This window comes from Triticum urartu, chromosome 5A, assembly GCF_056163025.1.
Source record: "Triticum urartu cultivar PI428250 chromosome 5A, HENAU_Tu73, whole genome shotgun sequence".
Classification (NCBI taxonomy): Eukaryota; Viridiplantae; Streptophyta; class Magnoliopsida; order Poales; family Poaceae; genus Triticum; species Triticum urartu.
The window spans coordinates 633,325,820-633,396,750 of NC_141877.1; the positions used below are offsets into that span (position 1 = coordinate 633,325,820).

At 43.6% G+C, this 70,931-nt stretch overlaps 6 protein-coding genes and 1 pseudogene across 7 annotated transcripts; 4 read left to right on the forward strand and 3 right to left on the reverse strand.

Moving 5' to 3' along the window:
• The first annotated feature begins 3,151 nt into the window (after window positions 1-3,151).
• On the forward strand, window positions 3,152-5,256 carry LOC125506301 (cytochrome P450 709B2). Its single transcript, XM_048671151.2, has 4 exons — window positions 3,152-3,541; window positions 3,636-3,859; window positions 3,935-4,182; window positions 4,299-5,256. The coding sequence occupies exons 1-4, from the start codon at window positions 3,277-3,279 to the stop codon at window positions 5,101-5,103; spliced, it is 1,542 nt and encodes a 513-aa protein (XP_048527108.2). The 5' UTR covers window positions 3,152-3,276; the 3' UTR covers window positions 5,104-5,256.
• A 1,210-nt stretch (window positions 5,257-6,466) lies between these two features.
• On the forward strand, window positions 6,467-13,903 carry DEX1 (defective in exine formation protein (DEX1)). The gene is made up of 13 exons (XM_048676574.2): window positions 6,467-6,800; window positions 8,228-8,338; window positions 8,938-9,020; window positions 9,209-9,326; window positions 9,392-9,603; window positions 10,117-10,568; window positions 10,664-10,734; window positions 11,236-11,492; window positions 11,800-11,981; window positions 12,361-12,644; window positions 12,745-12,862; window positions 12,966-13,148; window positions 13,240-13,903. The coding sequence occupies exons 1-13, from the start codon at window positions 6,664-6,666 to the stop codon at window positions 13,555-13,557; spliced, it is 2,526 nt and encodes an 841-aa protein (XP_048532531.1). The 5' UTR covers window positions 6,467-6,663; the 3' UTR covers window positions 13,558-13,903.
• Window positions 13,904-15,719: 1,816 nt separating this feature from the next.
• LOC125511250 (uncharacterized) lies at window positions 15,720-19,562 on the forward strand. The gene is made up of 2 exons (XM_048676578.2): window positions 15,720-16,907; window positions 18,978-19,562. Exons 1-2 carry the CDS (start codon window positions 16,037-16,039, stop codon window positions 19,013-19,015), a joined length of 909 nt encoding a protein of 302 aa, XP_048532535.2. The 5' UTR covers window positions 15,720-16,036; the 3' UTR covers window positions 19,016-19,562.
• Window positions 19,563-19,659: 97 nt separating this feature from the next.
• On the reverse strand, window positions 19,660-22,191 carry LOC125511249 (calmodulin-binding receptor-like cytoplasmic kinase 2). Of its 2 annotated transcripts, none has more exons than XM_048676577.2 (5): window positions 21,388-22,191; window positions 21,077-21,228; window positions 20,833-20,998; window positions 20,495-20,584; window positions 19,660-20,338 (listed from the first exon to the last, which is right to left on the reverse strand). In XM_048676577.2, exons 1-5 carry the CDS (start codon window positions 21,758-21,760, stop codon window positions 19,770-19,772), a joined length of 1,350 nt encoding a protein of 449 aa, XP_048532534.1. In that variant the 5' UTR covers window positions 21,761-22,191; the 3' UTR covers window positions 19,660-19,769. The 2 variants fall into 2 exon arrangements, with proteins under 2 accessions (XP_048532534.1, XP_048532532.1); XM_048676575.2 differs by having other exon boundaries at window positions 21,077-21,231; window positions 21,388-22,189.
• Window positions 22,192-22,423: 232 nt separating this feature from the next.
• Window positions 22,424-27,091, reverse strand: LOC125511251 (uncharacterized). The gene is made up of 3 exons (XM_087522121.1): window positions 25,967-27,091; window positions 25,636-25,707; window positions 22,424-23,467 (listed from the first exon to the last, which is right to left on the reverse strand). Exons 1-3 carry the CDS (start codon window positions 26,666-26,668, stop codon window positions 22,658-22,660), a joined length of 1,584 nt encoding a protein of 527 aa, XP_087378247.1. The 5' UTR covers window positions 26,669-27,091; the 3' UTR covers window positions 22,424-22,657.
• Window positions 27,092-27,718: 627 nt separating this feature from the next.
• LOC125507537 (uncharacterized) lies at window positions 27,719-36,365 on the reverse strand (annotated as a pseudogene).
• Window positions 36,366-67,581: 31,216 nt separating this feature from the next.
• Window positions 67,582-68,205, forward strand: LOC147973572 (uncharacterized). The gene has a single exon (XM_087524726.1). It carries the CDS (start codon window positions 67,582-67,584, stop codon window positions 68,203-68,205), a length of 624 nt encoding a protein of 207 aa, XP_087380852.1.
• Window positions 68,206-70,931: the final 2,726 nt, after the last annotated feature.

Genomic DNA, 70,931 nt, shown 5'->3' on the forward strand with positions numbered 1-70,931 from the left:
TCGAGCACCTGCCTGCCTATGCTGGCGAGAGCAAGCAGCTCGCTGGCACAGCAGGTGGGCTGGGCTGCTAGGTGGGCCGGCCAGGTGGGTTCAGGTAAGTGCTCTGCACTGTTTTCTGTTTCTCTTTTATTTATTTTCTGTACTGTGTTTTGAAATAGAATAAATACTATTTCATTTCAAAAAACTCTGGAAATATTCAGAGGCACATTTGAGAATATTCTCAACTGCCTAAAAATGCTTCCAAGATTATTTGAGCACTTTAAAATATTTATAAGATTTAAAATGCCCAAATTCAAATACTTATGACTTAGTTCAAAAATCTAGAATGGACCCATAAATTGTAGAACCATTTCTGGCAGAGGTTTAAACCAGAACCAAAAATGGTGGGATTTTATGAAGGGCATTTTGGGTTCACTGAAATTCCAATTGTTGGAATTTAGCATTTTCAGGGGGGGTGTTGGGGTTGATTAGCCCCCATTTCAAGTTTAAAATAAATTTAAACATGATGCACAAGTTCAACCAACCCTAATGCATAACAGGAAAGCAGGGATGTGACACTAGTGAAACCTGACGGCCGCGGCCGGAGTACGCCGCCGACAACCACGCGGCATGGGCGGCGTACTTCGAACGCCGGCAGGAGGAGCCGCTCGTCTCCATGAACAACGCGCCTATGCCGCGCGGCCGCAACAACAGCGAGGGCCGCCGCCTGTGGTGGGGCGTCCCTGGCCGCACGCTCAGCGGCGTCCTCGCGCACGTCGAGGGCGACAACGACCCGCCGCTCGAGTGAAGCAGCGCGCCGGGGCGAGGGGTCGAGCAGTGGCCGTGTCAAGGAGGAGAAGCATCGGCCGTAGTTTAGGTTTTTTTTGTCCCTTTTATTCGTGTAAAAAACGGCTAAATTTCGCCGTGTTTGTTCAAATTTGGCCGTGTTTGTTAAAATTTGGACGAACTGTGGGAGCGTATGGGGGCAGTGTCCTAGTCGCCATAGTTAGCCGTCTCCATATCATGGGATCCATTTGTCAATGGGACAAATTACGCCAACGTGGTAGGATATGACGACACTGCTAGAGTGCCTTTTTTGCCCAAGATTTTAAATCAAGGCCGATATAACCGATATAAAGGCCGATATATCACTTTTGGGGCCCTACCGATATAGACATAACATATCATTTTGTAAATATCATTTTCAAACATATCACCGGATATGGACTGAAATATCAACCGATATGGCTGATATCTAGCCCGATATGTCCACCGATATAGCACGTTACGTGGATAACAATAGTTCTTTATTAAATAACAGTGAAATAAGATTATGCACTTACAACTTCAACATATATTATCAAAGTCATGCACAATGTTTCATACAAATGCATACATATTGTATTTTCTTAATCATAGAGTAAGAATTTTGTGAATCTTTCATTAATAGTTTCTTAATCAACAAATTAATAAACTAGGAATCTAAACATGTTATGTTCAAGCATTGACATCATACATTTAGTTTTACTAAAAATACATGTTTTGAACAAGAATAATGAAAAAAACTAGACATGTTTTCTCCGATATATTCACATATCGTCCGTTATATCACCCGATATCCGACATCCGATATGTCGAAGCCAAACCGATACGAACCCGATATCCGATATTTTGAAGCTTGTTTTTGCCAGAATCAACATATTGGCTCATATTATGGTGATTTGGCCATTATGGCGACTCTGGTAGAGTTGCTCTTAGGCTGGCTAGCTTGTGCGAGCTAGTTCTCTCAACCAAAAGCACTGACCGCAAAGATAATTGCATCGTAAAGTATGTTGGACAATACTTATAGGGTTTGCGCCAACATGCTTCAGGTGGAAAGGACAAAAAGCATCTGTTTCGACCGGCGGCGCCCCAAGCATGGAAAGGTTGCGTGTAAGGTGGTGGAGAAGGATGCTGATGATGCAGAGGTTGTCCCTCTGGTGACACGAAAGTCATCTAAAGGAGGAGGAGATACTCATGTTCGACTCCGAGCACCAGCGAGTGCTTGCTTCCTAATAGTTTGTTTATTTGATCATTTATGCAATACGTATTCAATTTGTACTTGTTAAGTAGTGTTGACTAGAAATTGACTTCACAGTGTCCAATCATGTGTTGCTGCTTCGGACATCTTTCATATTTTAAATTTATTATAAGAAACTTAATACAGCCTTTTGAAACAAGAAGTTTATAATTTGAGTATCTAAGTTATAGGTTAAACTAATGTTCCTTTTTATTGAGAGCTTTTGCCGTTGGTCATAAGCTTACACAATTCGTCATTCTGCCTGCATTTGATAAAGAGAACAAGTTATCATTCAGATCCCCTCTTTTGTTTGTTCTTAGTTGCTTAAAGGGAGAGTGATCCTTAATATTGGCATATGATCATCTTACCATCATTAATTTCAATTTCGCACCAAGCGGTATATGTTCTTCGTTGAATGTATTGTACTTTTGACTAACTGTGTGGACACACCAAGTCCTCAAGAGAGATAATGGTGTGTTACTAAACCAAAGAGGTGCAGGGTGGTCGTCAGAGGCAAAGACACCGATGCTTCTCGCAAGATGGTAAAAGAATTAGCTTTACACGCATGCTCATAACAGAAGTGCCTCTACATCGACGCCTTGAGGTACATTTTTGTACTCCCGTAGCAACGGACAGGTATGTTTGCTGGTAAACTAACAAGGAAGATTTGATATGTACGCAGTGCAAGACAGGTAGTCCACATCAGTGGACATTGTATTTCTCTCATACATATAGACAATTACAAGAAATTGAATACATACACTGGTACACAAATACACAAAGGGTATATCTAGAAGTATGTACAAGCGATTTGTTTTGTATATATGATGTTATCGTGTTTATTATTTTTTGTTTACTTTCGACATGTTGGACTAATTGACTAATTGTTAATCCATGCATCATCATCTAATCCTGCTCATCACTGGGAAGAAAGGCTAGTTAATCACGTAGTCAGCGGAGGCACGAGGGCACGATGTCACTGAAATCTGCGCCTGGATCCCCACTATCTGTATAGAAATGAAATGTCTCGGCTGCAATGGCGGATCTGGTCGCTTGCGTGCACGAGATCGACGGAAAATTTGGCTTCATTCACACGGATTTCCCGGTCACTGTCAGCTCACCACTGTCCAAGAGCAGAAGCGCAGGCATACATGCAGGTCGTCGCTGACATTTTCAGATTTCCTTCTCCGCCACCGCACCGAGCCGTACGTGCGTGCAAGCTGCAGGTCTAGCCACCGATGGATTTCGTGTGGGCGGTTGTGGCGGCGGCGGCGGCGGTGTTGGCGTGGTGGGCGCTGAGTGCGCTGGTGTGGAGGCCGCGCGCCATCGCCCGGCAGCTCCGCGCCCAGGGCGTGGGCGGGCCGGGCTACAGGTTCCTGGCCGGGAACCTCGGCGAGATCAAGCGTCTCCGCGCCGCCATCGCCGGCGCCGCGCTGGACGTCGGTTCCCACGACCTGGTGCCCATGGTGCAGCCGCATATGCGCAAATGGATCCCACTCCACGGTACCAAACTCATCGGCCTGCGTCTGTGATTCCTTCCATGATTCCATGCCATTCATCTATCCGCGGCCGTTTGTACGTGCTCTCTGCGCTGCAGGACGCACGTTCTTGTACTGGTTCGGAGCACGGCCGACCCTGTGCGTGGCCGACGTGAGCATGGTGAGCCAGGTGCTCCTGGAGCGCACCGGGCTGTACCCCAAGAACACCGGGAACCCGCACATCGCCCGCCTGCTCGGCAGGGGGCTCGTGTTCGCCGACGGCGACGAGTGGAAGCGCCACCGCAAGGTCGTCCACCCCGCCTTCAACATGGACAAGCTCAAGGTACGACACGATCGACGTGTGTTATCATTCTAGCTCCAGCGCCAACTTAACAGCTGCCATTGGTACGAGCGACAGGTGATGACGGCGACCATGTCGGACTGTGCCGGGTCAATCATGTCGGAGTGGAAAGCGAAGGTGGGCGAGGGAGGCGGCGCGGCGGAGATCGAGCTGAGCGGCCAGTTCGAGGAGCTAACCGCGGATGTCATTTCCCACACGGCCTTCGGAGCTAGCTACAGAGAGGGGAAGCGAGTCTTCCTGGCGCAGAGGGAGCTCCTGTTCCTTGCCTTCTCCACCGTTTTCAATGTCCAAATCCGGGCATTTAGGTGCTTAACTACTACTTGCTTCTTTTCCCATTTTGTCGCTTGGTTCAAACCAATACAAGATTATAACCTGTATATTTGACAACATGCATGTGTTTATGGGATTCGATGATCATCAGATACCTGCCAACCCAAAAGAACCTCAAGATATGGAAGCTCGACAAGGAGGTGAGGGGCATGCTCACCAACATCATCAAGAGTCGGCTCGCAGACAAGGACACCATGGGCTATGGGAACGACCTGCTCGGGCTGATGTTGGAGGCGTGCACTCCGGAGGAGCACGGTCATGAGCCGCTTCTAAGCATGGACGAGATCATAGACGAGTGTAAGGCCTTCTTCTTCGCTGGACACGACACTAGCTCACACATGCTTTCATGGACCATGTTGTTGTTGAGCACACATCTAGAATGGGAGCAGAAGCTCAGGGAGGAGGTGGTGAGAGAGTGCGGCAATGAGGTTCCCACCGGTGACGTGCTCAACAAACTGAAGCTAGTCAACATGTTCCTTCTAGAAACTCTTAGGTTATACTCTCCTTTGTCGACCATTCAGAGAAAGGCAGGTTTGGATCTTGAGGTCGGTGGCATCACAGTGCCCAAAGGCACGGTCCTGACCATCCCCATCGCGTCGATACACCGTGACAAGGAGGTATGGGGAGAGGATGCCCATGAGTTCAATCCTCTCAGGTTTGAAAACGGAGTGACACGGGCAGCAAATCATCCTAATGCATTCTTGTCTTTCTCCGGTGGGCCAAGGTCGTGCATTGGGCAAAACTTTGCGATGATCGAGGCCAAGATTGTAATCGTCATGATTCTTCAGAGGTTCTCCTTCTTCCTATCCCCTAAGTATGTCCATGCCCCCATGGACGTGATCACACTACGACCAAAGTTTGGTCTTCCCATGGTTCTCAAGAGCCTAGAGATGTAGAGGCCGTGTATTGTGTTGAGTATAACACAAGTTTCTGTATTTGTTTGTCTAGGGTATAGTTTATGTTGTATATTAGATATATTTGTGTAACCGTTGTCAGATCTTGTTTGGGCTCAAAATCCCCCAACAAATTCAACTATATCGATGTTGCTAGCTGACTAGTTGCAAATAATTTCATGCAAGCAAGGCAAATTTACCGTCCCTCCAACCCACACGGCAACTTGGGCTTGCTGGCGATGCAACACTTTATGTTCAATGATTTTCTATAGTCAACTTAATACGTGCTTTGTCCGAACTTTGAGAAACCCTAAGTCCATGAAGTCAACCTTTAAAATCTTCAACCAATCCCCTGGGCAAGAAACATTGCATGATATAAAAGAGGTTTACCCCAAGGCACGGAATTTGATCTTCTGGACCGCACTGCACACACCCCTCATGTGAGCAAAGAAGCATGAGACGTGAAGTGATTCTTCCTATGCACATGTTCGATCGCCATCCACTTAATTCATTACTTCGCCACACCTTTTGTTTCTTCAAAAACAAATCCCGCAAACCCTCTTTTCTTTTACTTCGAACTCCTCTTTCTCCAAACTAATCCCCACGATATGTCATCCGGAGTATCTTTGGTTCCGCTAGGGCCTCCACTGATCTTGCTACTTACACTCAAATTTTTTTCGGCATCCCCATTGAACCCTAAAACCTTAAACCAATCAATAACCAGACACTAAATCATCGCCAAGGCCAGGTGAGTGGACAAGCCATCCTCCTAGTCCGCTCCAACATGCAAGATTGGCTGGGAGGAGGATCAGGAGAAGTAATGGATCAAAGTCACTATGATACGCCACTTGGCGTCCGTTTTTTGTATGAAGTTTGTGATCGATGGCCGCAACCCATGAAACAAAAGTGATGGATGGCTTTTAACATGTGTCGTGCAGAAATCGAATAGAAATAATCGTATGTGTAGTAGTGGATATGGTGGACTCAAGTCAGAGAAAGTCCCCCGCGGAGGAGAGGAAACCCTAAGTTGCGAGACCTAGTGAAAGAAAAAGCGTTCATGCTGAGTTGCTTTTGTTTTTTTTCTTCTTTTAATTTTTAAATATAACCCCTTCATCCTCTTGATTTGCCGGGAGATACATGGATTGATGAGAAAAATATATATTTGAAACAGAGTCCATTAATTACGTAGAAGAGAATTGTCCGGTCTAACGGAAAACCGGATGAAAACCAAAAATCCGATTCGTGTGACGAAGCACACCGGGGTGAGGGGACCCACCGGTCAGGCTAATCACCTCGGGCCCACCCATTAGAGAGAGGAGACCAAAATGACCCGCAGCTTTACACAAACCCCCCTCGTTTCCTCCGCCATTCCAGCTTTCCACCCCGACGAGCGGCTCGCTCCGAGTTCGTCCTCCTGCTCGCTCCCTCCGCCTCCCCCACCACTCCGCCCCCGCCCGCTCGCTCGCTCGCCGGGGCGAGATCTCCTTCCCCATCACCCCCGCCGCCTCGTCGCGGTGCGTCGCGACCGCCACCCCGTGGACCCCTAGGCTCCTCCGGCCGCAGATGCGTCCCCTCCTCGCCCTCGCCGTGTGCGCCCTCCTCGCGGCGGGCGCGGCCGCCGCGGGGGAGGATGCTGCGAACAGGACCAACAAGTTCCGCCAGCGCGAGGCCAGCGACGACATGCTCGGCTACCCCCACCTGTGAGTCGCGCTCTTCCCCCTCCCAAGCCGCCCCTCCCCGCGAGTCGCTCTAGATTTGGGATCGCTGCTAGATCCTCGGAGCCGGAAACGATCGGATGATATGTTAGCTCCCGTCGTTTATGCTAGTTTCGCTGCAACATTTGGCGTTAACCATTTCCTGTGTGGTTCTTCGTAGCCGCGTTGCTGTTGTTTACCTGAACCAGTTTGTGTGTGATTGCTGTGCCAGTGCTCAGTTCATGCCTTCACACCAGAGTCTCTGTTTATGTTAGAGTGACGCTATGTCCACAAACTATGTTGAACCACTCTATGATTTCTGTAATTGGCATATTCAGTGCTTAAATTCTGGTATACAAGTCAAGTATCTGCATCTCACATTGCTAGTTGATCATCTGAGCCTGATGTTCTATGTTATGTTATAGTTAAACAGGCTACTTGTGCAGAAGAATGCTATTCCCAATCCTGACACACATTGGTCTGGTTGCTTGTGTGAACCTGAGCTCCATTTGGCCTGCACATATGATGCACATAATCTGATTTCATGTCCTCACCTATCAAACCGTGGGTTCACTGGGCCCAGGGAATTTTTATCCAGCAATTTTGCACATATCCATGTTCCCATAAGAGTTAAAACCCACTAAGCTCTTACAGCCCCCCGCTCTACCACACCCAACCTAGAAAAAGAATGAAAAGACAAAATAGTGAGCTGAAAAGGTGAAAAACTCTTGCTTCTGTGAGGCCTACAACCAAAACCTAGTAAGAACTTCACCGACGCCTCCTAGAAGTGTAGTTTTATGATAGCTCTTTACAGTGAAAGTTGCCATAGAACACGAGTATCTCCTGAAATTCACAGAAAAATCAGGGGATCCATGTATGGCTTCTGCAAAATTGTTGTCTGGAACATCTGCTGATCTCGGATAGAACTAAATATAGCTTCGAACTTGTTGACATAGATATCATGTGGCATTAGATATCAACGATGCTAATGATTTTGCTGCTCCTGAATTTCACTGGCACATTAATTCTTAAAACCGATAGAAAACACCATACAGGGAGCACAATGCATAGCTAATTAATAGAATGCTTACTACATTTTATATCTGTAAACAGAGTAGCTTGGTTTGTTAGATTAAAATACGTTTTTCTTCAAATTATTGATGTTTAGTATTGTTTTTTTCTTCACTAAAGAAGACTCCAACTTAAGTGAAGTGCTTTTATCCATGACTAATTTATGTGCACACCTGCTGACCTGCAAATGGTACAAGCACACAACTTACATTAGTAATTTAGTTAGACCAGAGGATATGTGTTGTATCTAACCATTATGCACATTACATATTTCAAAGGGGTCTAGGCAAATAATGTCAGCAATCTGTACGGCTTGATGTATACACTTATATAACAATATAACATCTGTAAACCTTCTGTAGTGATGAAGATGCATTGTTGAGTACCAAGTGTCCAAAACACGTGGAGCTGAGATGGCAGACCGAAGTTAGTTCCAGCATTTATGCAAGTCCGCTGATTGCTGATATCAACAGGTATATGCTTGAGAAGTTATTTAGCCTCTTCTGCCATTAGTATCACGCTGATCTGTGTCATATGTACTTGATCATTTCATGTTTCCATCCTTTTTTGTTTACCTAAAGACGAAATTATCGCTCCATGCTCTGTAAAGAGTAGTGTGTTCCCTCTGTTTGATCACTATAGTAATAATGTGGTAGATCAGATAAGTAAATCATTGCCATGGTTTTCGAGTCGTGACTCATCCGAGTCACTCTGGGGTAGCGACTCGGAAAAAGTCGAGCCTGCAGTTGCGACTAGTCGCGACTCGAGTCGACACTAAGTCGAGTCGACATTTTTTTGCGACTCATTGACTAGCCGCGACTAGTCGCGCGACTCGAAATCCATGATCATCGCCATAAACAAAGTAGCTGTAGCTTGCTTCCCCTATATGATTTTAGCTTACAAAGTCCAAAGTGCATGCATTTCATAGACATGCTAAATTTGACTTATTAAATATTTAAATGCCAGATGCATGCACAAATTTTTTTTGCTTCCAGTTGCTGCCTTAGCACCTTCTATCTTTTTATAATTCTATTCCAAACACACTTGAATGAACTTCTTTTTGTTGTGATAGTGATGGAAAGTTGGAAGTAGTGGTGCCATCGTTTGTCCATTACTTAGAAGTGCTTGAAGGTTCCGATGGAGACAAACTACCAGGTGAGGTTTCATCCTTTCATTTGGCATGCTATGCTGAGCTCTTTGCACATATTCTCAAAAAAATTTAACCGAACTATATTATATTAGTTTAAGAACTTTCAGTTGAATATCTGTTATCCATATCCTTCTTTTAATTGGTCTGGTTTGCTTTTCTTTTTAATATATATTTGTTGAAACATTAATTCCAGGATGGCCTGCGTTTCACCAGTCAAATGTTCATTCAAGTCCTCTTCTCTATGACATTGACAAGGATGGCACACGGGAAATAGTGTTGGCTACTTACAACGGTGTAGTGAATTTCTTCAGGTAAGGAACTCAATATTGGCATTTTTTTCTATGAACATGCGGATCTTTATTTGTTTGTTATGTAGGATATCAGGTTATCTGATGATGGACAAGCTAGAGGTACCTCGTAGGAAAGTTCGTAAAGATTGGCACGTTGGGCTAAATCCTGATCCAGTAGACCGTTCCCACCCGGATGTTGATGACAGTTCAATTGCGAAACAAGCTACTTCTGAGGAATCTCACCCAAACATTCAGGACAAATCGGTTGGAGATGAATCTTCAAAGGAACCTCAGTCACGTAAGTTAGCTTATAATCTGATGCCACATCTCTCACTGGTCTATACTAATGCCTTGTTTTATTTTTGCATTTGGATGTATAGATTTTTCTCTAGCAATCTGTATCTGGTAAGCTTTGCGGAAGTTATATGTACTGTTTCTTTACATTTGAATCAGGGGCTATTAGTTTGGTGTTGGTGTTTTTCCCTCTGAGAAAACTAAAAAACTTTGTCTTGATCCCCCACCACAAAGTATTGCTTTGGTGAACATATTTGTCAACTAGGCTCACTTATACTTGTAGATTGTACAGTTCGCTTTTTCACATATTTGAGTTGGTATATAAATGTACAATTTGTCTGTTGTCACCACTCACCAGTATGAGGATTGATAATGTTTTAAAAAAAATTGACGTTACATGCAAACAGTAATCATTGCACTACTCTGATGTGTGGGTAGTGGACTATCCATGCCATCCTGCTGTGGGTGTGTGGATGCAGGAAGTATGCATTTTGACGTTTTCTGTTTATTACTGCAGGAAGTACAACCAACACACCACAGGGAGCTGATCCCTTGAAACATCCATCTGAGCTACAGTCAGCCGAAACAAAACCTAATCCTACCGCTGAAAAGGAGAATCCAGAGTTGCCAAAACATCCGAAAACCACGACAGAGAGTGCATCACATGCTCAGAGAAGGTTGCTTCAAACAGCAGATAAAAGTGATGATCAAACGGGAAGTGCAGAAACTCATGGAAGTGATGCAGGAACAACAGGAGAATCAACTGTTGAAAATGACGAGCCTTTAGAGGAGGAAGCTAATGCATCATTTGATTTGTTTCGGGATGCAGAAGATCTCCCTGAAGAGTACAGTTATGATTATGATGATTATGTTAATGATACCTGGTGGGGAGACGAGGATTGGAAAGAACAAGAGCATGAGAAAGAGGAAGATTATGTGAGCATAGATGCTCACATATTGTCGACCCCAGTAAGTGAACCTTTTTGTTCCATTTTACATAAATTTTGATGTTTGTTCTAGTAATGTTCTTGAGTTGGTTACTTGGTTTGACATTTTTTCTACAGGTAATTGCAGATATTGACAATGACGGTGTACAAGAAATGGTTATTGCTGTATCTTACTTCTTTGACCGCGAGTAAGGCTGCTTTCTCTGCTACTAATGCATTTCGTGGGTGTTGCTCATGACATCTGGATGACGACTCATAAATAAGAAGTTCTGAATGCCAGTTTATTTGTGATGTCCTATGTTGCATACATGTTTCATTAATGCTCTCCAAGATTATTTTTTCAAAAATAGGACCCCTTTTGTTCTCTCTTTTTATGGACTGGTTGGTTGATGATGGTGCTTATAGCTAGTCTCAGTTAGATTGTGCATTTGCTTTCCTGGCTAAATTTATGCTTTGCTTTGATTGTTTTTGTTCTGTATCATGCTTGTTCCAGTAATAATTGAAGGTACTAAAGCAAAAGCTAGTTTTTTTTTTAATCTTGCTGTGCTATATTTTCATTATGATTGAAATGTTTTTTCTTAATGCAAAACTTCCAACCGCAACGTGAGCACTTCATTATATATTATTGCCTGTGTTACCGTGGTGGTGTTCCTTTTGCAGTCTAGTAATCTGCTGTCTTTTACTGGCAGGTATTATGATAATGCAGAGCATTTAAAAGAGCTAGGAGGGATTGACATAGGAAAATATATTGCAAGCAGTATAGTTGTTTTTAACCTTGACACAAAACAAGTTAAATGGACAGCAGAACTCGATTTGAGTACCGAAAGCGGGAAATTCCTTGCCCATGCATATTCGTCTCCAACTGTGGTTGATTTGGATGGTGATGGAAATTTGGATATCCTTGTCGGAACTTCCTATGGCTTGTTTTATGTTCTTGATCATCACGGTAAGTTCTTAACCTCATAATGTGTAGTGCTGTATCCAAAAGCAGATTTAGCCTGAGCTGTCATTTCATATACTGCATACATTTAACTCTCGTAGCCTAGTGTTTCTTCACTAGAATTGTACAAGACCTAGTGTAAACTATAATCAGTTTTTATCATGCTTTTTTTCATTTGGAAAATTCGTTTATAATCCACTGAAATCCTCATAGGGAAAAAAAGTGAATTTCCACATTGTTCATACTTTTATCTTTGATGCGCTGATATATGTGAAGTAACCATGAGCTCTTTGTTGTTGATTTGTTAATATAGGTAAGACTAGGAAAAATTTCCCCCTTGAGATGGCTGAGATCCATGCACCAGTCATTGCAGCAGACATCAATGATGATGGTAAGATCGAGATGGTCACTGCTGATGTGCATGGTAATGTAGCAGCTTGGACTGCAGAGGGAGACGAAATCTGGGAGGTGCATCTGAAGAGCCTTGTTCCACAGGCAAGTTTCACCCTATTCTCTGTACGGTGGTAACTGAATGCTTATATAAATTTGGTTGTCTATTCATATGCCAATGTAATCCAAGTCTCCTGACAATCTATACTATGCAATGGCTACACATGCTGAAGCTGCTTGCCTATTTTAGCTCAGGAGAATACGGTTCATCCAGAATCTTGCTTCAATCTCCTTAATATTCAACCATTCTGCCTTCTGGTACTACTAAAAATTGTTTAAGACGGATACAAAACATCATATTTGGTTTTAGTTAAATAAAGTTATCACATAGACGTATTTCTATTGCAGCATCTTCATCTCCTTTACTTTGTTGCATCTAGGCTTTTCTATATTCAATCTGATTGTTATTATCATATGATGACAGCGACCTACTGTCGGGGACGTCAATGGAGATGGCCACACTGATGTTGTGGTCCCAACTGTATCAGGAAACATCTACGTTCTTAGTGGAAAGGATGGCTCAAAAGTTCAGCCTTTCCCATATAGAACACATGGAAGGATCATGAGTCCTGTCTTGTTAGTTGACATGAGCAAACGTGGAGAAAAGACGCAAGGACTAACCCTTGCTACTACATCCTTTGATGGTTATTTGTATTTGATCGAGGGCTCTAGTGGCTGTGCAGATGTTGTCGACATTGGAGAGACCTCGTATGCCGTTTCTTCTCTGCTCTTAAAAACATTTGGTAGCATTTTTGGATATTGTACTTGCATTTCACCAGAATGAGCTCACTGCTTTGCACATTGACAGGTACACTATGGTTTTGGCTGACAATGTGGATGGCGGAGATGACCTTGATCTGATTGTTACTACCATGAATGGCAATGTCTTTTGCTTTTCCACTCCCTCACCGCACCATCCTCTCAAGGTAGGCGATGCGTAGCCTTGGGTGAACCCTTTGCAACTTCTGATTGAGCTTGGTTTATACATAGATGGTAACAAGGTTACTTCTCATTCTAACTTGATTGTAGGAATGGAGATCATCAAACCAAGGAAGGAATAATGCTGCATATAGGCACAACCGTCAAGGTATTTATGTTAAGCATGGTTCCAGGACATTCCGTGATGAAGAGGGTAAACATTTCTGGGTCGAATTTGAGATTGTAGACAAGTACAGGGTTCCCTATGGGAATCAAGCTCCTTACAATGTCACGGTACATCCTGTCAGCCCAAAACCTAACCTGACGGACAAACCTAATACTTTTACTAACTCCAAACTATCTCCATTCTACCTCTGGGTTTCAGGTAACTCTACTCGTCCCTGGGAATTACCAGGGAGACAGGCGTATTGTGGTTAGTCAAGTCTACAATGAACCAGGACACAAGCAGATGCAGCTTCCTACCGTGCCCGTCAGAACCACAGGAACAGTGCTCGTGGAGATGGTCGACAAACACGGGCTCCACTTTGCCGACGAGTACTCGCTCACCTTCCACGTGCACTACTTCAAGCTGCTGAAATGGCTCGTGGTTCTGCCGATGCTCGGGATGTTCCTTGTCCTCGTCATCCTACGACCCCAAGAAGGCGCACCGTTGCCGTCGTTTTCGCGGAACAACATCGATTAGTGGCTCCGGTGGTGAAGCAGATCAAGGGGCCGGCCTGGCTCTCCCAGGACGGGACCTCTGCACACCGCAACACACCGGGGAGCGAGCGCGGTCTGCACCATGAGATCAGAAATCCTGTATGCCGCTCCCCATCCATCAGTTAACTAGTTCGGCAGGGCAGATATAGTTTTACAGTATAGAAATACAGTTGAGTTTTGAGGAAGAATTTTGTGACACATGAATTATTTTCTAACTGATGATGTGCCGCACTGTTCATCATGACCCTGTTATGTGTCAACCTGATGTATGTACTCAAGGGGTCCCTGTTTTTGTTGTACGGCTTCAGGCGCTGGTCTGCATTTCTTCAGTTTCTTGTGATGCCCGGAGCTTGTTTATGTGCAAGGCCACAAAGGTCCAGATTCTGAACTGCTGGGTTTCTGTTTTTTATCTGAAAGCAGATGTCAGGGAATGAGAAAATATATGCTGGCCTTCGTTGTTTTATTAGTGACGACGAGCTTATCTTCGCTTGCACCAAAATTAGCAGTTAGATGAAGATCTATCAACCCATTTATACTTGCACCAGTCTCGATGTTTAGACCAGATTGTTTTCAGTCAAATTTCCAAGGAGAATTCTCAGTCTAGCAGCCCATTTCTGTGCGTGAGATCTGAGATGCTACCGGGGAATGTTGGAACCAATTTTCTCAAAGTCTTTACTTTCTTGGGTCAGAATATACGAGTATTTGTAGAAGACGAGTCCATAAGTGGGTAGTTAATTTACAAAAAACTGGGTGAAAACGTTTACAACATGACCGGCCTGGCTACCGACACGAACTGGACACACACCATCCAAAGGAAGGCTAGAGCCAATGTTGCCTAAAGGTGTCATCGTCATTGTCTTTTTTTTTGCGAGAAAATTTCCAATCTATTCATCTTCAATCATAGCAGTACAACAAATACCAGAAATAATAAAAATTACATCGCTAGGTGGTCTATGAATCTGGATGTCTTTGCCCTTCTTCGAGCAGGCGACTCCGAATTCTCTTGCAGATGGACCACCAACAAAGCAAAAATGCTACACTCACGGGTCTTTACGAGGCTAATACAAACTTGTTCCAACTAATCAAACTAGAACCCCCTGATGATTTTCAGAGGATGGGCCCCTTTCAACCCTCTAAATCCAATCCTAATCCTCCATGTTTACTATTCCGTGAAGTCTGTAAAAAAAATCGCCCCGTGAGTCTACTATTGCTCCCAACAAAGCCACCTCTGCAGCTACCTCACCAAATAGCTAGAACCTCACGTTGGAGATAGGCGGCTCTGATTCTGATGACGAACTACGAAGGGGAGATGGGAAGATTTGCACTGAACACGACCTACAACATCGGGCCATCTAACATCGGTCATCATCGCCGCACAGATGACACCAAACAGCTCCGACTTCACAGCAGCAAAGACAACCCAAGACGAAATCCCGTCAGACTCGTCGAACGAAAGCTAACTACCAAAACCCCACCGTGACCAAAACCTCGCTCCTCAACACCGTTGTTGCCACAAAAATGACCACGTGGACCTCTCACACCACCGGTTTGGCCTCATGCCTGCCACGATGCCATTCAGGTCTGGCCCTAGGAAGGCGCAATAGGGCTGAATGATCTTGAAAGTGACACCCCCCCCCCCCCCTTCGAGGGAGGTGCCATTGGGAATGACAATATCGTCTGCTCCGGCAAATCGGGATCAAAGATTTTCACCTGACAATCAAAAGCCCGAGGCAAGGGAGGCTTCGAAGCTCCACGACGATACCCCCAACGGGAAACGCCCTTAGGTGTCGTCATCGCCGGCATCAACATGCACTGGGCGAGCCTTCACTTGGAGTACATCAACCTTCCCTCCTTGCGCAGCCGACCAAGGTAGCAGCCGCCAACCGTCAGCCCCACAACACCGTCGACCCGTCGGACTGCACAACTCCATCACAGATCCAATGCCCCATCCACGAGGCGACCTCTTTTTTTTTTGAATTGAACGGTTCTGCCAAAGAAATTTGCAATCATCGCAACAACACAAATTGTCATCAGAAATGTTCATTTTAGGATGCTTAAAAATCTCACGTTCGCCGGTTATCAAAATCAAAATAAAAAAAGAAAAGAAGAAGAAGGATGTGCAGCTTCCTCGCTCCGCCCCGACTCTCCCCCCACCCCCACGCCACCCCACCCAAACCCACTCGCTCCGCCGTCCACGAGCGCACCCATGGCGACGCGACGCGCGCCTCCGCAGCTGATCGACGACGTCACGGACGAGGTCCTCCTCCGCCTCCCGCCGGACGAGCCGGAGCACCTCTTCCGCGCGGCGCTCGTCTGCAAGCGGGTGGCTCCGCATCATCTGCGACCCGGGCTTCCTCCGCCGCTACCGCGCCTCCCACGGCGCCCCTCCCCTCCTCGGCCTCCTCCACAGGCTCCAGGCGATCGAAGGTCCCCCGCCCGCCCGCTTCGCCTCCACCACCTCCATGCCGGACTTCCCCCACCCGGGCGGGCTCCGACGGGCCCTCGACTGCCGCCACGGCCGCGTCCTCGTCCACACGGCGGAGGACGACGGCGTCGACTTCCTCGTCTGGAACCCCGTCACGGGCCACCGCCGCGCCGTGCACGGGCCGGACATCGACTGGTTCTGCCTCATCGAGTCCGCGGTGCTGCTCTGCGCCGCCCACGGCTGCGACCACCTCGACTGCCACGGCGGGGGCCCCTTCCGCGTCGTCTTCGCCGCCACCCCTGAGTGCAAGGACACCGTGTTCGCGAGCGTGTACTCGTCGGAGGCGGATGAGTGGAGCGTGCCAGTATGCCTCGACAGCGGCTGTGAATCCTTTGTCCGGTACATGGAGCGAGAGAGACTCGCAGACCACTACTACCACACACCCTATCTCCAGCCTAGGCGAGGCGCCGTCGTCGGAGATGGAGTCTACTTCACGCTTAGCCGGGGCAACGCCATCGTCAAGTATGATCTGGGCAAGAATCGCCTGTCCATTGTCGACCCACCGTGCCGGGACGTGTACGAGGTTGCCCTCATGGCCATGGAGGACACTTCACTTGGCTTTGCCTGCCTCCAGGGCTCCAGCCTTTATGTGTGGTCAAGGAAGGTGGATGCTGAAGAACCTGCAGAGTGGGTACAGTGCAGGGTCATCGAGCTAGAGAAAATTATACCTGTTGCCGATCACGAGAAGGCGTCAATTGTTGTTGGGTCTGCAGAGGGTGTGGGTGTCATCTTCGTTAGCACGGATGTTGGCTTGTTTATGATCAACCTCAATTCCGGGCAGCCTAAGAAGGTTGACGAGCCTGGGGTCTACTTCAGCGTCCTACCCTACATGAGCTTCTACACTCCAGGTATGATACTGGCCCTTCCTTGTCTCTTGTCAACAATTATTATCCATATTACAATTTTGTCTAGCTAGTGAAAATTGAATGTGTGGCATGGGAAAACATAATGTAATTTGTTTTCATATTGTACTAGTTGTTAAGGGCCATGACATGCATCGGTCGTATGGCTAAATCTAAATGTGCACGCAAACTTGATGATCTTGTATTAACATGTAACCATGCTTCAGATTTTCTTTTTGTTAAAAAGAAAACTAGCTTAATAGCATAGGTGTACATCAGGCTCAGTCTTGTAACCTTTGGAATTAGTACTAACACATAACTTACCAAAGTGGAATGCTGAGTTGAACCGACTGTTATTAGTTCTGTTCGTGGCATCTTTTCAGATCATGGCACACTGTTATCGCTATGACTAGCTGATCTCTGAGTCTGTTTGTTTTCTGTTGAGCTGTTTGCGTACAGATTGTGCAAGTCATTTTAATCAATTTTGTGTGTGTTTTCCTTGTCGAATTTATCGTGATGATATTGTCGTAAGCTTTTAGTATGTCAGGCATATCTCATTTACTGTCAGGATAATGCTTGACACAGCTACTTTGAAGTTTGAGCTAAAACTGAGCGTAGTTTATGTTGTTCCTCTTTCCTGAAATGAACTTCACACATCGTTCGTATTGGTAAATGTGCACGCAAACTTGATGATCTTGTGTTATCCTGTAACCTTGCTTCCTATTTTCTTTTTGTTAAAAAAAACTAGTTTACTAGGGTAGCTGTACACATACCAGGCTCAGTCTTGTAACCTTCTGAATTACTCCCTCTGTCCCATAAAATAAGATGTTATTATCGGTTGTAATAACATCTTATATTATGGGACAGAGGTAGTAGTACCAGCACATACCTTACCGAAATGGAATGCTGAGTTAAACTACTGGTTATTAGTTTTGTGCATGGTATATTTTCGGATCATGGCACACTGTTGTCGCTATGACTAACTGATCTCCGAGTCGTTTATTTACTGTTGAGAGGCTTAGAATTACATACAGATTGTGCAAGTCATTTCATTTGTGTGTGTGTGTGTGTGTGTGTTCTTTTTGTCGAATTTATCATGATGATATTGTTGCAAGTTTTAATATGTCAGGCGTATCTTTCATTTGTGTGTGTGTGTGTGTGTTCTTTTTGTCGAATTTATCATGATGATATTGTTGCAAGTTTTAATATGTCAGGCGTATCTTTCATTTGTGTGTGTGTGTGTGTGTTCTTTTTGTCGAATTTATCATGATGATATTGTTGCAAGTTTTAATATGTCAGGCGTATCTTTCATTTGTGTGTGCGTGTGTGTGTGTGTGTTCTTTTTGTGGAATTTATCATGATGATATTGTTGCAAGTTTTAATATGTCAGGCGTATCTCAGTTACTGTCTGGATAATGCTTGACTCAGCTACTTAGAACTAAAACTAAGTTTAGTACGCTGTTTCTCTTTCCTGAAATATGAAATTCAGTGCTGATCTCATCTTCAGAAAGACTAAGTAGCTTCATCAGACTTTTTGGACGTACAGTTGGAAATACAGGTAGTCATGGATCTAAGATGTAATTTAGTCTCACCTTAAAACTTTTACCTTCTGTAAATCAACTGAAGGACATACTTTATCAAGTGTGTAACTCAGGTGTTTTACTGCAAACATGGAAAAGTGATGTCAATGACTCAAGGTTATGTTGTCCTAAATAAAATGAACCTGTTGTTTCATTGGAGAATCTGGACTCGTGTGCCATTTATATGGACCATTTTATGGGAAGCAGGCCAATTGCATATTACCCTCAAAATTTCACTAGGGCCATTGATAGGTTAAGTAGATAATGAAGCATGAACTCAGTTGCTAGGCAAAAATGGAGATTGCTAAATAATTGAATAACCTTGTTGATATAATATCATCCTGTTGCCTAGCTTTAGATTTTCTTGCAAAAACTGTATGTTATTTTCTGGCATAAGTTCACATCTGAAATCCATTTATGAAATCTTCTACACTAAGAACAAGTACGTGGTGCAGCTGAGTTATAAATTCTTAAGTTGTGCTTGGTATCTTTACAGATCGTGGCAAAATGTTGTCGCTGGCGAGGGCTAACTGATCTCCGATGTGCCGCACAGCAGTGGTGCGTTGCATAATGGACAAACCCATCATTTGGAGTCTGCTGCTGTTGCCCTTTTTTGGAGCTACAACTATCAAGCTGGTCTGTTTTTGCTGAGCAGTTTAAGCATGACGTTTGCAAGCCCATTGTGGTTGTTCTTGTACAAGGGTCCAGATTCTGAACTGCTGGTTTTCCGTTTTCTCTTTAAAAGAAGAGGCTGGGGATTTAGATGAGAGGTGATCTCTGCTGTTTTATCAGTGAGATGACGAGGTGATCTTTGCTTGCAGTAAAATTCATCCTGAGATCGCAGAGTTTCGAATAATATCTAATCGGGCGCACATTCTTCAGTTATGAGCAATTGTACATAGCAGTCAGATAAATACTGTATCTGCTAGTCCATTTATACTCTTTTTTTGGGCTGCAAGTCAGATAAATACTTTCTCAGTGTTTAGATCAAATGGTTCTTAGTGTCCACCTAGAAATAGTTACTGTATTTGTTAGTTGCTTGAGAAAGTATTTCCAAAGTAAATTCTCACTTTACCATGTGCTTCAGATGCTGCCGGAGGACACTTCGAGCAGAATTTCTCCAAATCTTTGTTTTATTGGTTCGATATTTACACAAGTGTTTGTAAAATACGAGTTCATAAGTTGGTTTCGCTTTACAAGTGTAATGATCTTCTTCTAAGAAAACTGCAAATCTTCCTTGGTATAAACAGTTAAACACTGGTCAGGGACGGCAACTTGGGAGGCATCGTCATCGGCTAACCCACTCGGAGCTCCTGTCTCCGACGCCGCCGCCGGCGGCCGGCCCATCCTGCCGCGGCTCCTGCCTCCGGTGGAAGTCCCTTCGCACGGTCCACAGCGCCTCGTTGCACCGCCGCATGGACGGCCGGTCCTGCCTCGCCGGCATGACGCACTGCTCGGCCAGCCGGAGCATCCCCTCCACCGCCGCCACCGATGCCGGGCTCCGCCGCATCCTCGGGTCCATGGCCACCACCGCGTCGCCTCCCCGGAACTTCTGCAGCGCCCACTTGGTGGTGGCGCGGGGCTCGAGGCCGCCGCGGCGCTCGATGGGCGGCCGGCCGGTGACGAGCTCGACGAGGAGGACGCCGAAGGAGTAGACGTCGCTCTTGTCCGTGAGCTGGAGCGTGCCCAGGTACTCCGGGTCCAGGTACCCGGCCGTGCCCACCACCTGCGTCGTCACCTGCGTCGCCTCGCCGTCGCTGGCCACCCGAGCCAGCCCGAACCCGGCCACCTTCGCCGCCAGCGCGCCCGTCAGCAGCACGTTCGACGACCGGATGTCCCGGTGGATCACCGCCCGTTCTGCCATCCGCCATGAGTTACCAAGTTCAGACAATCACCATGCACACTCTGCTATAACTACCACGTGCTGCATATCATATTTCCCTTCCTTTGTTTTTTACCAAGTATACAAATGAAGTGTAAACAATGCCATTTCGAGGGATCTGATTGGATTACCTGCGTATTCGTGTAGGTAGGTGATAGCGTGAGCCACGTCGATCGCGATGTTGAGCCGCTGCGCAAGTTCTAGCCCGGTTCCGCGCGACTCTGAATTTTGCAGAAATCTTGGTCAGTATCTCTTTCTAGTATTGCAATTACTTCCATACAAAAATGTTTGTTACGAGCTAATTACTAATTCCAATAAAATTGCATAAATATTTTTTCTGGCAAATGTAGCCAACTGAAATTAGAAATGTTTTTTTTTTGAAAAGAAAGGGGTTTCCCCCCGCCCCAACTTTATTAAGCCAAGGCATGAAATTAGAAATGTGAATGCAGAGTTCAGTTGAAATGCATACCATCCAAGTGTTCCCTTAGGGAGCCATTGTCGACGTACTCGACGACGATCAGAGTTTCGTCTCTCTGCTCGAAGAACCCGAGGAACCTCACCAAGTTCTGGTGCTCGATCTTCTGAAGCGTTTCGAGCTCCCTGGCAAGTTCAGCAGATAGATACTGACCGTTTAACTGCAGCAACGAAATATTCAGTTATATTAGTTGCTCCTGATACTTGCCAAATATAACTATGATCTTCATTTTCCTGACCTTTCTGGCACGCTTGACGGCAACTTGGGACCCGTCCCTGAGCTTCCCTTTGAAGACGCTGCAAGAAGCTCCCTCCCTCACCATGTTCTTCTCGCTGAAGTTCGATGTTGCTCTGAATATGTCTGCAGCGGTGAGCCCTGCACCCTCTGTCCCTGCTGCAATCAAATTTGTCAACATCCATAGACCATATTCCATAAATTCTCTGTTCCTCTTAAAAATTTCCATGCTGATTAATTTGATACTTAAGCCACAGGAGGATCATGATGGACAAAAAATTACTGACAAAACAGAGGATGAAGTCCTAATGGTACCTGAATCCGTGGAGACATGGAAGCCTGCGCTCCTGCTTCCCCTAGAGACCTGGGAGACCTCCCGTTCTTGCTCTGCCTCGGCCTTCCTGACCCGGGGCACGAAGCAGGTGCCAAACACGCCGGCGACGCCCCGCGCCGCGGCCTTGAACGAGCTGCTGCTGCTGCGGGTGGAGCTCCGGCTCAGCTGGGAAGAGAACGGCGCGCTGTACGAGGAGGCCTGCCGCCGGTGCCGGTAGGAGGTGTCCGGGGAGGAGGAGGGGTACGGGTACCCGTCGGAGGCCGCCTTGCTGTAGCCGCTGAAGCCCGAGACCTGCTGGCTGCTCATGCTGCTGCTGCTCGTGCTGGGCTGCCTCCTCGCCGCCGACGACTCCATGGCGGAGACCCCTGATGATCTGCTTACTGCTGATGGCGATGGTGTTTCATGGATCGTCACATGGGGATAAGATGGGATTGATGGATGATATCGGATGTTATGGAGCAATGATATGATGGTGATCAGACTGCGTCGGAGGTTGCAGGGTCAACCCGCGTGCTGGCTGCCTTGTGCTTAATCCAAGCAACAACTGGTGGTTTGTTTGACCTGAGAGCTGTGGCAATATTTTGCTTTGAGGAATATTATCATGGTTGAAACTTTGCTTTTTGTTGCTAATTTTTTGCTGGTTACTGTTCATGGAATGTTTGCACACATGTGTCATTGTTCGGTTGGCACAATGACCAAGGACCTGGTCTTGGGACTTGGTCATAGAGGTACGTGCTAATCATCTATGTGCGGTTGGGGAAGGAAATTAGTTGGAATGTAATGGGAATTTATGGCCGGTTTAAGGATATGAACAAATATGATGGTGAACTTTCTCTTCTGAACGCATGTGTTTGTACAAGATTGCATATATGGTGGCTGAAACAGGGGTTAAGGAATGTGACTTTTCATGAGGCAAAAGAGAAACCTCAGTTGGATCTTGATGCAGTTTACATGCAAGTAGAAGCCTTGGAATCAGGCTTCGAAAAAAACAAAATACATGTCAATCTAGTTCGCCAATGCAAAAATGAAATATAAGATTGACAAAGTGTTCAACAAATCATAACCGTACACTTTTCTCGAGAAAAAGGCAGCTATCCAACAAATCATAACCTCCGAACACCGCACATACCAAAACTTATGGTAGAATTAACGTCAATTTAAAATATCACAAGACAAAACATGAGTTGAAATTATTCTCTGCTTCAGTAACTACTATCCCCTGTCGCAGATGCAAAGTGCCCAGTATTTTGCTTATATGGGGCCAGTGATCCTATTATTGGGGTTAAGTTTGCACCTTTTCAAATGAGATCTCAATGAGGATGTACCGTTTTTTGAATCACAGCAAAGCTCAAGATCACAATGGTTGCACTTAGCCTTAGCAGTATCTCCAACTATGATCTCTGTAAAGCTTTTCCACACAGGTGATCTTCGTGCCATTGGTTTTCTTTTCTTCACCTTCTTGTTCTTCTGAAGACCAAGCGAGCTGATCTTATTCATTTCCCACATTGCGTCGTCCTGCATCTCCTTGTTTGTAACCATGCGTAGTGTTCGGCATAGACTTTGCACGGTTCCCGACAAGGAATTCAGCACCGTCTTCTGCTCATTTTCTGCTTCACAGTCTGTCGGCAGGAAGAACTCCAAGACGAAGTCTGCCGTCCCAGTGCGTGTGGTTCTTAATCGGATTGCCATCACACCTTTTAACCTGAAGATCTTAGCATGGTGAGATAATGGGTACTCCTGTTCACCTGAAGATCCCATGTCTGGTAGGAAGCAGGGCTGGTTTGTGGTGAAGGCTTTCCCTGCAACCCCTTGCCCTGGCAGAAGGTGGTGCTCAGAGCAGGCCTCATGGAAAATCTGCACCCGAGGGTCATTCACGTGGCATGCTGCATCAATGGTAGAGATGCAGTATCGGCAGTTCTCATCTGAGTGGCGTCTGCACCGTTTCCCTTGTTGACCACAGGCGGCCCATGTTTGTGCTAATGGTAGCTCGTGTATGATGCAGGCTGCTCTTAATACTTGTAATATCTCCGGTATAGCTTTTTTGTATGAAGGATTACTGAACTGCATGATGATCAACAAGAGCAGACACACAATGAGAAAATATAAGTACCAATTCTTTCCATTTTAGTAGATTTACTAGTTTTATTCTAAAACATTGGCTAAAGGGGGAGGAATCCTTCTAACTGTCTGTTAGAGCAACTCCAACCGGTCCCCTGTATCTGGTTAGAGGAGTAAAAATATGGGTTCTACTCCTCTAAATCAGAACTAGCAGAACTCGTATAACCCTTAGGTGAGTATAAATTTAACTCCGAGCAGCTGCTGAGGAAAATTTAAAGAACTTGTTTTTCATGTCTCTCCTCCCTGTCACCTTTCTTTCCTCTTTGCTTTTTGTTTGCTGATTTTTCTAGTTGATAGGCACCTCAAAATAAAATCTGCATAGTCACTTTTTTCCTCCTGTTTTATGTGTGTTTGCTTCTGTTTCTTTCTTCTTTTCTTCTTGAGTCATTTTCCTTTTTTATGTGTACTTTTAGATGTTGGGTGTGTGCATGTGTCTGTACGCACAACTACCATACAATAGATGTGCAAATTATATTATAATGCTATTTTCACTACTCTATGTTTATTCTTGCATGTTATAAAAAGAGCAATCTATGTGTAAATTGTGTTCAAGTTTTTTAATTTTTTTCTTCTGTAAGGGTAATGACAATGCCACTACTTCATTCTTCCTTACAAAACTTTTTTTTGTGTGTAAGTGATTACGTTACATGCAAATTCTATGCAAATTGTGTGCAACTCCTTTTATGTTTTTTTTACTTTCTTTCTTCTATGAGGGTAATACGAATGTCACTAATTCATTCTTTCTCGAAAAACTTTATTTTTTTTATTTTTTTTAGTATAGGGAGAAGAAGGGTGGAGCAAGAAGAAGCCGGTTGGGCTTTTGGATCACGATTGTACAGAGGAGAGCAATTTGACTTAATGCCAAAAAAAAAACCAGGCGCCTATCAAATAGACCCCCCTCCCCCTCCCCAAAACCATTTGTTTAGTTTTCTTCTCTTTGTGTGCATGTGTGTGTGTGTGTGTGTGTGAGAGAGAGAGAGAGAGAGAGAGAGAGAGAGAGAGAGAGAGAGAGAGAGGACACTATCGACATGAGATTTAACATTCGTGTTGCATTATTTGGATACTAAGTATTACATAGACATATACACACAAGTTCTATGTAATGCATGTACAAATTATACCGTTATCTAAAATTTACACTACATATGCTTATTCCTGAATATTGTGAAATAATGCAAGTTCTAAGCAATGTATGCACAATTTTTTTTTCATGATACACTTTAAGTTTTATTTCTTCATTTTGTTTCTTCTTTAGGATAATACCAATGCAACTAATCCATTTTTCTCTAGAATATTTTTTTTAAAATTTTAATTTTTCTTTTGATTTAGTATCATGGCTCTTTTTCCCCTCTTTCCTTTAGGATAATGTTACCGTCCTTACTTATTCTTCATCAGAAAAACTTATGTTTTGGTATTTTTTTTAGTTTTGTATTGCTTTTAGTTTTTGCTTCTGCTTATTGAGTGTTAAAGTGGTATACTTCGGAGAATAGATTTTTGCTCTCGGGCTCCATGAAGCCCGAAATTTTCAAAATTAATAAATCAACCTTTTAAGTTTTAAAACAATCTGAAAAGAAATGCACACTTACTTATAGATGTATACTAGATATGTGTGAAATTCATCACAAAATACATTTTGATGTGAGCTGTACCAAAAACAAAATCATGTACTTTTATACTAGTGAATAGTACATGTGATGGAAATATGTGATTTTGTCTTTTTTGTGTAGCTCGCATAAAAAGGTATTTCACCTTGAAACTTTGCAGACAAGTAGTATACATTCATATGTATACGTGTGAGTTTTATGTTTCATATATTTTAAAACCAAAGGTTTTGATTTTCAAAATTTTCAAATTAAGGGCTCCATGCTCGAGCTCCATTAGCAATCTTCGTATAATTTACAGCTTCTACTACTGATTGATTTTATTACAGTTTACGGAGACACGCGCTAGTTGGCTACACGGCCGTTGGATGACGATCTAACGGCCGAGAATAAAAGTGACTTGTGCAACAAATTTTTTCAGGTAACTGAGGTAGAGGCGCTCCCTTTATTTTTAAAATAAAATAAAAAATTACTCAAAGTATGCTAGTTCGGATTTCTTATGTTGCTTACCTTTGTGCGCGGAATGCTTGAAACATATGTGATCGTCTGCTCCTTCTTTTGCCAGCCGGTCATCAGCGTCGACTTCATTGCCAATAAGAAATAATACTAAAATTTAGTAAAAAAATAATAGTTCACATTCTGGTTAATATACTTGTCGGTCATATGTACTCCCTCTGTGCAGAAATACTTGTCCTAAAAATGAAAAAAAATGGATGTATCTATAACTAAAATAAGTTTAGATACAACCATTTCGAGGACAAATATTTCTGGACGAAGAGAGTATTACGGGTCGATTAGTGAGGTATGGCTACCTCCCTAAAAAACAGTGAGGTATGGTTACCTTGACAATTAGGTTATGCATCATGCAGCAAAGAAGCTGCACTTTACACTCCAGTTTACACAGCATGGATGAAAGAAGCTCCCGATTACACTCCAGTTTACACAGCATGGAGTCTAGAGTGATCGTCAGCTCAAAAAAAAGACGAAGGGCTAAAGCTTCTTCATTTTTTTTGACGCCTGCACCTTGGGACGGCGTGGTGCTTGTACTTGGCAGGCGCAGAGGCGCTCCGCTGTTGCTTGTGGTGGCATCTGAGGTGAAGGTCGGGGCAGCAGAAACATAGGGGCTGAGTGGGCGTGAAGCGATGGTCGCCACTTGAAGACAGGTGTTGTCGCGGTGGAGCTGCTCATCCGAATCTGAGCGACTCATCGCACCTTGGGACGCCAACGCCATGGTGGTTTCGGCATCTGAGGGGAGGATGGAGGGAGAACTTGGAGCGATGGTTGCCACTTCAGGTTCAGGGCACGGACCGATATATAGAGGTATGTTTTCCAGGGCGGCGGCCCAGTCGATGTTGGGAGAGCTTGACCCGTCGATGGCCAATTCAGGGGAGCTGGGGAGAAGTAGCTGGTCCAGGTCCAGGTTGTCCAAGTCGATGTTGGGATAGCTTGACGCGTCGATCGCCAGTTGAGTCGACGGATTGTCCAGGTCGTTCAAGCAGATGTCTGCGCCCTCGGCCGACGTTGTGCTCCTTGCAGGTTCCATTCAGGCCAACAAGCCTGTTCCCGTGAGAATCCGGTGAGACAATTTTGTTACTGCACGCACGGCACGGCACGGCGTCAGATTCAGAGCCTGGATTATTATAGACAGAAGATTGTAAATGATGGAAAATAACACTTGAGCAAGCAAATCACTGTAGGAACGAACGAAATTTACGGACAGGAGAGAACGCGTCAAATCCTCCCCCCAGAAACAAGGGCATAAATAGTAGTATTACCTCACAATTTACTTGTAGTACTTGTCTCCTCCCTCCCTCCAAGCCTCCAACAAGCAGATCTACGGAGGGTTCCTTCCGTGCTCCTGAATCCAGCTTTCGACCAAAGTGGGGGAGAGTGGGTTAGTGAGAAAGCTGTGGAGGCTCCTCGCAAAAAACAAAGTGAGGAAGCTGTGGAGGGTCCTTGGGAGGGTGGGTATGTTTATATCCGCTCACAATTCGGGTCCAACCCGAGTTCACTTTCCACGTCTTAAAGTGAGCTATAATCCTAGACCCACGAACGTCTTACAAACTAAATACTATCTTCTCCCCACCCTGATTTTTCAGTGGGGTGGGGCTCCTTCACCCCCACTTGCAATCCTACTCGTCCTTGTGTCTCTTGATGGAAAGAAAGAAAGAAAGAAAAAGAATTCATTCAAACACGTTCGCTTACTTCGCTGGATGCTACCATGGATACGGAGCTAACATTGATTATTTTGGGGCTTTGCTTTGCACTGGCCTGGTTTGGCGTCTAGGTTATTTTGCAGGTTCTGTTTTGGTCTCGTCTAAACAAAGCTAAGTATTGCGGCCACCGCTATATATTTTGTTAGAATCTTCCATTCTCGCCGCGGGGCAACGACCAAGCTACACCACTTTTGTTCCTAATAAAAGCGTCCGGAGCGAATAAGTAAATTTAGCGGAACCGATAGGTACCGGTCATTCAGATTGGTGCGACCAGCTCAGGTATAAACATGCGATTCATTTTACATCATAATACGTAGTACTGACAAGGACACCATCTGGCCATGCGTTTTTTCCAAGTTCTGCCATGCCATGCGGTTTTTCCAAGTTCAGACAATCACAATGCACACCCTGCTATTACTGGTACGTACCATCTTTCACTTCCTTTGTTTATTACTATTACTACTATGGTGAAGTGTGAATTATGCCATTTCAAGGGATCTGATTAGAATTACCCGCGTACTCGTGTAGGTAGGTGATGGCGTGAGCCACGTCGATCCCCATGTTGAGCCGCTGTGCAAGCTCTAATCGACTAATCGTGTTCCGCGGGATTCTGAATTTCGCAGAAATCTTTGGTCACTACATCTTTCTAGTATTCCTAACTGAAATTTGAAATGTTGTCGACATATTCTACAACGATCAGAGTTTCATCTTTCTGCTCAAAAAATCCGAGGAACCTCATCAAGTTCTGATGCTCGATCTTCTGCAGTGTTTTGAGTTCTCTGCGAAGTTCAGTAGATAGATACTGACCGTTTAGCTGCAGAAATCAAATACCCAGTTAGTTCCTTCTGAATCTACATTCTACAGCCTCCATGAACAATTGCTGAATATTTATTTCTGATGCTTTTTCGTAACCTTTCTGGCACGTTTGGCGGCAACTTGGGAGCCGGCCGTCCGTGAGCTTCCCTCTGTAGACGCTGCAAGAAGTTCCCTCCCTGACCATGTTCTTCTCGCTGAAGTTCGATGTCGCCCTGAATACATCTGCAACGGTGAGCCCTGCACCCTCCTTGCTTGTCCCTGCCGCAACCAAATTTGTCAACATCCACAGATTACAGTCCATGAATACTCTGATCTTCTCAAGGGATTTCATGCTGATTAATTTGATGCTTAAGCTACAGGAGGATCATGATTAACAAAAAATTTACTGGCAACAAACAGAGGATGAAGTCCTAATGGTACCTGAATCCGTGGAGACATGGAAGCCCTCCACTCCTGCTCCCCCGAGAGACCTGGGAGACCTCCCGTTCTTGCTCTGCCTCGGTCTTCCTGACCCGGGGCACGAAGCAGGTGCCGAACACGCCGGCGACGCCCCGCGCTGCCGCCTTGAACGAGCTGCTGCTGCGGCTTGAGCTCCGGCTCAGCTGGGAAGAAAAACGGCGCGCTGTACAATCTTGAGGATGGACGGAGGGAAGATGAAGGTGTCGGCCCTTGCAGCGTGTGGTGCTTACTGAGAGTGTGTCAGATCGGTGTGAGACTCAATCCAGGTAGTGGCTTGGATGGGACACCCGGCTTTAGATGTTAGGCTTTGGTGCGTTTGGTATTAGGTTCGAACATTCGGCATGGCTTCATCAAGGGAATAGGAGTAGCAACAACGTTACCAAAATAGGCTTCAAGCTTATTAATGTATCATTTCGTATGATCTTTACGAATAATTAATAATATGATTGTATGCGATACGTACTCCTTTTTTAAATAAAAAAACGACGAGGCCTGCCGCCGGTGCCGGTAGGAGGGGTACGGGTACCCATCGGAGGCCGCCTTGCTGAAGTTGCTGAAGCCTGAGACTTGTGTTGACACACGAACACGTCACGTGTACCCTCGACACCGGGGTGATGCACCGCAGCTCACGTCGAAGGAGACCCGACCGACAGCGCGGTACGCAAGACAGTCGACGGGCGCTTTTGCAGACCCGAAAACCCCACACCCCAGGAGGGACCCCGTCAGGGAGTGCGACGGCTATGGGCTACCCTAGGTCGATTCGCTCGCCCCTAGAGCCTTGGGATTCGCAGCTCTCAAACATGAAGAACAGCGAAGAACGAGATAGAAAAACGGTGGAGAGATAAAACGTAGATGAAAAAGTAGTATATTGATTTGTTCGATTGTGTGTTGTTCAATCGGCCATCACCCCCAACATATATAAGAGGCGGCTGGACTTCCGACAAGCAAAGGATTCATCTAGGCTTTCCTTACAAAAAATTACATCAATTCACGTTCTAGAGTCCTAGTTCTATTCCAACTCGGATTCAGTCTGAATCTGGCCCAACTTCTGTCTTCCTCCTTGCGCGGGCCGCCGAGCTTGCATATGACCTCCGATCAAGACGGCCTAAATATGAAACTTGTGCGCCTCGACGAGACGAACAATCCTTATGTTGAGCACTTTTTCAAATAAGACCATCTTGAATATTCTACGAAGCCATCTTTAATATCCAGTCGGACTCGGTCATGTAATGGACTGGATTGTCCCGAGTCTCGTAGTGAACTTACAGGCCGTATACTATCTCATATGATAATGACTCCAAAACCAAAGTTCACCGTTTTGACGATGCGCACAACTTCCGTGTTGATCACTTTTTCATCCAAGGTCATCTGGATTACCTTTCGGGCACATCTTCAGTTTCACTCGGATCCGAGCTCATCCACTCGGATATTAGAGTTTTTCATCCGACTGGACCTTTTCACTCGGATGTTAGAGTCTTTCACTCGGAAGACAATCTTTCACTCGGATGACTATATTTCGCTCGGAAGCCAATCTTTTACTCGATCGATAAGTTTTTCACTCGACCTTTTCCTCGATCGGTAGGTTTTCACTCGGATGGTAAACTTTTCACTCGGATTTCCCGACTGAAAACACAGCCTGATCTTGATTTGCCTCTCCAGGTTGCATACGACATCGTATTGAGACAAATTTTATATGAAAAACGATCGGCTCGACGAGACAAAACTTTTTCGTGTTGAAGGTTTTTCGATTCAAGGCCATCTTGATGGCCGAATTACTCGCGCAACCTATCAGACAAGTGTCTGGCACCTCGCGCCATATTTCCGTTGAGATTCGGTCTGCAGTGTATTGCCTCTAACTTTTGCATATGAACTCGGATTGAGATGATTTATATATCAAAATCGATTGCCTCGACGAGACAAAGACAATTCCTTAAGAGTTCTCCTTCATCCGAGGTCATCTTGAAGACGTGATTGGCCAAAAACCACTCGGAACATTGAATTATGCCACTCGGAGTATAGTTTCGGTCCGCAAGATAAAGTCGAATGAATATAACCGAAACATCAGAGTGGTTCCACTCGGCGACGTGAATCTTTTCATGCTGAAAACCCGTTCACTCGATACCATCTTCATTGCAATCTATATCTTGCCAAAATCAGGTGTCAACACATGCCCTCCTGTTTTTCGGCAAAGCTTGCACGCCGAAAAATAATATGCATAGTGTTTGTTCTAAGGACGATATCAGCACTCCATCGGCCATTTATTTTTCTCAGGGCGATAATTATGTATCAACCATGTTTGTGTTAAGGGCGATAATCGTATATCAGCCATTGCCTACTTAGGCTTCCCGCCACACACTCGGGTGGTACTTCTTCAAATATTTGCCATTGAGAGCTCGAGGTAACAATGCCCCTTGTATTGATTCCACCAAATATGAATTTCCGGGAACAACTCTTGTAATTCTAAAAGGACCTTCCCAACTTGGAGACCACTTCCCGAATTTTCTATCTCTTGAGCCAATCGGCAGAATCACTTTCCGGACGAGATCACCAACTTGAAAATTCTTCAACTTAACTTTCTTATTGTAAGCTCTTGCAACCCTCAACTTGTATCTCTCTATGGAATTCAAAGCAACCAAACGTTTATCGACAACCTCATCAATATTTTCCATCATCAAGTTATAAAGGTCTACTGCCGATAAATCATTTTGTTTGGCTATTCTCAAAGCATTCAAATTTACTTCCACTGGTAAAACGGCCTCTTGACCATATACTAGCTCATATGGGGTCACCTTCGTAGCACCATGCCTTGAAATTCTATGTGCCCACAAAGCTTCAGACAACAACTCATGCCATCTCCTTGGATTATCTTCAATCTTTTTCTTGATGAGTTTGATTAAAATTTTATTGCTAGACTCAGCTTGTCCATTAGCTTGGGCATAATATGGAGAGGAATTGAGCAACTTTATGTTATAAGATCCGACAAACTCTCTGACTTGGTGTGACATGAAAGATGAACCTTGATCTGTTGTTAACGTTTGAGGAATACCGAATCTATGAATAATGTGCTCGGTTATGAATTGAATTACCTCTGTATGTGTCATGTTCTTGAGAGGTACTGCTTCAGACCATTTAGTGAAATAATCAGTTGCCACCAATACGAACCGATGCCCCTTTGAGGAAGATGGATGAATTTGCCCAATAAAGTCTAAACCCCATCCTCTGAAAGGCCACGACTTGATAATAGGATGCAACATAGCAGCAGGAGCCAATTGAATATCACCAAATTTTTGATAAGCTTCGCACCCTTTATAATATCTGAAGCAATCATTAATCATAGTCGGCCAATAAAACCCAGCACGTCGCAATAACCATTTCATCTTGGGAGCCGACTGGTGAGTGCCACAAATGCCTTCATGTACCTCTCCCATAGCAACTCTTGCCTGGTCCTCATCCAAACACTTTAGAAGAACATCATCGACTGTTCGGCGATAAAGACCATCATCTCTCATTGTATACTTGAAAGCCATACGCCGAACAGCCCTGTCCACCCTTTCACTCGGATTGCACAAGTAATCAACAATGGGCTTCCTCCAGTCGGGATTGTCACCTACACTAGACTTTTTGTTAATGGCCGAATCAGTGGGTTCAGGTTCGGCCTCTCCCATATTGGCAAGACAAGATATCGGTCTTTGAGAGATATGAAACATGCCATGATCAACATGATATCCGGATGCTTGTTGTGCCAATTTATTTGCTTTCCAATTGTCATGTCTAGATATATGAGCAATGCTAAAGCAATCCAAAGTAGAAATTATATCTAGACATTTATCAAGATAAACATTAAGTGATTCGTCCAAACATTGAAAGACTTTGGATATTTCTGCACCACTAGTAACGAATCACCATAAGCCTCAATATGTGTAACACCTATAGCAAGTAACATCTCTAGGCCGAATAATAATGCTTCATATTCGGCTTGATTTTTTGTACAAAAACATTCTAAGCGGCATGAGGCTTCAAAAACAGCACCATGAGGAGATATGTAAACACTACCAACACCTTGGCCATTGGTACAAACTGAACCATCAAAATATAATCTCCATGGTACTATTGAGACAAGGTATATATCAACATCATGCTTGTCATCAATCCGATCTTCAACAATAAAATTAGCAACAATTTGGCCTTTCATGGATTTTAGAGATTCATAGGCCAAATCATATTCAATCAAAGCATAAGCCCACTTGCCAATTCTACCACTAAGAATTGGTCTATGCAACATGTATTTAATGACATCGGTCTGACAAGCTACTATGCAAGCACTCGGTACTAAATAATGTCTCAATTTTGTGCAAGCATAATATAAACATAGACATAATTTTTCAATAAATGTATACCTTGTCTCTGCGTCCAATAGGCGGTGGCTCAAATAAGTGATGGCATGCTCTTTTCCTTCGGCCTCTTGAGTTAGAACAACACCAATAACTCCTTCCTCTGCTGCAATGTAAAGTCTGAAGGGTTCCCTATGCTTGGGTGCTTTCATCACCAGAGGAGTGCACAAATAATTCTTGATCATATCAAATGCTTCTTGCTGTTTTGCCCCCCAAGTGAAATCAGCATCATTCTTTAACTGAAGGATAGGAGTAAATGCATCAACTTTCCCTGATAGATTAGCTATGAACCTTCTCAAATAATTGACCTTGCCAAGAAACTTTTGCATATCTCTCTTGCATGTTGGAGCCTCCACTTTATGTATGGCCTCTATCTTTTTGGGATCAATCTCTATGCCATCTTCATGAATAATAAAACCCAAAAACTTGCCAGCTGATACACCGAATGCACACTTTAAAGGATTCATCTTCAGTCCATACTTTTTCATTCTTTCGAAAGCTAAACGCAAATCAGCCAAGTGAGATTCAAAAGCATCCGATTTGACAACAATATCATCAATATAAACTTCAAGTATGACACCGAGTAAATCATGAAAAATTAAATTCATAGCCCTTTGATACGTGGCTCCAGCATTTTTTAATCCGAATGTCATCACTGTCCACTCGAATAAACCAAGGAAACCAGGACATCAGAAAGCCGTTTTGTACATGTCCTCTTCGGCCATAAAAATTTGATTGTATCCGGCATTACCATCTAGAAAGCTAATAACCTTATGTCCAGAAGCATCATTAATAAGCATATCGGCTATTGGCATAGGATACTCATCTTTGGGTGTAGCCCTATTCAAATCTCTGAAATCAATGCACACCCTCAACTTGCCAGATCCTTTCTTCTCTACTGGGACAATGTTAGAAATCCACTCGGCATACCTGCAAGGTCGAATGAAATTAGCTTCAAGCAGTCGACCGATCTCTTCCTTGATCCGGTCATATGTTTTCGGATTAAATTTTCTGGCCGACTGTTTATAAGGTCTAAAACCGGCCTTTATAGGCAACCGATGTTCCACTAGCTCTCGGCTTAACCCTGGCATCTCATGATATTCCCATGCAAAGCAACAAACATATTCTTTCAATAGCTCGATTAACTTAGCCTTACAATCGGCTTTCAAATTTTTGTTTATAAATGTTGGTCGAGTGACTGAACCATCTCCAATATCTACCTCTTCTAACGGATCGGCTGATGTAAAACCTTGTCCAAGTTTATCCATGTCATCCAACTCCTCTATAGACTCATACATATCGTTCTCATTGGACCGATACTTTACAAGACGTTTTTGTAACCACTCGGAATTAGGATCCATTTAAACATATCATACCTTGGAGCCGATTGCATTCACTCGGCTTTAAAGAGACGGGCACAAAACCATTCTTGGTCGCGCTGAGAAAATCAAATTCTGATAAGTCACGTCCCGTCAAGCAAGTAGCATTGGGATGTTGCCAATCCACCGATGCATCGGCCAAAGGAACACAGGCCGAGTTATCCGCATGAATAACTTCCACTTCATCATCAACCCACTGAATCAAAAACTGGTGCATAGTGGATGGCACGCACTGGTTTGCATGAACCCAATCGCGGCCTAGTATGATGTTGTAGTTACCTTGCACCTCAGCGACAAAGAATGCAGTAGCCAAAGTTTTGCTTCCGACTGTAAGCTCCACATACATCACACCTTTGGCTTCAGTTTTCTCTTTGCCTTCAAATCCGTTGAGCACCATATTGGTCTTGATCAATTCTTCATCAGGCAAACCCAATTTCTTGAAGACCGAATAGGGCATAAGATTTACCATAGCACCACCATCAACAAGCATCCGAGTGAGCGGCGACCCATTGATATGACCTCTGAGATATAATGGTTTAAGATGCGTTACTGGTTCTTTTGGCTTCTCGAATATTGCATTTTTAGGGCCAAAATCCAGTTGAGCCACCTCCCCTTGTTCATCTACGGCATAAAACTGAGCAGGTAAGTAATACACCATATTGATATCCATACCTTCATGAACTGGTGTAGACTCATAGTCCAACATATCAGCCTCCTCCTCGAGTGCATCCACAGATTCTGAAATTTGTCCGAGTGAAGGAGAAGTAAGAAGTGTCGCAGATGATGTCATATATGTTGCATCGTCCTCCTTTGGTGATGTAGGTATTGTTGTGATAGATGTAGAAGTTGCTGTATCTTGTATTTGTTTAGGCCTCCACACTTGTTTTGGTGGAACCATGGGTCGAGTGTCATTGAACAACTTATCCCTTTGCTTCTCGGCCTCCTGTTCTGCCATCTCTTGACTCCTTAACCTCCGTAGTTTCCTCTTTTGTGTCTTTGTTAGCCCTGGAGGACACCACTTTGGCTGAGTGTATTTAGGATCTCTCGTTTTTACCTGGCTGGTGCTTGCCTCATGGTCATTAGCCGAGTGCTTTGGCGCGATAGCAAGTATCGGCTCAGTCGGATTGCTATGCACAACCGGCTGCTGTATGGCGAATGTTTCGATGCCCAAGATAAGTGAGTCGACATCCATTTTCTCCTTGCCTTTTCCCGACTCAACTGCTGCAACACTCGGTGATTTAACACGCCATTCTTTTCGACTTTCCAGATGCATGAAATCCACTCGGGCGCACCTTTTTACTCTGATGGAATCCACTCGGATGGATATCACTCGGATGGAATTCAGTCGGATGGAATCTACTCGGCCACATTTTTTCACTCGGATAGCTTCCACCTGGGTGCATTCTTACACTCGGATAATTTCCATCCGGTCGCATGTTTTGACCAGCCGACCGATAGTTACCGATGTTCAGTCGGCCATTATATGAGTATTCAAGTCGACCCCAAACAGTTTGCCTTTGCTCTTCTGGAAACAACGCATTTGGTCCACTCAGTTTCATATACTGACTGAACATATCATCTGATAGTGACCTTGGCCGCTTCAAGTATGATGGCCAGTTAGAGCTGGGACCAGCCGACTGATTAGCATATTTGGATAGCAACATATCAAAAGTTGGCTTGATCCGCTTGCGTTGCACTTTAGCTTCATTCCTCTTCCACTTGCCAACTTCTGGACTCTTGGGTTTGACAAATTTAACTCGAGTATTTTCTTGCACCCGCGGTTGCCCCCTGAGTGTAGGATTCTTGATGGTGATTTTGATTACTTCCTTGCCATCGGGCTGCTTATCAAGCACAACATGTCTCCCCAAGACCGTGCTGCCTTCCTTGTCTTTCCTGGGCTCACCAATAATGATATTAGCTTTGTTAGCAGATTCGGCTACCTCAGGCCGAATGAGTAGCTTCTTCCCCTCCAAATCCATGGTATTCATTGGAAAAGGTTGTTTATCAACTTGCATCTCAGAAAAGTTCAATCGTCCGTCATTAATGGCCGATTGTATCTGTCGTCGAAAAACATTGCAATCGTTAGTAGCATGAGAAAAAGAATTATGATACTTGCAATAAGCACGCCATTTTAGCTCTTCAAACGGCGGTAAAGTATGAGATATTCTAATAATCTTAGCCTGCAGCAAAGCATCAAATATTCTATCACACTTAGCAATGTTAAAAGTAAACTTCATCTCTTCATCACGATTCTTATGAATCGGTTTCAGATCATTGCAAGTAAAGGGTTTGGCCTTAGATGGCCAAACAAATTCAGTAGCAAAAACATCACCCTCATCGTCCGAGTGATCACTATCATATTCCACCATATTCATCTTTGGACGATCGGCTTTGTATCTATGCACTTCTTTGAGATCTTTGCTTCGGCTTTCCCGAGCCAAAGCCCTTTGTAAGACTTGGTTGATATTTAAGAACTCATAACCTTCTAGCTTTTCTCTAATGGGAGTTATCAAACCACTCAGCACTAGGTCTGCCAAGTCTCTCTCGGTTATCACCAAACTAAAACACCGGTTTTTTGTTTCTCTGAATCTCTTGACATAATCGGAGACCGATTCATCATGCTTCTGTTTAACCGATGTTAGATGTGATAACTTGAGTTCATTGTCGCCGCTATAAAAGTGATCATGAAATTTCTGCTCTAGCTGTGACCAAACCTGAATGGAACCATGTGGTAAAGAAGAAAACCATGAAAATGCAGTACCAGTTAAAGATAAAGGAAACAAACGCACTTTCAACTCATTTAGTGAGCCTGCTTCACCTAGTTGTGCTAAGTATTGACTAACATGCTCCCATGTGGTTTTTCTGCCCTCTCCATTGAACTTAACAAAATCTGGAATCTTATATCCCGGAGGGCACTGGATGGCATCAAAGTACTCAGGGTACGGCTTTTGGTAAATCTGATTCCGAGGTAATTCAACTCCAAAATTCTCTTTAAGCATCTTAGCCATCTCCTCTCTAAGATTAGCTAGACCATCATCCGTAGTGGACGATGAAGCTTGTGGCAGTGACATAGGAAGAGTATGGTTACTAGCTGTAGGTAGGAATTGTGGCATGTATGTCGACCCATAATTTGGTAGTGGTCGAGTGATTGTAGCTGTAGGTAGAGTTTGGTTCGGCGTTGCCACCGAACCTGTCATGCTCATAATAGGATTAATGGGTGTAGCCACAATCTGATTTGTTTGGGTAGGATAATAAGTCATCGGCACGGGAGGCGCCGATGCAATTAAAGCCAGATTAGGGTTTTGCACACTAGCAGCTACACCATTATTACCACTAGACGATTGAGATATATTCTTCTGAGCATTAGTATTTTCTATAAAAGTTTGATAGACTAGATTGTTACCATCAATAATACGACTTTCAATCTCAGCCCACTGCTCAGGAGAAAAGGCAGTACTTACAGAGGGTTTAACCTGTTCAGTTTGAAGAGGAGGGAACTTGATTTCTTCAATCGGAGTGATGTTGCCTTGGCGATCTTTCTTGAATTTTGCAAGGAACTCCTGCAGGTCCTTCTCCTCGCGCGCCTTCTTGTACTCCTCATAGACTTGGCGATGATCGGCCGATATCTCATCAAGACTGGGCTTAATGATGTTATCGGCGTCTACCTCAGATGGCTTGGGAAGATCGTACATGGTGGATGATGATGATTGATCTTCGGTCCCCAGCGGAGTCGCCAAAAAGTGTGTTGACACACGAACATGTCACGTGTACCCTCGACGCCGGGGGTGATGCACCGCAGCTCACGTCGAAGGAGACCCGACCAACAGCGCGATATGCAAGACAGTCGACGGGCGCTTTTGCAGACCCGAAAACCCCACACCCCTGGGAGGGACCCCGTCAGGGAGTGCGGCGGCTATGGGCTGCCCTAGGTCGATTCGCTCTCCCCTAGAGCCTCAGGATTCACAGCTCCCAAACACGAAGAACAACGAAGAACGAGATAGAAAAACGGTGGAGAGATAAAACGTAGATGAAAAAGTAGTATATTGATTTGTTCGATTGTGTGTTGTTCAATCGGCCATCACCCCCAACATATATAAGAGGCGGCTGGACTTCCCGTACAAGCAAAGGATTCATCTAGGCTTTCCTTACAAAAAATTACATCAATTCACGTCCTAGAGTCCTAGTTCTATTCCAATTCGGATTCAGTCCGAATCTGGCCCAACTTCTGTCCTCCTCCTTGCGCGGGCCGCCGAGCTTGCATATGACCTCCGATCAAGACGGCCCAAATATGAAACTTGTGCGCCTCGACGAGACTAACAATCCTTATGTTGAACACTTTTCCAAATAAGACCATCTTGAATATTCTACGAAGCCATCTTTAATATCCAGTCGGACTCGGTCATGTAATAGATTGGATTGTCCGAGTCTCATAGTGAACTTACAGGCCGTATACTATCTCATATGATAATGACTCCAAAACCAAAGTTCAGCGTTTTGACGATGCGCACAACTTTCGTGTTGATCACTTTTCCATCCGAGGTCATCTGGATTACCTTTCGGGCACATCTTCAGTTTCACTCGGATCCGAGCTCATCCACTAGGATATTAGAGTTTTTCGTCCGACTGAACCTTTTCACTCGGATGTTAGAGTCTTTCACTCGGAAGACAATCTTTCACTCGGATGACTATATTTCGCTCGGAGGCCAATCTTTTACTCGATCGATAAGTTTTTCACTCGACCTTTTCCTCGATCGGTAGGTTTTCACTCGGATGGTAAACTTTTCACTCGGATTTCCCGACTGAAAACACAGCCTGATCTTGATTTGCCTCTCCAGGTTGCTTACGACCTCGGATTGAAATGAATTTTATATGAAAAACGACCGGCTTGACGAGACAAAACTTTTTCGTGTTGAAGGTTTTTCGATTCAAGGCCGTCTTGATGGCCGAATTACTCGCGCAAGCTATCTGACAAGTGTCTGGCACCTCGCGCCATATTTCTGTTGAGATTCGGTCTGCAGTGTATTGCCTCTAACTTTTGCATATGAACTTGGATTGAGATGATTTATATATCAAAATCGATTGCCTCAACGAGACGAAGACAATTCCTTAAGAGTGCTCCTTCATCCGAGGTCATCTTGAAGACGTGATTGGCCAAAAACCACTCGGAACATTGAATTATGCCACTCGGAGTATAGTTTCGGTCCGTAAGATAAAGTCGAATGAATATAACCGAAACATCAAAGTGGTTCCACTCGGCGACGTGAATTTTTTCATGCTGAAAACCCGTTCACTCAAGACCATTTTCATTACAATCTGTATCTTGCCAAAATCAGGTGTCAACAACTTGCTGTCTGGTCATGCTGCTGCTTGTGCTGGGCTGCCTCCTCGCCGCCACCTTGATGATCTGCTTACTGCTGATGCTGATGGTGTTTCATGGATTGTCGCATGGAGATGAGATGGGATGGGATTGATTGATGATCGGATGTTATGGAGCAATGATTCGATGGATGGTGGTCAGATTGCGTCGGAGGTTGCAGGGTCAACTCGCGTGCTGGCTGCCTTGTGCCTTAACTCCAAGCAACAACTGGTGGTTTGTTTGACCTGACCTGTAGCAATATTTTGTTTTGAGGAATGTTATCATGGTTGAAATTTTGCTTTTCGTTGCTATTCTTTTCTGGTTGTTGTTCATGGAATTTTTACACACACCTGTCATTGTTTGGTTGGTACAAGGAAGTTAGGACGTAGTCTTGGGACTTGGTCATTAGTGTTGCTAATCATCTACGTGCGGTTGGGAGGAAATTAGTTGGAATGTAACGGGAATTCAATGGCCGGTTTAAAGATATTAACATATATGATGGTGAACTTTCTCTTATGAACACATGTGTTTGTACAAGATTGCATATATGGTGGCTGAAACAAGGGTTAAGGAATCTGACTTTTCATGATGCAAATGAGAAACCTCTGTTGGATCTTGATGGAGTTTATATAGAAAAAAAACTAACGCCCACACGCACTAGTAGAAAAAGGGCAATTTGTCCCGGTTCATAAGGCCCATTTGTCCCAGTTAGGGAACCGGAACTAAAGGGTCGGTACTAAATCCCTACACGTTTAGTCCCGGTTCTTACACCAACCGGGACAGATGGGGCTCCACGTGGCCGCTGCGGCTTGCCCTGGCAGGGGGGCCTTTTGTCCTGGTTTGTAGCACCAACCGGGACCAATAAACTACCACGCGTCAGCATTTCAGGGGCTAGAATTTTTTTTTCTGAAGGGGGGGTTGGGGTTTTTGGGGGGTTTTGTATGGTTAATTTTGGGGGTTTCATATATTGTGTTAGGTAGCTAATTAATTAATAGAGAGAAGTGTCCTCTCTTATCTTCGTGCTTGGTCGACGCTACGTACTATACGTATAGAGAGGCCCTCGACACGCTAGCTAGTAAGCAAATGAAGGAAACCATTAAGTACAGAAGTTCCTCATGAACATATTCATACAGAGAGAAGTGATATCGACCTCTCATTCTCCGAGAGATTGGTCGAACAACAAGTTTTCGTACATCTATCCGGCGCTACTGGCTACATATATACAATATTAAGATCTCTTATAATATAATCCCCTAATTAACTCAGCTTCCAGATGGCATTCTCCGGCTTTATTGATGACGTGGTCAAGAAAGAATCCCGCCAATTCCTCTTGAATTGCTTTGATGCGATCATGTGGTAGGAGTTCATCCCGCACCTGCCACATCTAATTTGAAGAAGGGAGTCAATACATATATATGAATGAAACTTAACACAAATGATGGTAATATAATGAAACTGTGAATATTATTGCTTACACAAATCAAATTGTCTTTTAGAGTAGCCCTGGTTTTTTTTTGCAAGTCGCGTTGTAGATGAACTCGCAAACGTAGTATCCACAGTAATCATTCCTTTGTTCCTGCCACAAGCACTATACGAGAAATAGAGGTCAATAAACTGATAATGAAGCATTATAAATGGCATTGATGAAAGTAGCTAGAATCAACGGGATCGATATGCGCGGAACTAGCTAGCTAGTACTACTTACTTTCGGGTATGTCCATCGCAGCTTCCCCGACAGTCCCGGAGCTTGTGCGATGAATACTTTCCAAACCCTGTGAGACAAAGAAAACAATTACTTGATATCAGGAAATGAACAAAAAGTTGGCGATATGGTGCGATAATGATCGATTGAACTTACTTCTTGAGCATTTTAGTCATGTCCGCATAGGTCTCGGGAGATTTTCATCTCGATTCTAAGACGGTTACTAGTCCCTGCTCAAGCTTAATCTCTAGGAGAATATAGTGGAAGCTGCGCACGCATGCATAACTCATCAATTACATTACTATAACCTCGAGTAATAAGGGAAATCGAATATGCACAAGACAGTAACACTCACTTGAAGTTGTAAGGAAAGAGTATTTTATCTTTGTTTTGATTTTGAAGCAACAATTTGAGCAAGTTGGCCTCGGTTTCTTTGGCATCAAATTTAACTGTATATTCATCTATGAGATTTGTGTTAGTGAACCCAATATCATAGATTTTTTGCTTTTCTGCATTCGACGATCTTCAATCTGCATAATATTGTGAGGATAACTATATATACATGCAATGAAAGAGCTAAGCTATATATATAGAGACTTAATGACAGAAGTAGTACTTACAGACAGTAGCAAGTGACCGTTAATTTATCGATGGCCTTTTGATTGAACCACTGGAAGAACTCCTCAAATGAAACAAACAACAGTTCAATTCCAACGAGGTCGTGCTCCTCTTTAACTCTCAGCGTCAAAGTATCCTTCCCCCCAGACTCGCTGCATGTTTTCATGTACCAATCATGGAATCTTCGCATCATCGTTGTTAGAGTAGTTCCATCTCTGATGAGAGGCTTCCCGTACTGGTATTTGTGTTTGTCCACCTCCATTATATAAAAATTTGCATCGTCGGGCAGGTAATCTCCAAGATTGGTATAACCGGGCACCATCCTCGGATCATTAGCGACGATATCGCTAGACACCTTGAGCGGGGGGCACGATTGGTTCGCTTGTTCGCCGATCTGGGCAATTTTTTTCCCAGCTCGTTGTTCTGCTAACCTTCGATCACTGATAGTACTTCCCGACCGCTCCGCTTCGATAAATGACTTTCCAATAATGCGCTCATAGTTGGTTTTCGACGGAGACGGTGGTGGTTTCTTCAGGGCATCGAGTGTGCGCTTTGCTTTCACCGGATCTATCTTCTCCTCCGGAGGTGGATGTTTCTTTGCTTTCACCGCTTCAAAGAAGTCCCTCACTTCAGCTTCCACGATCTTCTTGTTTTCCTACACGGACCTCTCGTATGGTAACTTCTCTAGAGTCTTTAGAGATGGACTGAATCTGAATTGCCTCCGGCCTCTGGCTGTACTGCTAGATGCCGGAGCAGACGGAGCGGCTGCGGCTGTCTTCTTTGCTTGCTTACGAGGCGGAGGAGAACGAGTACGACGCGCCGGAGCAGCCGGAGCGGCGGCGGGTCTCTTCCGCCCTTGCTGATGATAACCCACAACTATAGGGGATCACAACAATTTTTGAGGGTAGATTATTCAACCCAAATTTATTGATTCAACACAAGGGGAGCCAAAGAATATTCTCAAGTATTACCAGCTGAGTTGTCAATTTAATCACACTTGGAAACTTAATATCTGCAGCAAAGTATTTAGTAGCAAAGTAATACTCCCTCCGTTCCAAATTACTCGTCGCAAAAATGGATGTATATAGAACTAAAATACATCTAGATACATCCATACCCGCAACAAGTAATTCGAAACAGAGGGAGTATGATAGTAGTGGTAATGGTGGCAAAAGTAACAGTAGCAGTTTTGGTTTTATAGTGATTGTAACAGTAGCAACGGAAAAGTAAATAAGCGAAGAACAATATGTGAAAAGCTCGTAGGCAATGGATCAGTGATGGATAATTATGTCGGATGCTATTCCTCATGCAATAGTTATAACATAGGGTGACACAGAACTAGCTCCAGTTTATCAATGTAATGTAGGCATGTATTCCGAATATAGTCATACGTGCATATGGAAAAGAACTTGCATGACATCTTTTGTCCTACCCTCCCGTGACAGCGGGGTCCTATTGGAAACTAAGGGATATTAAGGCCTCCTTTTAATAGAGTAATGGACCAAAGCATTAACACTTAATGAATATATGAACTCCTCAAACTACGGTCATCACCGGTAAGTATCCCGATTATTGTCACTTCGGGGTTAACGGATCATAACACATAATAGGTGACTATAGACTTGCAAGATAGGATCAAGAACTCACATATATTCATGAAAACATAATAGGTTCAAATCTGAAATCATGGCACTCAGACCCTTGTGACAAGCATTAAGCATAGCAAAGTCATAGCAATATCAATCTCAGAACATAGTGGATACTAGGGATCAAACCCTAACAAAACTAACTCGATTACATGATAAATCTCATCCAACCCATCACCGTCCAGCAAGCCTATAATGGAATTACTCATGCACGGCGGTGAGCATCATGAAATTGGTGATGGAGGATGGTTGATGATGACGATGGCGACGGATTCCCCTCTCCGGAGCCCCGAACGGACTCCAGATCAGCCCTCCTGAGAGGTTTTAGGGCTTGGCGGCGGCTCCGTATCGTAAAACGCGATGAATCCTTCTCCTTTATTTTTCTCTCTCTGAAAGTGAATGTATAGATTTGGAGTTGAGGTCGAAGGAGCACCAGGGGGCCCACGAGGCAGGGGGCGCGCCCAGGGCGGTAGGCGCCCCCACCCTCGAGGACAGGGTGTGGGCCCCCTGGCCATGATTCTTTCGCTAGTATTTTTTATATATTCCAAAAATAATCTCCGTTGATTTTCAGGTCATTCCAAGAACTTTTATTTCTGCACAAAAATAACACCATGGCAATTCTGCTGACAATAACGCCAGTCCGGGTTAGTTCCATTCAAATCATGCAAGTTAGAGTCCAAAACAAGTGCAAAAGTGTTCGGAAAAGTAGATACGATGGAGACGTATCAACTTCCCAAGCTTAAACATTTTCTTGTCCTCAAGAAATTTAGTTGATAAACTGAAAGTGATAAAGAAAACCTTTTACAAACTCTGTTTGCTCTTGTTGTTGTAAATATGTAAAGCCACCATTCAAGTTTTCAGCAAAGATTATGAACTAACCATATTCACAATAACATTTAGGTCTCATGTTTACTCAAATCAATGGCATAATTAACTAGCGAGCAATAATAATAAATCTTGGATGACAACACTTTCTCAAAACAATCATAATATGATATAACAAGATGGTATCTCGCCAGCCCTTTCTGAGACCGCAAAATATAAATGCAGAGCACCCTGGAGATCAAGGGCTGACTGGAAATTGTAATTCATGGTAAAAGAGATCCAGTCATACTCAATGTAAACTAATAATAATACATGCAAATGACAGCGGTGCTCTCCAACTGGTGCTTTTTAATAAGAGGATGATGACTCAACATAAAAGTAAATAGATAGGCACTTCGCAGAGGGAAGCAGGGATTTGTAGAGGTGCTAGAGCTCGATTTTGAAATAAAGATGAATAATATTTTGAGCGGTATACTTTCATTGTCAACATAACAACCGAGAGATCTCGATATCTTCCATGCTACACACATTATAGGTGGTTCCCAAGCAGAATGGTAAAGTTTATACCCCCACCACCAACAAGCATCAATCCATGGCTTGCCCGAAACAACAGGTGCCGCCAACTAACAACAATCCTGGTGGAGTTTTGTGTGCAATTATTTTGATTTGATTTGAGCATGGGACTGGGCATCCCGGTGACCAGCCATTTTCTCGTGAGTGAGGAGCGGCGTCCACTCCTCTTGAGAATAACCCGCCTACCATGGAAGATACAGACAACCCTAGTTGATACATGAGCTATTCGAGCATACAAAACATAATTTTTATTTGAAGGTTTGGAGTTTGGCACATACAAATTTACTTGGAACGGCAGGTAGATACCGTATATAGGAAAGTATGGTGGACTCATATGGAAAAACTTTTGGGGTTTATGGAGTTGGATGCACAAGCAGTATTCCCGCTTAGTACAAGTGAAGGCTAGAAAGAGACTGGGAAGCGACCAGCTAGAGAGCGACAACAGTCATGAACATGCATTAAAATTAATCAACACTAAATGCAAGCATGAGTAGGATATAATTCACCATGAACATAAATATCGTGGAGGCTATGTTGATTTTGTTTCAACTACATGCGTGAACATGCACCAAGTCAAGCCACTCGAATCGTTCAAAGGAAGATACCACCCTATCATACCACATCACAACCATTTTAATAGCATGTTGGCACGCAAGGTAAACCATTATAAACTCCTAGCAAATTAAGCATGGCATGAGCAACTATAATCTGTAATTGTCATTGCAAAACATGTTTCATTCATAATAGGCTGAAACTGGAACGATGAACTAATCATATTTACAACAATAAGAGAGGTCGAGTTCATACCAGCTTCTCTCATCTCAATCAATTCATCATATATCGTCATTATTTCCTTTCACTTGCACGACCGAATGGTGTGGATAATAATAATAGTGCACGTGCATTGGACTAAGCTGGAAATCTGCAAGCATTCAATACATGGTAGAAGACAAGGTAATATGGGCTCTTTCTTAGATCAACAATAATGCATATGAGAGCCACTCAACATTTTCATCAAGGTCTTCTCCTCTCGACACCCAAAGAAAAGAAAAGAAACAAAACTATTTACACGAGAAAGTTCCCAACAAGCAATAGAAGAAGATATTAAGGCCTCCTTTTAATAGAGTACCGGACCAAAGCATTAACACTTAGTGAATACATGAACTCCTCAAACTACGGTCATCACCGGTAAGTATCCCGATTATTGTCACTTCGGTGTTAACGGATCATAACACATAATAGGTGACTATAGACTTGCAAGATAGGATCAAGAACTCACATATATTCATGCAAACATAATAGGTTCAGATCTGAAATCATGGCACTCGGGCCCTAGTGACAAGCATTAAGCATAGCAAAGTCATAGCAACATCAATCTCAGAACATAATGGATACTAGGTATCAAACCCTAACAAAACTAACTCGACTACATGATAAATATCATCCAACCCATCACCATCCAGCAAGCCTACGATGGAATTACTCACGCACGGCGGTGAGCATCATGAAATTGGTGATGGAGGAAGGTTGATGATGACGATGGCGACAGATTCCTCTCTCTGGAGACCCGAACGGACTCCATATCAGCCCTCCCGAGAGAGATTAGGGCTTGGCGGTTGCTCCGTATCGTATAACGCGATGAATCCTTCTCTCTGATTTTTTCTCCCCGAATGTGAATATATGAGTTGGAGTTGAGGTCGGTGGAGCACCGGGGGGCCCACGAGGCAGGGGGTAGGCGCGCCCCCACCCTCGTGGACAGGGTGTGGGCCCTGGCCTTGATTCTTTCGCCAGTATTTTTTATATATTCCAAAAATATTCTCCGTTGATTTTCAGGTCATTCCGAGAATTTTTATTTCTGCACAAAAATGACACCATGGCAATTCTGCTGAAAACAGCGTCAGTCCGGGTTAGTTCCATTCAAATCATGCAAGTTAGAGTCCAAAACAAGGGCAAAAGTGTTTGGAAAAGTAGATACGATGGAGACGTATCAACTCTCCCAAGCTTAAACCTTTGCTTGTCCTCAAGCGATTCAGTTGATAAACTGAAAGTGATAAAGAAAAACTTTTACAAACTCTGTTTGCACTTGTTGTTGTAAATATGTAAAGCCAGCATTCAAGTTTTCAACAAAGATTATGAACTAACCATATTCAAAATAAGATTTAGGTCTCATGTTTACTCATATCAATGACATAATCAACTAGCGAGCAATAATAGTAAATCTCGAATGACAACACTTTCTCAAAACAATCATAATATGATATAACAAGATGGTATCTCGCTAGCCCTTTCTGAGACCACAAAACATAAATGCAGAGCACCCCTGAAGATCAAGGGCTGACTGGAAATTGTAATTCATGGTAAAGGAGATCTAGTCAAGTCATACTCAACGTAAACTAACAATAATACATGCAAATGACATCGGTGCTCTACAATTGGTGCTTTTTAATAATAGGATGATAACTCAACATAAAAGTAAATAGATAGGCCCTTCTCAGAGGGAAGCAGGGATTTGTAGAGGTGCTAGAGATCGATTTTGAAATAGAGATGAATAATATTTTGAGCGATATACTTTCATTGTCAACATAACAGCCGAGAGATCTCGATATCTTCCATGCTACACACATATAGGCGGTTCCCAAGCAGAATGGTAAAGTTTATACTCCCCCACCACCAACAAGCATCAATCCATGGCTTGCCAGAAATAACGGGTGCCTCCAACTAACAACAATCCTGGGGGAGTTTTGTTTGCAATTATTTTGATTTGATTTAAGCATGGGACTGGGCATCCCCGTGACCAGCCATTTTCTCATGAGTGAGGAGTGGAGTCCACTCCTCTTGAGAATAACCCGCCTAGCATGGAAGATACAGACATCCCTAGTTGATATATGAGATATTCGAGCATACAAAATAGAATTTCATTTGAAGGTTTAGAGTTTGGCACATACAAATTTACTTGGAACGGCAGGTAGATACCGCATATATGAAGGTATGGTGGATTCATATGGAACAACTTTGGGTTTATTGAATTGGATGCACAAGTAGTATTCCCGCTTAGTACAAGTGAAGGCTAGAAAGAGTCTGGGAAGCGACCAGCTAGAGAGCGACAAGAGTCATGAACATGCATTAAAATTAATCAACACGGAATGCAACCATGAGTAGGATATAAATCACCATGAACCTAAATATCGTGGAGGCTATGTTGATTTTGTTTCAACTACATGCATGAACACGTGCCAAGTCAAGCCACTCGAATCATTCAAAGGAGGATACCATCCTATCATACCACATCACAACCATTTTAATAGCATGTTGGCACGCAAGGTAAACCATTATAAACTCCTAGCAAATTAAGCATGGCATGGGCAACTATAATATCTAATTGTCATTGCAAACATGTTTCATTCGTAATAGGCTGAATCAGGAACGATGAACTAATCATATTTACAAAAACAAGAGAGGTCGAGTTCATACCCGTTTCTCTGATCTCAATCAGTTCATCATATATCGTCATTATTGCCTTTCACTTGCACAACCGAACGGTGTGGGTAATAATAATAGTGCCCGTGCATTGGACTAAGCTGGAATCTGCAAGCATTCAATTCAAGGGAGAAGACAAGGTAATATGGGCTCTTTGTTAGATCAACAATAATGCATAAGAGAGCCACTCAACATGTTCATTATGGTCTTCTCCTCTCGACCCCCAAATAAAGGAAAGGAAACAAAACTATTTACACGGGGAAGCTCCCAACAAGCAAAAGAAGAACGAGAAATCTTTTTGGGTTTTTTTATTACTACTACTACAGGCATGGAAATTAAACTAGCTAAAAGCTACAACTGTTTTTTTTCTTTTTTTCTTAAGGGTTTTCAAACACACAAGAAGAAAGCTGGAAAAGAAAATAGACTAGCAAGGATGATACAATGAAAAAGTATGAGCATCGACAACTGGCATGAGTGTGTGAACATGAATGTAATGTCGGTGAGGGATATGTACTCCCCCAAGCTTAGGCTTTTGGCCTAAGTCGGTCTATGCCCATGGATCGAAACTGCCCTCTCCGGTATACTGAGGAGGGTCCTCGGGGGCCACTAGTTGCCGATCTCCTCCGGATCCCACTGATAAACAGATTGACGATGGGGATCAGATAGTGGCTCCGGCTCTGGAGCTGACGTAAGGCTCTGGTATGCCTGAACGGCCTCCGACAAAACAAGGTACGTGCCTGAAAATATGTTGAACAAAGAGGGAGCAGGCAAGGTAATAGTCTCAAAGTAATTCTTATCAAATATCAGTCTATAGTTAAGCATCTTATTCTTATTCTTAACAATAAAATCATGTGCTACCATACTCTTATAATCTAGAAAAATATGAGGCATCAACTTTTCCTCTTTCTCATAATGCCTAATAGGTATGTTAAAGTGTGCAACAAGGCGCGAGGCAAAGATGCGTCCTAAGACGGGACCCTTTGTACGGTTCAGATTTAACCGCGTAGCAACAATAGCGCCTAAACTAAAAGTGGTATCACGAAACAAAGCATGGCATAAAATAACAATATCAGGGGCACTAAGATTTCCACAATTCCGGCGACCAATTAAGCATCTACTAGCAAATATTGCAAAGTAACGTAGAACAGGAAAATGTATGCTAGTGATTCTTGCATCGGAAACTTTCCTCGTTTCCCCTACATCAATCATATCAATAAATCCCTCCACATCATTACGATGTGGTTCCTCTATGCTGCCCTCAAAGGGTATCCTACAAACCCGGCAAAAATCATAAAGTGACATCTCCTTATGCTCATCATATAAATAAAATTCCACCGAAGGTGGCGATCTCCTAGCATGGAAATGAAAATTTTGCACAAAAATATTAGTGAGTAAGAGATACTGTTTGCGCTGGTCGTGGAGGAAGTCGGTGAGGCCTGCATTCTCAGCCAAATAATAAAATCTTCATAAATCCCGGCTTCTCTCAAGAACTCATCACAAGGCCATTCACATGGCCGAACCTCCGCAGTACGAGGGAGATTATACTTGGGCTTCTTATTCTCTTTGCTCGATGAGCCCCTCAAAAATCTCTTCATCTTTTTCCGAAAATTTCTAAAATTTTTAGTAACTTAAAATAAAAGTGAACAAACTCAATAAAATTGATAGCAACTACTCCTACAAGTGCCTAGAGGCTATATCATGCATTAAAACTACTTTTGACCACATAAATTTGACATGCAAGCTCAAGAACAGGGTCACCTAAGCACCAAAAATTTGCAATAAATAAAGCACTAGAACAAAAACTAATTGGACCATTGGAGGAGTCACATATCGAAGAACAATCCCTCAAAGCAGTTTTGTGAATGGAGCTTTGAGCAAGGAGATCGAAAATGGTAGCAAGATGAGCTAGAACACGGGTTTGAGCTGGTGGATGATTTTTTTAGAGGAAGACGAAGTGTGTGGGTGCAAGAATAAGTGGAGGGATCCCACATGGAGTCCACGAGGCAGGGGGTGCGCCCTCCACCCTCTGGGCACATGGTGGGTCCCCCTGGTGTGTTCTTAGTGCCAATAATTCTCAAATATTTCAGAAAAAATCAGATTAAATTTTCAGGGCATTTGGAGAACTTTTATTTTCGGGGCATTTTTTTATTGCAATGATAATTCAGAAAACATATAGAAAATACTATTTTTTCCTTTATTTAAATTAAATAACATAAAGTAAAAGGAGGGTACAGAAAGTTGTGCTTTCTAACTTCATCCATCTCATGCTCATCAAAAGGAATCCACTAACAAGGTTGATCAAGTCTTGTTAACAAACTCATTCCAAATCGCATGAAACCGGAGAAATTTCGAATAACACTAGGTTACCTCAACTGGGATATGCACATCCCCAACAATAAGAATATCATATTTCTTCCTGGCAGTAGGAAGAAGAAATTCAAAACCTCCAATAATAATCGTTGAATTTTTTCCAATAGAATTGATACTTTGGACTTGAGGTTGTTTTCTCGGAAAATGTACCGTATGCTCATTACCATTAACATGAAAAGTGACATTGCCTTTGTTGCAATCAATAACAGCCCCTACATTATTCAAAAATGGTCTACCAAGGATAATCGACATACTATCGTCCTTGAAAATAGTAACGTTTGCAACCACAACAGGCACATCCTCACAAATACCGACAAGTATAGCAGTTGATTTATCAGCCATTTGCAAAGATATTTCAGTAGGTGTCAACTTATTCAATTCAAGTCTATGATATAAAGAAAGAGGCATATCACCAACACCGGCTCCAACATCACATAAAGCAGTTTTAACATAGTTTCTTTTAATGGAGCATGGTATAGTTGGTACTCCGGGATCTCCTAGTTTCTTTGGTATTCCACCTTTAAAAGTATAATTAGCAAGCATGGTGGAAATTTCAGCTTCTGGTATCTTTCTTTTATTAGTAACAATATCTTTCATATACTTAGCATAAGGGTTCATTTTAAGCATATCAGTCAAACGCATACGCAAAAAGATAGGTCTAATCATTTCAGCAAAGCGCTCAAAATCCTCATCATCCTTTTTCTTGGATGGTTTAGGAGGAAAAGGCATGTGTTTCAGAACCCATGGTTTTCTTTCTTTACTGTTCTTCCTAGCAACAAAGTCTCTCTTATCATAACGTTGATTCTTTGATTGTGGGTTATCAAGATCAGTAGCAGGTTCAATCTCTACGTCATTCTCATTGCTAGGTTGAGCATCAACATGAACTTCATCATTAACATTATCACTAGGTTCATGTTCATTACCAGATTGTGTTTCAGCATCAGAAATAGAAATATCATTGGGATTCTTAGGTGTGTTAACAACAGGTTCACTAGAAGCATGCAAAGACCTATCATTTTTCTTTTTCTTCTTCTTAGAAGAACTAGGTGCATCAATATTAGTTCTTTGAGAATCTTGCTCAATTCTCTTAGGGTGGCCCTCGGGATAGGTTCCTGAGTCATTTTACCCCCTCTAGTCATAACTCTAACAACATTACCATTTTTCTTATTATTTAATTCAATGAGCAAATCATTCTGAGCCTTAAGTACTTGTTCTACTTGAGTGGTAACCATAGAAGCATGTTTACTAATAAGTTTAAGTTCACCTTTAACTCTAGAAATATAATTGATAACCCACAAGTATAGGGGATCGCAACAGTTTTCGAGGGTACAGTATTCAACCCAAATTTATTGATTCGACACAAGGGGAGCCAAAGAATATTCTCAAGTATTAGCAGCTGAGTTGTCAATTCAACCACACCTGGAAACTTAGTATCTACAACAAAGTATTTAGTAGCAAAGTAATATGATAGTAGTGGTAACGGTAGCAAAAGTAACGGTAGCAAAAGTAATGTTTTTGGTATTTTGTAGTGATGATAACAATAGCAACGAAAAAGTAAATAAGCGAAGAACAATATATGGAAAGCTCGTAGGCAATGGATCGGTGATAGAGAATTATGCCGGATGCGGTTCATCATGTAATAGTCATAACCTAGGGTGACACAGAACTAGCTCCAATTCATCAATGTAATGTAGGCATGTATTCTGAATATAGTCATACATGCTTATGGAAAAGAACTTGCATGACATCTTTTGTCCTACCCTCCCGTGGCAGTGGGGTCCTAGTGGAAACTAAGGGATATTAAGGCCTCCTTTTAATAGAGTACTGGACCAAAGCATTAACACATAGTGAATACATGAACTCCTCAAACTACGGTCATCACCGGGAGTGGTCCCGATTATTGTCACTTCGGGGTTGCCGGATCATAACACATAGTAGGTGACTATAGACTTGCAAGATAGGATCAAGAACTCACATATATTCATGAAAACATAATAGGTTCAGATCTGAAATCATGGCACTCGGGCCCTAGTGACAAGCATTAAGCATATCAAAGTCATAGCAACATCAATCTTAGAACATAGTGGATACTAGGGATCAAACCCTAACAAAACTAACTCGATTACATGATAAATCTCATCCAACCCATCACCGTCCAGCAAGCCTACGATGGAATTACTCATGCACGGCGGTGAGCGTCATGAAATTGGTGATGGAGGATGGTTGATGATGACGATGGTGACGGATTCCCCTCTCCGGAGCCCCGAACGGACTGTAGATCAGCCCTCCCGAGAGGTTTTAGGGCTTGGCGGCGGCTCCGTATCGTAAAACGCGATGAATCCTTCTCCTTTATTTTTTTTCTCTCCAAAAGTGAATATATAGAGTTGGAGTTGAGGTCGGAGGAGCTCCTGGGGGCCCACGAGGTAGGGGGGCGCGCCCAGGGGGGACAGGCGCGCCCCCACCCTGATGGCTAGGGTGTGGGCCCCCTGGCCTTGATCTTTTGCCAATATTTTTTATTATTTCCGAAAATACGCTCCATGTAGTTTTAGGTCATTCCGAGAACTTTTGTTTCTGCACAAAAATAACACCATGGCAATTCTGGTGAAAACAGCGTCAGTCCGAGTTAGTTCCATTCAAATCATGCAAGTTAGAGTCCAAAACAAGGGCAAAAGTGTTTGGAAAAGTAGATACGACGGAGACGTATCAACTCCACCAAGCTTAAACCTTTGCTTGACCTCAAGCAATTCAGTTGATAAACTGAAAGTGATAAAGAAAAACTTTTACAAACTCTATTTGCTCTTGTTGTTGTAAATATGTAAAGCCAACCTTTAAGTTTTCAGCAAAGATTATAAACTAACCATATTCACAATAACACTTAGGTCTCATGTTTACTCATATCAATGGCATAATGAACTAGAGAGCAATAATAATAAATCTCGGATGACAACACTTTCTCAAAACAATCATAATATGATATAACAAGATGGTATCTCGCTAGCCCTTTCTGAGGCCGCAAAACATAAATCCAGAGCACCTTTAAAGATCAAGGACCGACTAGACATTGTAATTCATGGTAAAAGAGATCCAGTCAAGGCATACTCAATGTAAACTAATAGTAATGAATGCAAATGATAGTGGTGCTCTCCAACTGGTGCTTTTTAATAAGAGGATGATGACTCAACATAAAAGTAAATAGATAGTCCCTTCGCAGAGGGAAGCAGGGATTTGTGAGGTGCCAGAGCTCGGTTTTAAAATAGAGATGAATAATATTTTGAGCTCTATACTTTCATTGTCAACATAACAACCAAGAGATGGTGATATCTTCCATGCTACACACATTATAGGCGGTTCCCAAATAGAATGGTAAAGTTTATACTCCCCCTCCACCAACAAGCATCAATCCATGGCTTGCTCAAAACAACGAGTGCCTACAACTAACAAGAGTCCCAGGGGGAGTTTTGTTTGCAATTATTTTGATTTAGTTTGCATAAAGCATGGGACTGGGCATCCCGGTGACCAGCCATTTTCTCATGAGTGAGGAGCGGAGTCCACTCCTCTTGAGAATAACCCGCCTAACATGGAAGGTACGGACAACCCTAGTTGATACATGAGCTATTTGAGCATACAAAACAGGATATTTATTTGAAGGTTTAGAGGTTGGCACATACAAATTTACTTGGAACGGCAGGTAGATACCATATATAGGTAGGTATGGTGGACTCATATGGAATAACTTTGGGGTTTATGGGATTGGATGCACAAGCAGTATTCCTGCTTAGTACAAGTGAAGGCTAGCAAAAGACTGGGAAGCGACCAGCTAGAGAGCGACAACAGTCATGAACATGCATTAAAATTAATCAACACCGAATGCAAGCATGAGTAGGATATAATGCACCATGAACATAAATATCGTAGAGGCTATGTTGATTTTGTTTCAACTACATGCGTGAACATGTGCCAAGTCAAGCCACTCGAATCTTTCAAAAGAGGATACCACCCTATCATACCACATCACAACCATTTTAATAACATGTTGGCACACAAGGTAAACCATTATAAGCTCCTAGCTAATTAAGCATGGCACAAGAAACTATGATCTCTAGTTGTCATTGCAAACATGTTTATTCATAATAGGCTGAATCAGGAACGATGAACTAATCATATTTACAAAAACAAGAGAGGTCGAGTTCATACCAGCTTTTCTCATCTCAGTCAGTCCATCATATATCGTCATAATTGCCTTTCACTTGCACGACCGAACGATGTGGGTAATAATAATAGTGCATGTGCATTGGACTAAGCTGGAATCTGCAAGCATTCAATAAACAGGAGAAGACAAGGCAATATGGGCTCTTTTGTCAGATCAACAATAATGCATATAAGAGCCACTTCAACAATTTAATTATGGTCTTCTCCTATCGACCCCCAAAGAAAAGAAAAGAAATAAAACTATTTACATGGGAAAGCTCCCAACAAGCAAAAAGAAGAACAGGAAATCTTTTTGGGTTTTCTTTTTAATTACTACTACAAGCATGGAAAGTAAACTAATTAAAAGCTACAACTATTTTTTTTGTTTTTCTTAAGGTTTATTAAGCACACAAGAAGAAAGCATAAAAAGGAAATAGACTAGCATGGATATTACAATGAAAAAGTATGAGGACCGACATCTAGCAATGAGTGTGTGAACATGAATGTAATGTCGGTGAGAAATACGTACTCCCCCAAGCTTAGGCTTTTGGCCTAAGTTGGTCTATGGCCATGGTTGGCCTGGCGGATATCCATACTAATAGTTGGGGTCGTACTGCGAAGAAGAAGACTCTGATTGCCACTGGTTGGCAATCATCTCCGGATCCCACTGGTAATTAGACTGTCGTGGAGGATCAACTTGTGGTTCCGACTCTGGCTCTGTGGCTGATGTAGGGTTCTGGTAGGCATGAATAGCCTCCAACGGAACAAGGTACTTGCCTACATAAATCAAACAAGGAAGGAGCAGGCAGGGTAATAGTCTCAGGATGATGTTTATCAAAGAACAATTTGTATTTGAGCTCATTTCCCCTATTCTTAACAATAAAATCGTGTGCTACCATACTCTTATAATCTAAATAAACAGGAGGCAACAATTTTTCTTCCTTCTCATAGTGCCTAATAGGTATGTTAAAATGTGCAGCTAGGCGCGAGGCGAAGATGCCTCCAAAGACAGGGCCCTTAGTACGGTTAAGATTTAACCGCTTTGCAATAATAGCACCCATGCTGAATGTATCATCACGAAATAAGGCGTGGCACAAAATAACAATATCAGGGGCATTCAGGTTTCCATAGTTTCCGCGCCCAATTAAGCATCTACTAGCAAATATAGCAAAGTAACGTAGAACATGAAAGTGTATGCTAGTAGTTCGTGCATCGAAAACCTTCCTCGTTTCCCCTACAGTGATGGTACCAATAAACCCATCCACATCGCCGCGATGTGGTTCCTCTATGATGCCCTCGAAAGGGATCAAACAAACCTGACAAAAATCACGAAGTGACATCTCCTTATGCTCATCATATAAATAAAACTCGACCGTAGGTGGTGAGCTCCTAGCATGGAAATGAAAGTTTTGCACAAAGATATTGGTGAGTAAGAGATACTGTTCGCGCTGGTCGTGGAGGAAGGCGGTGAAGCCTGCATTCTCAGCCAATTCATAGAAATCATCATAAATCCCGACTGCTCTCAAGAAATCATCACAAGGCCATTCACACGGCCGAACCTCCGCGATGCGAGGCAGATTATATTTGGGCTTGTTTGCTTCTTCATTTTGCTTTTCCTTCGAGCTTCGGCTCGATGAGCCCCTCAAAAATCTCTTCATTATTTTCTGAAAAATTCTGAAATTTTTTGTAACTTCAAATAAAAGTGAACCAATCTCAACAAAATTGATAGCAACTACTCCTACAAGTGCCTAGAGCCTATATCATGCATCAAAACTACTTGGAACCACATAAATTTGACATGCAAGATCAAGAACATGGTCACTTAGGCAGCACAAATTTGCAATGAATAAAGCACTAGAACAAAAACTAATTGGACCATTATAGGAGTCACATACCAAGGAACAATCCCCCAAAGCAGTTTTGTGAGAGGTGCTTTGAGCAAGGAGATCGAAAATCGCAGCAAAATGAGCTAGAACTCGTGCTTGAGCTGGATAATGGTGTTTGTGGGAGGAATAAGGAGTGTGTGGGTGCAGGAATAAATGGAGGAGGTCCACCATGGGCCCACGAGGCAAGGGGCACGCCCAGGGGGGTAGGGCGCGCCCTCCACCCTCATGGCCAGGTGGATGCCCCCTCTGCTGTGTTCTCAGTGCCAAATATTCTCAAATATTCCAAAAAATTATATTTAAATTTCAGGGCATTTGGAGAACTTTTATTTTCGGGGTATTTTTATATTGAACGGATAATACAGATAATAGACAGAAAATACTATTTTTATTTTATTTAATATAAATAACAGAAAGTAAAAGGAGGTTACAGAGAGTTGTGTTTTCTAAATTCATCCATCTCATGATCATCAAAAGGAATCTATTAACAAGGTTGATCAAGTCTTGTTAACAAACTCATTCCGAATAACATGGAACCGGAGAATTTTTGAATAACACTAGGTTACCTCAACGGGGATATGCACATCCCCAACAATAAGAATATCATACTATTCTTCTTGACAGTAGGTAGAGGAAATTCAAAACCTCCAAAAATAATCGATGAAATTTTTCCAATAGAATTGATACTATGAACTTGAGGTTGTTTCCTCGGAAAGTGTACCGTATGCTCATTACCATTAACATGAAAAGTGACATTGCCTTTGTTGCAATCAATAACAGCCCCTGCAGTATTCAAAAAGGGTATTCCAAGAATAATAGACATACTATCATCCTCGGGAATATCAAGAATAATAATGTCCGTTAAAATAGTAACGTTTGCAACCACAACAGGCTCATCCTCACAAATACTGACAGGTATAGCAGTTGATTTATCAGCCATTTGCAAAGATATTTCAGTAGGTGTCAACTTATTCAAATCAAGTCTACGATATAAAGAGAGAGGCATAACACTAACACCGGCTCCAAGATCACATAACACTACGGGAAACAGATAATTTGCCGTCAGGGGGCGTCTTTGCCGTCAGCTTTTCGTCGGGCAGACGACAAAGAAAGGGTTTGCTGGCATCAACAGACGGCAAAGAAAAACTGACGGGAAAATAGACTTTGCCATCTGCGAAAAAAATCACAGACGGCAAAGAGGTCACTTTGCCGTCTGCAACCAAAATCACAGACGGCAAAGATTTTTGCTGTCTATATTTTTTCAGCAGACGGCGAAGATTCTTTGCCGTCTCTGTTTTATTTTACAGACGGCAAAGTGAGCCCTTTGCCGTCTGCATTTTTTTCGTAGACGGCAAAGAGAAAGCACATCACGTGGATCGATCACATGGATCGATGACTTGGCAACATCTCAGACCCACATCCCCACCCACCAGGCCGTCCACTCCCCACCCACCCGCGATGCACACGCCCCCAGGGCAGCACCCACACGGCCCACGTCCTCTCTGCCTTATTCCCACCCCCACCCGCACGTCTCCTTCTCCCTCTTGTTTCTTTCCCACTCGATCCAAATCGAGCACGCCGACCGGTCAACACCTCAAGGACGCGACCACTTCCCCCGTCGCCACCGTAGGCCGCCGGTGCCCGCCACCACTTGCTGGCCGCCATCTTGCCGGCTAGCCCCGGCCACGCTGGGCAGTATCTCGCCCGCCAGCCCCGGCCGGTTGCTCGTGTCACCCCCAGCGCCTCCACGCCCCATCGCTCATCGCCCCCAGCAGCCTCTGCGCCCCGTCGCTCGTCGTCCCCAGCAACCTCCGCGCCCCGTCACCCCCGCCGGCCTCCTGCGGCCCCGGCCCCGTCACCCCCGCAGGCCTCCAACGGCCTCCACCCCCTGCACCGGCGCCGGCCTCGAGGTCGCGTGCTCTGCCTCGCGAGCTCCGCCGCGACAGCAGCCGGGGACTCGGCCTCGCGAGCACCGCCCATCCCCGACCTCCCTTGCATGCCTCCCGAGCGCAGCTAGGACGGAGCCACGCAGCTGAGCGGGTCCAGATGGCGGCACGACGAGCAGGACCGGGCGGCCACGCGGCAAGCACAGCACGATAGAGTGGCGCGGCGGGCGTTGGGCTGGAAGGTTGGGCGAGAAGGCCACTGCAGCGAAGAAGAAGGACCCGATTGCTTTTTAATTTTATGTTTTAGGGTCCTTTGTGTAATTTTGAAGGACTATTCTGTAACTCTAGTTCTCTCGCAGCCTCGTTTACATTTTGTACTCCACTAATGTTGAATGAAAGGCACTAGGTACGGACAGGCCTTTCCCTCTTAAAAAGATGAAGAAAGATTAGATATGGCAATGCACTTGCATGCGTTGACCGCATCGTTCTGGAGCAACGCCGCCGTGGTTCTTTTTTTAATTAGATCCCATTCTTTGCCGTCTGTGATATACGAGGGTGAAGGCAAAGACGCGAATAGCTGACGGCAAAGATGTAGTCTAGCTGACGGCAAAACTACTTTTCTTTGCCGTCAGTGATTTATAAGGCAGACGGCGAAGAAGTTTCGGCTGACGGCAAATTCTTTGCCGTCTGTCAGATAAAAAGCTGACGACAAAGTATTCTTTGCTGATTAATCTTTGCCGTCTGCTTCCTGACGGCAAAATCTTTGCCGTCTGTGATCCACAGACGGCAAATTTCCTATTTCCTGTAGTGTAAAGCAGTTTTAACATAGTTTCTTTTAATGGATCATGGTATAGTGGGTACTCCGGGATCTCCTAGTTTCTTTGGTATTCCACCTTCAAAAGTATAATTAGCAAGCATGGTGGAAATTTCAGCTTCCGGTATCTTTCTTTTATTAGTAACAATTTCTTTCATGTACTTAGCATAAGGATTCATTTTAAGCATATCAATTAATCGCATACGCAAAAAGATAGGTCTAATCATTTCAGCAAAGCGCTCAAAATCCTCATCGTCCTTTTTATTGGATGGTTTGGGTGGAAAAGGCATGGGTTTTTGAACCCATGGTTCTCTTTCTTGATCATGTTTCCTAGCAACAAAGTCTCTCTTATCATAATGTTGATTCTTTGATTGTGGGTTAACAAGATCAGCATCAGGTTCAATTTCTATATCATTATCATTGCTAGGTTGAGCATCATCATGAACATTATCATTAACATTATCACTAGTTTCAGGTTCATTACCAAATTGTGTTTCAGCATCAGAAATAGAAATATCATTTGGATTCTCAGGTGTTTCAGCAATAGGTTCAGTAGAAGCATGCAAAGTCCTATCATTTTTCTTTTTCTTCCTTTTAGAAGGACTAGGTGCATCTATATTATTTCTCTGAGAATCTTGCTCAATTCTCTTAGGATGGCCTTCAGGATACAAAGGTTCCTGAGTCATTTTACCAGTTCTAGTAGCCACTATAACATCAAAATCATTATTCTTACTATTCAATTCATTGAGCAAATCATTTTGAGATTTAAGTACTTGTTCGACTTGAGTGGTAACCATAGAAGCATGTTTACTAATAAGTTTAAGTTCACCTTTGACGTTAGCCATATAATCACCCAAGTGTTCAAGCATATCAGCACTGCGTTTTAATTCTCTACCAAAATAAGCATTGAAGTCTTCTTTCTTAACCATAAATTTATCAAACTCATCTAAGCATGGGCTAGCAAACTTAGTAAATTGGATTTCAGCTTTATCATATCTATAGAGAGAATTTACCTTTACTACCTGTGTCGGGTTATCAAGACCATGTATTTCTTCAATAGGAGATGGATTAAAATTATGCATTTCTTCAACAGGCGGTAAATTAAGACCATGTATTTCTTCAATAGGAGGTAAATGCTTAACATCTTCAACTTTAATACCCTTTTCTTTCATGGATTTCTTTGCCTCTTGCATATCTTCAGGACTGAGAAATAGAACATCCCTTTTCTTTGGAGTTGGTTTAGGAATAGGCTCAGGAGTTGTCTCAGGAAGTGTCCAATTATTTTTATTTGTCAACATATTATTCAATAGAATTTCAGCTTCATCCGGTGTTCTTTCCCTGAAAACAGAACCAACACAACTATCCAGGTAATCTCTGGAAGCATCGGTTAGTCCATTATAAAAGATATCAAGTATTTCATTTTTCTTAAGAGGATGATCAGGCAAATCATCAAGTAATTGGAGAAGCCTCCCCCAAGCTTGTGGGAGACTCTCTTCTTCAATTTGCACAAAATTATATATATCCCTTAAGGCAGCTTGTTTCTTATGAGCAGGGAAATATTTAGCAGAGAAGTAATAAATCATATCCCAGGGACTACGCACACAATCAGGATCAAGAGAATTAAACCATATCTTAGCATCACCCTTTAATGAGAATGGAAATATTTTAAGGATATAAAAGTAGCGAGTTCTCTCGTCATTAGTGAACAGGGTGGCTATATCATTTAATTTAGTAAGATGTGCCACAACAGTTTCAGATTCATAGCCATAAAAAGGATCAGATTCAACCAAAGTAATTATATCAGGATCAACAGAGAATTCATAATCCTTATTAGTAACACAGATAGGTCAAGTAGCAAAAGCAGGGTCAGGTTTCATTCTAGCATTAAGGGATTGCTGCTTCCATTTAGCTAATAACCTCTTTATATAATATCTATCATTGCAAGCTAAAATAGCTCTAGTAGCTTCTTCATCCATGACATAACCCTCAGGAACAATAGGCCATTCATATTTATTAGGGGGAGAGTCTTCATCATCACTTTCATCAATATTATCAGTTTCAATAATTTCATTCTCTCTAACCCTAGCAAGTTGTTAATCAAGAAATTCACCAAGTGGCACAGTAGTATCAAGCATAGAAGCAGTTTCATCATAAGTATCATGCATAGCAGAAGTGGCATCATCAATAACATGCGACATATCAGAATAAATAGCAGAAGCAGGTTTAGGTGTCGCAAGCTTACTCAAAACAGAAGGTGAATCAAGTGCAGAGCTAGATGGCAATTCCTTACCTCCCCTCGTAGTTGAGGGATAAATCTTGGTTCTTGGATCTTTCAAGTTCTTCATAATGATAAGCAGATATAAATCCCAAGTGACTCAAAGAATAGAGATATGCTCCGCGGCAACGGCGCCAGAAAATAATCTTGATAACCCACAAGTATAGGGGATCGCAACAGTTTTCGAGGGTACAATATTCAACCCAAATTTATTGATTCGACACAAGAGGAGCCAAAGAATATTATCAAGTATTAGCAGCTGAGTTGTCAATTCAACCACGCCTGGAAACTTAGTATCTGCAACAAACTATTTAGTAGCAAAGTAATATGATAGTAGTGGTAACGGTAGCAAAAGTAACAGTAGCAAAAGTAATGTTTTTGGTATTTTGTAGTGATGATAACAATAGCAACGGAAAAGTAAATAAGCGAAGAACAATATATGGAAAGCTCATAGGCAATGGATCGGTGATAGAGAATTATGCCGGATGCGGTTCATCATGTAACAGTCATAACCTAGGGTGACACAGAACTAGCTCCAATTCATCAATGTAATGTAGGCATGTATTCCGAATATAGTCATACGTGCTTATGGAAAAGAACTTGCATGGCATCTTTTGTCCTACCCTCCCATGGCAGCGGGGTCCTAGCGGAAACTAAGGGATATTAAGGCCTCCTTTTAATAGAGTACCAGACCAAAGCATTAACACACAGTGAATACATGAACTCCTCAAACTACGATCATCACCGGGAGTGGTCCTGATTATTGTCACTTCGGGGTTGCCGGATCATAACACATAGTAGGTGACTATAGACTTGCAAGATAGGATCAAGAACTCACATATATTCATGAAAACATAATAGGTTCAGATCTGAAATCATGGCACTCGGGCCCTAGTGACAAGCATTAAGCATAGCAAAGTCATAGCAACATTAATCTCAGAACATAATGGATACTAGGGATCAAACCCTAACAAAACTAACTCGATTACATGATAAATCTCATCCAACCCATCACCGTCCAGCAAGCCTATGATGGAATTACTCACGCACGGCGGGCAGCATCATGAAATTGGTGATGTAGGATGGTTGATGATGACGATGGTGACGGATTCCCCTCTCCGGAGCCCCAAACGGACTCCAGATCAGCCCTCCCGAGAGGTTTTAGGGCTTGGCGGCGGCTCCATATCGTAAAACGCGATGAATCCTTCTCCTTTATTTTTTCTCTTCGAAAGTGAATATATAGAGTTGGAGTTGAGGTCGGAGGAGCTCCAGGGGGCCCACGAGGTAGGGGGCGCGCCCAGGGGGGCAGGCGCGCCCCCACCCTCGTGGCTAGGGTGTGGCCCCCTGGCCTTGATCTTTTGCCAGTATTTTTTATTATTTCCAAAAATACACTCTGTGGAGTTTGAGGTCATTCCAAGAAATTTTGTTTCTGCACATAAATAACACCATGGCAATTCTGCTGAAAACAACGTCAGTCCGGGTTAGTTCCATTCAAATCATGCAAGTTAGAGTCCAAAACAAGGGCAAAAGTGTTTGGAAAAGTAGATACTACGGAGACGTATCAATAATCACTCAAGTGTTCAAGCATATCAGCATTGCGTTTCAATTGTCTACCAACATAAGCATTGAAGTTTTCTTGTTTAACAATAAAATTACCAAACTCATCTAAGCATTGGCTAGCAGACTTATAACGAGGAATATCACCTTCATCAAATCTATAGAGAGAATTTACCTTTACTACCTGTGTCGGGTTATCAAGACCATGTATTTCTTCAATAGGTGTTAAATTCTTGACATCTTCAGCTTTAGTACCCTTTTCTTTCATAGATTTCTTTGTCTCTTGCATATCTTCAGGACTGAGAAATAGAATACCCCTTTTCTTCGAAAATGGATTAGGAGGCGGTTCAGGAAGTGTCCAATCATTTTCATTACTCAACATATTATTCAATAGCAATTCAGCTTTATCAATAGTTCTTTCCCTGAAAACATAACCATCACAACTATCCAGGTGGTCTCTGGAAGCATCAGTTAGTCCATTATAAAAGATATCAAGTATTTCATTTTTCTTGAGAGGATGATCAGGAAAAGCATTAAGTAATTGGAGAAGCCTCCCCCAAGCTTGTGGGAGACTCTCTTCTTCAATTTACACAAAATTATATATTTCCCTTAAGGTAGCTTGTTTCTTATGAGCAGGGAAATATTTAGCAGAGAAGTAATAAATCATATCCTAGGGACTACGCACACAACCAGGATCAAGATAATTAAACCATGTTTTAGCATCACCCTTTTATGAGAATGGAAACAACTTAAGGATAAAGTAATAGCGAGTTTTCTCATCATTAGTGAATAGGGTGGCTATGTCATTTAATTTAGTAAGATGTGCCACAATAGTTTTAGATTCATAGCCATAAAAAGGATCAGATTCAAGCAAAGTAATTAACTCAGGATCGACAGAGAAATCATAATCCTTATCACAAATAAAGATAGGTGAAGTAGCAAAAGTAGGGTCATATTTCATTCTAGCATTCAAGGATTTTTCTTTAAGCTTAGCTAACAATTTCTTAAGATCAGATCTATCATTGCAAGCTAAAAAGTCTCTAGTAGTTTCTTCATACATAACATAACCCTCAGGCACAACAGGCAATTCATATCTAGGGGGGAATCTTCATCATCACTTTCATCAATATTATCAGTTTCAGTAATTTCATTCTCTCTAACCCTAGCAAATTGTTCATCAAGAAATTCACCTAGTGGCACAGTATTATCAAGCATAGAAGTAGTTTCATCATAAGTATCATGCAAAGAAGAAGTGGCATCATCAATAACATGCGACATATCAGAATGAATAGCACGAGTAGGTGTCGCAAGTTTACTCAAAACAGAAGGTGAATCAAGTGCAGAGCTAGATGGCAGTTCCTTACCTCCCCTCGTAATTGAGGGAAAAATCTTGGTTCGTTTATCTTTCAAGTTCTTCATAGTGATAAGCAGATATAAATCCCAAGTGACTCAAAGAATAGAGCTATGCTCCCCGGCAACAGCGCCAGAAAATAGTTTGGATAACCCACAAGTATAGGGGATCGCAACAGTTTTCGAGGGTAGAGTATTCAACCCAAATTTATTGATTCGACACAAGGGGAGCCAAAGAATATTCTTAAGTATTAGCAGCTTAGTTATCAATTCAACCACACCTGGAAACTTAATATCTGCAGCAAAGTATTTAGTAGCAAAGTAATATGACAGCAGCGGTAACAATAGCAAAAGTGATAGTTTTGGTTTTGTAGTGATTATAATAGTAGCAACAGAAAAATAAATAAGCAAAGAACAATATGTGAAAAGCTCATAGGCAATGGACTAGTGATGGATAATTATGTCAGATGCGATTCCTCATGCAATACTTACAACATAGGGTGACACAGAACTAGCTCCAGTTCATCAATGTAATGTAGGCATGTATTCCGAATATAGTCGTACATGCTTATGGAAAAGAACTTGCATGGCATCTTTTGCCCTACCCTCCCGTGGCAGCGGGGTCCTATTGGAAACTAAGGGACATTAAGGCCTCCTTTTAATAGAGTACCGGACCAAAGCATTAACACTTAGTGAATACATGAACTCCTCAAACTACGGTCATCACCGGTAAGTATCCCGATTATTGTCACTTCGGGGTTAACGGATCATAACACATAATAGGTGACTATAGACTTGCAAGATTGGACCAAGAACTCACATATATTCATGAAAACATAATAGGTTCAGATCTGAAATCATGGCACTCGGGCCCTAGTGACAAGCATTAAGCATAGCAAGTCATAGCAACATCAATCCCAGAACATAGTGGATACTAGGGACCAAACCCTAACAAAACTAACTCGATTACATGATAAATCTCATCCAACCCATCACCGTCCAGCAAGCCTATGATGGAATTACTCACGCACGGCGGTGAGCATCATGAAATTGGTGATGGAGGAAGGTTGATGATGACGATGGCGATGGATTCCCCTATCCGGAGCCTCGAACGGACTCCAGATCAGCCCTGCCGAGAGAGATTAGGGCTTGGCAGCGGCGCCGTATCGTAAAACGTGATGAATCCTTCTCTCTGATTTTTTTCTCCCCGAACGTGAATATATGGAGTTGGAGTTGAGGTCGATGGAGCACCAGGGGGCCCACGAGGCAGGGGGCGCCCCTAGTGGGGTAGGCGCGCCCCCAGCCTCGTGGACAGGGTGTGGGCCCCCTGGCCTTGATTCTTTCGCCAGTCTTTTTTATATATTCCAAAAATATTCTCTATTGATTTTCAGGTCATTTCAAGAACTTTTATTTCTACACGAAAATAACACCATGGCAATTCTGCTGAGAACAGTGTCAGTCCGGTTTAGTTCCATTCAAATCATGTAAGTTAGAGTCCAAAACAAGGGCCAAAGTGTTTGGAAAAGTAGATACGATGGAGACGTATCAAGGGAACATGCTCAGGCATGGAGGAGGGGGTTTGAGTGGGCCAGGGTGGTCAGAAACGGGCGTGGGTGCTCTCCGTACGCTCGCAAAGCCCCCACATTTGTCTTCGGTTTATAGAAGAAAGTGCATCCAGACTGCCCTATGGACCGATGCAGGAACACGCAGGATGACACAACATGTCCGGACTGCACGGTCCGGACGGTTGCGGGCGATTGGAGATCAGCATTGGACATGCCCTTATTAATCACAAATAAAATGAAAGTTAGTCATCGTCTATCTCGGAGAGACGGCTCGTCACTTGCCGGTGACCACCGTATGTTAGGCCAACTCCACCGCGCGACCCCATCTTGTCCGGGTGCATCCGTTTGGGGTAGAACGGACGAATAGCGTGGCCCAACACGCGGCCCCAAATGGACAAATGTCCAGATTTCGTCCGTTTTTGACCCATCCCCGGCCCAAACTTGCGCCGAGTTTGGGGTGAAACGGACATCACGCGGACGGGCTCGCCGCACGCCCTTGTCCCGCCATGGCCCGCCTGTCGGGGATACTAGCAGTCCCTTCGCTTCCAATGCCTCCACCCCCTCTCCCCGCCCCGCCCCGCCGCCAGCGCCGCCGCTATTCTTCGACCGCCTCCTCACCGCGTAGCCCCTGACCGTCGATACCAAACCACGTCTCAACATGGCCGCCACCACGCCCGCGCTTTCGCCGTAGTTTTGGCCGTCGATCGGAGGAGGTTTAGCCGTCACCGTCATAGCTGGCGGCAGAGGGGATACGACCGCCGACGACGTACCACGGCGGCCACGGCAGCTTCCGACGAGTGCTCTAGAGCGGTCAGCAGCCGGCCGCCAACCACCGCTGCTGCATCGAGGTGATCATCACGACCTCTTTGCCACCACGACCGCAAGGTGTTTGACACTTTGCCCACAAAGGTATGGACATTGGAGATGAGTTTTTCTTCCACCACTTCATTTGTTCATCGGACGATTCATCGTCGGACGATGAAGATCTTGTGGTGGCTGCACTGGTCGTTTATGACCACATTCAATGGCAGCTTCTTCGATACAGGGGGTCACTCCCTGGCCGTGCTCCCAACCTGAACCGCAATAGGGAGAGAGGCCACACCCTGCTCTATGCCGATTACTTTGCGAAAACCCCGCTCTTCAAGCCGGATAAATTCTGCCGCCGTTTCGTATGACAAGGCATGTGTTCAACCGTATCCGAGAGGAGTGATTGCTCATGACCCATACTTCGAGTGCAAGACGGATGCCCTTGGCAAGCTTGGATTCTCCTCTTACCAGAAATGCACCGCGGCTATCCGCATGCTTGCATATTGGATTCCAGGCGATATGGTGGATGAGTATGTGCGTATGAGTGAGACAACATGTCTGATGTCAATGTACAAGTTCTGCAAGGCTGTGATCGAGGTGTTTGGCCCTGAGTACTTGAGGCAGCCAACCGCCGCTGATACAGAGAGATTGTTGGCGACCAACGCAGCTAGAGGCTTTCCAGGCATGCTTGGCAGCATAGATTGTATGCACTGGGAGTGGAAGAACTGTCCATTTGCTTGGCAGGGCCAGTACCAGGGGCATGTCAAAGCGTGCACTGTCATATTAGAAGCGGTGGCTTTGCAGAATCTTTGGATATTACATTCTTTCTTCGGCATGGCAGGTTCTCACAATGATATCAATGTGCTGCAGCGTTCTCCAGTCTTCACAAGGCTTGCAGAAGGCCACTCCCCCACCTGTCAACTTTGAGATCAACGATCACCAGTATAACAAGGGATACTATCTACCTGATGGTATATATCCTCAGTGGTCAACTTTTGTGAAGACAATATCGAACCCCCAAGGCGAGAAGAGAAAGAGATTTTCCCAAATGCAAGAGAGTGCTAGAAAGGATGTGGAAAGTGCTTTTGGTGTGCTTCAATCCCGATGGGGTATTGTTCGAAACTCTGCACTGTCATGAGATGAAAGGAAACTTTGGGAGGTGATGACTACTTGTGTGATCATGCACAACATGATCGTTGAGAACGGGCATGATGACAATATCTTCGACCAAGGATTTGATTATCAAGGTAAAAATGTTTAGCCCCTGCACCAAGAGCCGGCCACATTTGAACAGTTTGTCCAATTCCATCGTGAGCTGCGTGATTGGCACACTCATTTGGATCTTCAAAATGACTTGGTTGAGCACGTGTGGGATCACGTTGGCAACCAATAGATGTATTGGTTCATTTTATGTTCATTCAAGACAATTTCGATTTGGTTGTAAAACTATTTTATTAAAGGCAATTTCGATTGGGTTGTAAAACTATTTTCATTTTCTGACAATTAATATTTGGACGTGCAAACTTGTTTCGATATGAAAATATGGGCATTTTTGACCCTGACGGACAGGATGGGGCAAACGGATGCGGCCACGCCTTGGGCACACGGCCACCGCATCCCAGGACAGGCCCGGACACGACCCCATTGCCCTATCCAAACGGACCGATTCCGGGCAAAGCGGACATCCGTTTGGGGTCGTGCGATGGAGTTGGCCTTATGCTAGGTAACGCTGTAGGCTGCCTGAGCTGAGTGCCTCCAACCCAAAGGTTAAACAAGTAGGGAGCATGAACTGGTAGCCATTTAATTCCTGAGGAGCTAGCGCGTGGTTGACCGGTTAACCACGTGCTGGAGCTTGACGGGTGAGGTGGAAGCAAACGTGCGTACCAAGGGTAATTGCTTGGATGAAGCCATGGAGGACAGAGTCGATACTCTAGATTTATTGCTGCCACAAGAAAAATCTTGTGGCAATGATAAATCTGAAGATTAATCCGGAAAAACCAAGAAAATTCACAGTCGATCAGGCCGATCTGCTCTGGAAAAAACCTGGAAACTTCACAATCAGGTCGATCTGCTATGGAAAAACTTTGAAACTTCAGAGTCAGGTTGACGACCGATCGGTAGAAGATTTGAATATGGATGCCACCAGTCTTCTTCGGGGCAAAGGGAGAACACTTGCTGGGGGCGTATATATGTGGCAGCTCGCAGTTCCGCCTAAATCAGGGAACTTCTGATGAAAAGTCACACATAGATTAACTTCTGTGAAGCGTGTGGGTCAACAGAACTGCCTTTTCTCACAATCCCACTGGCCACTATAATTAACCAAGCGAGCTTAGTTGGTAAGATGCATCAGAGAGTGTTTGGGGCTGACCGAGGCAGCTTCGCTTGCTACGACCGGCGCGAAACATATAATGGCCTTCCCGCTGAAGCAGCTTGTCCCACCATGTCTCTGCAGCATCCTTGTCGTGGAATTGTCATGGCAGATGTCCTAGCAAAAGGACTTAGTCGTAGGGCCATCGCAACTAGGAAGCTTAAATGGGTTAATCGGGACAAAGGACACGAGAGGTTTTTATACTAGTTCGGCCCCTTACAGTGAAGGTAAAAGCCTATGTCTAGTTGTGTTGGAATTGCTGGGGTTTCGATCACCAAGAGGCTAATCCGCCGGCTTGGTTGTCAATCTCTCTTGTTTCTCGCCCTAAGCCGACGTCGGGTCGTCCCCTTATATACACGGGTTGATGCCTGGCGGCCTACAGAGTCCTGGCCGGCTCATAAAACGTGTCCGACTCGGTGACCTCTTTTACATGCCTTTCTTTACAAGTCTTTCCTTACATACAACGGCTTACAATATTGGGCCTTCAGCCGCCTCTGGGATTAGGCCTTCTATAAGTCTTAATAAACTATCACCGTGAATGTTACTGGGTTTCTTTTGTAACCCGCCATTGGGGCTGACCCGGCCCCTCCTGGGCGGGTCTTACCTGGTAGCTATATTCCCAACATTAGGCCCTGGTTGACTTTGAACTTTGTTCTTTGTAAATCTTCAATACTTAGATGAAATCCATCTTCCTCTCTTTGTAAAAATTCTGTAACTCGCCGTGACGTCATCTTCTGAAAACACAAAAAACTGTTATGACGTCATCCTCAACGGATCTTTATGTTTTAATGTCTTCCGAGAATCGAGGCGTCCGTTTAGTTGGATAATCATTATTTGGGTCTTCCTCGATTTTCGTGCCCGCCTATTTGCTTATCCCCTTATAAATAGGCACGCCCCGGTCTTTCTCATTCTTCTCTCTTCTTCGTCTTCTTCCTCTCACAACCCTCCCGCTGCTCGAGCTCCGCCGCCATCGCGCTTCACCTCTGTCTCCGTCGACCTTGGCCGCTGCATCAACCTGAATCAGTCCAGCGAACGGCGGCGACCTCCGCAGAAGATCCGTGGTTGTAAGTGCTCATCTTCCTGCTCCTCAGATCTGCATTAGGGTTTCTAGGTTTCTTCGTGTTCTTCATAGTTCATCACGGTTTCCTTGTAGTTCTTCCACTATGGCTTCTTCTTGATCCAAGAGAACATGTGTTCGTGCGGTAGTTGTTTTGTGCCCATTCTTGATACCAACAGATCCCTTTCTCTGGTTCAAAAGGTCTCATTAGAGCTCATGAACTCACCT

Bases quoted from the DNA above. Each gene is read 5' to 3' on its own strand.
- LOC125506301 (XM_048671151.2), top strand. From the start codon at position 3,277: ATGGATTTCGTGTGGGCGGTTGTGGCGGCGGCGGCGGCGGTGTTGGCG. The intron at 3,542-3,635 runs GTACCAAACTCA...TCTGCGCTGCAG, and splicing joins CAAATGGATCCCACTCCACG to GACGCACGTTCTTGTACTGG. The intron at 4,183-4,298 runs GTGCTTAACTAC...GATGATCATCAG, and splicing joins GTCCAAATCCGGGCATTTAG to ATACCTGCCAACCCAAAAGA.
- DEX1 (XM_048676574.2), top strand. From the start codon at position 6,664: ATGCGTCCCCTCCTCGCCCTCGCCGTGTGCGCCCTCCTCGCGGCGGGC. The intron at 9,604-10,116 runs GTAAGTTAGCTT...TTATTACTGCAG, and splicing joins TTCAAAGGAACCTCAGTCAC to GAAGTACAACCAACACACCA. The intron at 10,735-11,235 runs GTAAGGCTGCTT...TTTTACTGGCAG, and splicing joins TCTTACTTCTTTGACCGCGA to GTATTATGATAATGCAGAGC.
- LOC125511250 (XM_048676578.2), top strand. From the start codon at position 16,037: ATGCCGGACTTCCCCCACCCGGGCGGGCTCCGACGGGCCCTCGACTGC. The intron at 16,908-18,977 runs GTATGATACTGG...GTATCTTTACAG, and splicing joins CATGAGCTTCTACACTCCAG to ATCGTGGCAAAATGTTGTCG.
- LOC125511249 (XM_048676575.2), bottom strand. From the start codon at position 21,760: ATGGAGTCGTCGGCGGCGAGGAGGCAGCCCAGCACGAGCAGCAGCAGC. The intron at 20,999-21,076 runs GTCAGGAAAATG...TCGTTGCTGCAG, and splicing joins CCGTCAAGCGTGCCAGAAAG to TTAAACGGTCAGTATCTATC. The intron at 20,585-20,832 runs GTATGCATTTCA...TGCAAAATTCAG, and splicing joins CCTAAGGGAACACTTGGATG to AGTCGCGCGGAACCGGGCTA.
- LOC125511251 (XM_087522121.1), bottom strand. From the start codon at position 26,668: ATGGAACCTGCAAGGAGCACAACGTCGGCCGAGGGCGCAGACATCTGC. The intron at 25,708-25,966 runs GTAACCATACCT...TTGGCAATGAAG, and splicing joins TGCATAACCTAATTGTCAAG to TCGACGCTGATGACCGGCTG. The intron at 23,468-25,635 runs GTAAGCAACATA...ATCATCATGCAG, and splicing joins CAAGCATTCCGCGCACAAAG to TTCAGTAATCCTTCATACAA.
- LOC147973572 (XM_087524726.1), top strand. From the start codon at position 67,582: ATGCCGATTACTTTGCGAAAACCCCGCTCTTCAAGCCGGATAAATTCT.